At 43.8% G+C, this 69335-nt stretch overlaps 1 protein-coding gene across 1 annotated transcript; it reads right to left on the bottom strand.

The window, feature by feature from the left end:
* Positions 1 to 8636: 8636 nt before the first annotated feature.
* On the bottom strand, positions 8637 to 33093 carry RAB8B (RAB8B, member RAS oncogene family). Its single transcript, XM_071568333.1, has 8 exons — positions 32867 to 33093; positions 18240 to 18300; positions 17539 to 17599; positions 16722 to 16799; positions 15608 to 15697; positions 14775 to 14840; positions 12808 to 12858; positions 8637 to 12316 (listed from the first exon to the last, which is right to left on the bottom strand). The coding sequence occupies exons 1-8, from the start codon at positions 32988 to 32990 to the stop codon at positions 12224 to 12226; spliced, it is 624 nt and encodes a 207-aa protein (XP_071424434.1). The 5' UTR covers positions 32991 to 33093; the 3' UTR covers positions 8637 to 12223.
* Between the last annotated feature and the right edge of the window lie 36242 nt (positions 33094 to 69335).

Genomic DNA, 69335 nt, shown 5'->3' with positions numbered 1-69335 from the left:
AAAATTGTCAATAGTTACTTTTACACATTGAGTATATTTTAAAAAATCAGCTTATGACCGAATTGGGGCGTGGGAATTTTTAAACACAAATGCAGCTTGGAATGTAAACATTGAAAAAGGCACTGGAAGGTTTTTATCACCTTGCATGGCATATTTAAATCTTAATAACACTTTCAGTTTATTTTATTTTTCTTGGGTTTTCCTTCTACTTAAAAAAAAGAGCTTTTCCTTCATCACTAGAAAACATACACTGAAGCTCAACCTACCACACACAAGTCTTTAAAAGAAGGCAGCACTTACATTTCAAAACTGGCAGATGATCAGGAATATCACAGAGAAATAAAATCTGACACCTCGTTCCAGTTCAGGCTGCAAATTCAACAGGGAGATTTCAAACAAAGAGATTTATTTAAGCACTTTATTTAGGCGCAAAGAGAGCAAACAGAAGACTCTGTAACACACACACCGTTTCCATCTATCAGAGTCATCCTGAAAACAGGAGTGACTTGCTGGGTGACTTTATAGGACTCAAAACAAATAATTTTATTAATAAAAAGCATTCCTGTGAATATTAAGTTCTATTTTGCCATTCTCACAAAAAATGTCAAATCCATTTTGCAAAAATGGTTTGAGAAGAGGATTTCTGATCAGCCCAACAGAAAATTAAGTGATTGCACTTGGAACTAACGCCCATCACTTGCACCTAACTCTTACTCAGCACACACAAGTTGTGACAACACACCAAATTACCACATGGCTTTTTTATGGGAAATTTTGAAACTACATTTCCAAGAGCAACTTTTAGCACATTCCATGAAACTATAGCAAGAGACATAAATGAAACTCTGTGAACTCTCTTCAGTTCTGAGGACACAGACAAATGAAGAGCAGTGTCAGGACATAGAAACCACTTTGCCTCAACTGGAAATAATAGTTCACATAATTCAGATGAGCTTATAATTCACATAATTCATATGAGCTGCAGACACTCACCTGGACCTCAGGAGTAAAAGGAACAAAGAGCCTCAAACAATTCTACATTTTAAATGTGTCTTTTTATCAAGTCAGGCCTCATTACCATGCCAGTAAAACATGTAAATGAATATAAAACTAAAAATTAATAACAATTTAAGACAACAGAACTTTAATATTTTGCACATTTTCTTTGATACATTAGTTTTATTTGATCAAAACCTCTATACTGCATAGTCTCGGGGGTGGGGGGGACACACAATAGTTTCAAAAAAAGAACCCAGAAGTCTAATTGTTTTGTTTTAAAAACATAACTAACAACTGTTACTAAAAATAATATGTCAGAGTTTCTGACTCCACAGAAGTGAAATGGCACCATCTAGTGCCTTACCCATGAGAAAGCCAAGCCAGGAAAGTTGGCACTTCTTTGACTTCTTCCCAACACTATAGCCAAGTGTGGAAAAAATAGCAAAAGGAAATGTAAAAATAAACCTGAATGCTGGAACACTGACTATGGAACCAGGTACTGAAAGTCAAGTGTTATGCTCAAGGATTATTCTTGTTACCTATTGTCTTTAGTATATTAAAATATTTTTGGAGGCTCATACAACACAAATCTAATACTTATGTACTACTGACCTAAATATCTTTCCAGTAAAGTCAAATGTTTTTTAAACAGTGGCAACAACAGCTTATTAAAGAGGCTTCTGTAGTTAATGCCAACACACATAGCAGTCACAATTTATGAATAAGGATCAAGTCACTTTGGATACACCTAATTCTTCACTGATAAAACCAAGTGAGGCAGTGGCCCCTCCTCTTCAATTAATAATCACATCCCATTGGCACAGGCACCAGGATACCACACTGTGTCTTCACTGATCCCTTTGCCAGCAGGTTGCCCAAAAGCTGCCAGCACAGACCATTTCTGAGCTCTTTTTACAGAACTAATCTTCAGCTGCTTCTGTGCACATTGCACATGTTTTATAAAATCTTGAAGCAATTCACCCACTGGAAAAATATATACAGGAGCAAAATGTTTGCTACATTTTGTATTTTTTCTTTTGTGATTTTCTTGAAGGAATATATTGATAAAAGCCCTAAGGAATGTTTCTCTCAACAGGAAATCATGTGCCCTCTGGAGGACTGTCAAGGAGGGCTTTTCCTTTTGGAATTGCTGCACAAACAGGGACAGAGCAAAGAAGGTTGTGCAGAAGTTTTTCACCAGCTTCCTCTTTTGTTCTTTGCTTTCTGTGTATTTGATAAATACAAAGAATAGTTCCTTGCTTTGCTAGAAAGATTGGGTCTTCAGCAACCCCCACCATTCTGAATTCTTAGGGTGTATCACCCTAAAAAGTGGGACAAATCGATGTTACGTCAGCAGAGAATTATCTTTCTTTACATGCTGAGAGCCTAAAAACATTTTGTGAAGACCAAGACAGGGATCTGTAGCTCTGCTGGTGTGCTGGTTTAAAGGCAAAATGGCAGTGGAAATGAACCCAACACAAAAGAGATTAGAAGTCAGACTTACAATTTAATAAAAATATTACAATAAATACAATGGCACAAAGAGAAATTGGGTTAACCCACAAAAAACAGTAGAACCCAGCCCCCTGAGGCACAAACATAGTGGGGTTTGTTGGCCCCTGTGCTGAGCCCCACATGGTTCCCCCGAGTCCAAAGTAAAAGGAAGGGAAAAACCTGTTGGTGCAGATGATGTCACAGTCTGGTGGAGAGTGGTGGGCTCCTCCTGCTGAGGTTCTGCTCCTCCTCTGGATCCAAGGAGTGATCCCAGAAGTCCCCAAACCCCCAGGATTCTATCCCTTCAGGTGTAGGTGGGAGCCCCCAGGGCAGGGAGTTCCACACTGGCTGATCTGACTCTGGGAGTCAGGGGGTATTTTTGGAATCATTGCTGGCCCATGAGCAGAGCTGAGCCCTCAGGTGGGTGTGGAGGTGCCAAGGACTCCTCAGAGGGGAGTTCTCCCAGCTCCTCTCCCAGGCTTCTTTCCCACCCAGCTTGCAGGATTAGGGGTCAGGTGTGCCCTGGGCAGCTGCTGCCAATGATCCATTGTTAACAGTTCCTGAGAAATTGAGAATGTAGAATCCACAGCTTTGGTCACATCCACACACTGATAAACTGTCCCAGCTGCTGAACTAGGACACCAAGGTAAATAAAGTTGACTGGGTGCTGCAGCAGGGTCAGAAGCCACCAAGAACAGCCACAGCCAGGAGAGCTGGAGTTGCTCTGTGCCACTGCAGCCTCCAGCATGAGCAAGGGGAAAACCTCATCAGGGGAATCACAGGAGGGCAAGTTCCTACCAGCACACTGGGTATGGACCATATTCCAGGAACATATGGAGAGTATCCTGCCTGGATTTTCTCCAGGACAAACACCAGGTCAAACAATTTGCTCCACTAACTTGAGCAAATGCAGCTGTCCCTGAACAAATTATTTCTCTATTTCTATAAATGATTTCCCCACCCAAATTTCTATTTTAGCTTTAACAGAGCACACAAACATGGATTTCAACTGAGTGCCCTTCCTCTTGCAGAAGTGATTTCAGCCCCAGCTGAAATTTCTTCCTGCAAGAACAGCTTTCAGCTGCCACAGCATAAATGGGACTCCTGTAATCAGTTTTTCCAGAACACCTGTAGAGCTCATCTTACCTTTTTACAAAAAGCTGTACAATCTTGAAAACCCTTTTTAAAAATTTTATTTTTAAATTTCTTTGCAAATAAAAGGGATATTATTAATAAAAATTGTCACTTCTTCCAACCATACAAACAGAGTGGAAATTCACAGACTACCATTTGAAATTATGACTTTTTCCAATCTCAGCTACAGTTACAGTCATGGGAGGGAAACAGCAAATGCTTCTGCCAGTAAAAATCAGTCAAATGAAAAGATAGATCAGAGTACCTTCTCATTCTAAAATTGTCCGTGAATACCCTGAAGGAAAAGGCATGCAAGTAATCCAAAGAGAAAACAGGAACAAATGGGCCATTTTAGGAGCAGCTGTAATTTGTCTTTAAGTTGGTTGCTCCAAACTTTTGACACACTAATATTCAACTCACTGAATTAGTTACATAATTAAAGGAGATACGTTAAAAGGATAAAAAATAATTTCCTCTACTTAAAGCATAATAATAAGGAACTTAAGCTTTAGGCCAGTATACATCTCAAAATAAAAGTAGCAGGAAATTTCATAGGAAAACTTGATCAATTCAATATAAAGTTTGTTTTAAATTCTCTTTCTTTCCAAAAGGTGACCCTTCCTATGAAAGAAGGTTCAAGGGTTAACTAATAGAGTTAACCCTATTAGTTGTGTTTGATCTCCAACTTGCATCATAGAAACAAATTTTAAAATGAAAGTTCATAAGTTTTATTTGCTTTAAATCTGCAATTATTTTATTTTCTATTATTGAAACTAACTCTTGAAAAATTCTGTTGCCACAAGACAACTGCTGATATTTAACAGTGTAGGAAATATTACTTAAAAATGTGTTGTAGGTAAGTCAGAACAGTTCCTGGGGCAGCACAGAAACACTCCAAGGAGCAGCACATTTTTCCATACTGATGTTTGATGGCTCCCACCCATTTGCAGAGCACCAAAGCACACACAGGAGGAGAGCAGGGACAGATGAAAACCCTGCATCAAAGAAGGGAAAACACCCCAAAGAACTCTTGCTCACATTGTATCTTCCACTAGCATTTGACATTTCTACCCCTTAGGATCTCTGGGAGGCAAATAAATTGGTTAGAGATTTACTGAGTTAATACCACAAAAGAAACACATGCTAAAGAAGAGAGCCTTTCCCATGGCAAGAAACGATTTTTTAAGTTTAAGAGAAGTTTAAACTAGCAATTTCACCTCTGATGTGGACAGGGTGGTTAAAAGCCAGTTCAGTGACTGCCCATTTATGCAAACAAGTGAAAGAGGAAGGAAAGGACTACCAGCATAATTATACCTTGGGAGGAAGTGCAGAAAAGCAGCTTCTAAAAACACTTCTGGCAAAGTGTGTTTTCTGCAGTTCTTGGGAAGACCAAGTAGCACAACCCCCAACCCAACAGTGACCTGGAATCAGCACAGAGTGCACATGAAAAAGTGTGTGTGGGAATGGAGGGTCTGCACAGGAATGGGAGCAGGAACCAGCCCGGGATGGGGAGTGGCATCGGGGACAGCCCTGGGGGAAACAGTTCGGGTGGGACATCCTGTCTGGGACCGCCCGGGTGGGAAACCCAGAGTAGGACAGCCTGGTGGGACAGTCCTGTGGGACAGTTCAGGTGGGACAGCCCTGTGGGACAGCCCAGTGGCATACCCTGAGTGGGACAGCCTATGGGACATCCTGGGTGGAATAGCCCAGGTGGGACAGTCTGCGTGGGACAACCCATGGGACAGGCCGGGTGGGAAAGCCCCACGGGACAGTTTGGGTGGGACAGGTCAAACGGGACACCCTGGTGGGATACCCTGGGCGGGACAGCCCTGGTGGGACAGGCCGGTGGGACAGTTCGGGTGGGACAGCCGGTGGGGGCTCCCTGTCCCCGGGGTGCGGCTGCCTCTGGGCTGCGGGGAGGGTACCGGTGGGCCAGGCTGGTCCCGGTACCCCCGGCAGGGCAGAGGAATCCTCCCGGTCCCCCCGAAGGGCAGAGGAATCCCCCTAGAGGGCAGAGGGGGCTCACAGCCCCCTCGGGTGGATAAAGCGGTCGCGCCGCTCCCTTGGAGCACACCCAGGACAGGGCAGGGCAGGAGCTCCCGCTCCGTGCAGCAGGGGATGGATGTTCCTCTTCTCCCTCCACCAGGCGGAGCAGCTCCCCCGTGTCCCCATTCACCGGAGGCTCAGCAGCGCTGTGCTGGAAACCACACACGAACAGTAGTTCAGTCACACGCGGCTGCCTTTGCCCTGTGCTTTACTGGTTCAGTGCAGAAAGGTGAGGTTTCCAAAGTCACCGCGTTTGGGGTAAAGAAACTCAGAAGCAGCACTGGGCAGCATTAGACATTCCTCTCAGGGACAGAACTTGTTGAGCCTTCTTGAAGTTCTGTCCTTCATCTAGAACACATACCCGAGTTAGATAGTTCCTATGTTGCCTGGAGGAAAAGAAAATATAAGGATGGGTGAACAGCATGACATTAAACGAAATATTCAGCTTTTCTTTGAAGAGGAGCACACTGCATGCAGAATAATGTACGTGGGGGAGGCAGCACTGCAGTGAGGATGAGGATGCAGGTGAGAAGTGCCAACACAACAGCCCTGGTGTCCACCAGCTCATGGGCTAAGGGGTGGCACAGCAGCAGCACCTCTTCCTGCTGCTCTGCAGAGCTCTTGGAACCAGGTCAGAAAGGTTAGTGAGCACAAAGAAAATGTTCTCCTGAGAAATCAAACCCCATTTTGAAACAAGTCCATCAGCATGAGGGACCAACACAAGGCCTGGGGACACCTGTCAGGGCTGTGTGCCCTCAGAGTGGTGGCACCAGCAGGAAAAGTCACAACTGCAGCAAGTCATCTCAGTCATCTGCTCAAGGCAGGTGTTTAAGACCAAGTAGGGTGAAATTACTGAAGGCTTACAGAGTTCTTGGTCACTTTCAAGGCAGTACAACGTATTCAGTAGCAGTGTTTCAGTTACACACACACTTTCCACAAACCTGTAAATTCCTCAGATGGGGATAATGCCATACTCTGCTCAACACTCCCAACTTTATTCCACAATTTGAACTAACAATATGTACTGAATTTGTACTCAGAGGAGTTTGTGTAGCATTTGTTCACAGCAGCAGCTTCCTGCAGATGTGCCCTGCTGAAGCCAGGAAAAAATATTTGAAGCAACTACAACACATCCAAGAGCACCACAACTTTTCAGTATCTTCTGCATTCTATGCCATGCTCTTTCTTTAGTTCTCCAGATGGCAAGAATAACCTTATACAACATAAAAGCTTCATTTCTGTACCTCTCAAAGATTAGAATGTTTCTAAAGAAAAATTTTGAAATCTTATATTGATGACTTTGGTATAGTTCAAGACCTCTAAAGAGCCACTAGTCAACCAAGTTGGCAAGAGAGTAATTTATGAAAAAGACAATTTAGATTATAAAAGTTGGATACATTCTACACATGTACCAACAACTTGCATCTGATCCACAAGTGTGCAGTGTTTGGATGGTAATTGCTAGTCTGCAACCAAAAATAGACCCAGAATTGTAATAAATCAACATTTAAATGTAGTGTAAGTATGCCTGCTATTTCCTTTCGACAAATGCAGAATGGAAATGTTCTTAAAATGTCACTAACTACTGTGAGAACCTACGGACTGCTGAGCATCTAAACCCAGTACAGTTCAAGCAAGATAATGTTGAAACCACTGGTCCTACTGCAGAAAATTTGTCTGCCTGAGGCGGCCTGAAAACAAACCCAACAAACACAACCCAAACCAAGAAATAACAAAGTGTAACAAGGATGTAAGTCCAGCTTTCTGTTGCTTGGGGTAAAGACACAACACATGCTTTCAGCTAAATACAGTTTAATAGAGGAACATGTAGGAAGAACACACTTTAGAAACTCTGTCATCCATATGTTTCCCACTCATTCCTCAGGGTGCCCACTTGGATGTGTCAGCCACTAATCTGCTTTTGTCTTGGGCAGACAAAATCATCCTTTCCTTAGGTTTGCTAATTTTCATCCCAGTTGTAGCTACTGCCAAACCACAGTAATTTTAACAACAGCTAACAAGTATTTGTCAAATTCCTCAATATTCAGTGTTAAGGGAAGCTGGACAAACAGGAGTTGCTGTATTGATTCATATTTGTGCTTCAGGTTACTTGAGAGTCATACCTTTCATATAGAGCAACAACAAAAAATAAAATGTTAAGGCAGCAGATAATTCTTTATCAAATAGATTTGTGTCTTGTTACCTTGTGTTCATTGCTTAGAAGTGACTTTGAAAGAGTATTTCATGACACTGAATGTCTGGAAAAATGGTTTCCTACAAACTGAAGGCCATCAAAACAGTACACTTAGATTGAAGCAGGATTTTTCACAGCAACTCTAAAGAATGGTCAAGTTTAAGCACAAGCAAAGCCACACGAAGCCCTGTGTGGCTTGTCATGGTTAAGCCAAGACTTATAGATGCAGCTCAGCTGGACACCTTTCCACAATAAATGTACCAAAAGAAGAGGGGAAACGCCACTCTTTTTACTGCATAAAAACTCCATGGAATATTTCATACAAAATGCTCCAAGTGCTTTTCATTATGTAACTTTTATTTGAGACACACATTGTAAAAAAGTTCACATGAAATAATAAAACTATTGGATTATGAAGGGTTTTTTAGGGGATGGGTTTGGGTTTTTTTTGTCTATATACATCAATACACAATTAATGGTTAGGTTTACAAGTTAACCACATGACAAATTCACTTTTATCTGCAGGACCTTTTCACATTACACCTTTATATCAGAGGTAAAATGTGCTTTAAAACACACAGTAGAACACTTCTATTTCAAAATTAAGCATTTTCTCAAGGACTATACTTTTTATTCTCAATTTAGTGACTATAGAGCATTAAAATAACAGTAATTGAAATTGTATTTGCAAAAATGTCCGTAAGGCCATAGGAATGCACTTAAAACCGTTGAATTCACCAGAAACAAAACAAATCAATGTAAAACCTGCTTTTTTGGAAGAAAGAAATACAGTTTTTATTTGTCAGAATGAGAATGGTATAAGCAGTTCAGTGAATGGAGGAGAGAAAAGACCTATTATCACTTACAGACCAATCCTTATCAAGTTTAACATTGCAAAAATTCCATTCCATTGACGGATAACCAAATAACAGGTGCATTTTCACAAATTACACATTTAGCATTTTACATGTTATTCATGTACTTTCAAATCATTATGCATTTACAATATTTTATGTGATATGTACATTCAAGACTCCTTTAGTCACTTGTGAGAATGATCCACATAATTCACATGACTTCAGCAGACAAGTATGGGAAAGGTACTTACAATGGGAAATACTTTCTGTAAAAAGAACTACAGGTCTGAAAAGTCAATCAGCATTGTTAACACTGTCCCCCAATGAGAAAAGTGAGCTGCATTAAGTTTCATGAGTGGTTTAAGCTTTAGCAATAAAAGAACTCCCAGACAATAAGTAAATAAAATATTCTATATACACTCAACAAAAACCTCTTGTGCATATTTTGCTGAGCACAGACTGAAAGCTAAAATTGCAAAGTACTGAGACCAGTTTGTTTTTCTTTTGGCTTTTTTTAAAACCAGCTAGAAAAACATTGGTCAGGATATAGTGCACAGATATGGGGCTGAGGGAGAGATTTCCTAAAACTCCAAAGCATAAAGCAGCATTTTTGTTTTATTGAAATCCACCAAAGAATGTCTGCTTTCCTGAAAGGTTAATGGCAATTTCTGGAACAAAACAGAAACACATTTGCTGCTTAATGAGTAGTAATTATAAGACTTTCATTCTAATGGTCATTAGAGCACTAACTAGTTGGCTGAGGTATAGTTAAGAGTCCTTCAAAACTTAAGATTATGTAGAATTGAGCAAAGTAGCAACAGAGACTGCACAGAACAATCATAGTGAAACCCCCAAAGCCTGTCCTACCCAATATCTGATGCATGGGCAGGACATCCCATTGCCATCTCCTGCTTGTCTGAAGGCAAACACAGCTAAAACACCCCAGCTCCGCCCAGTGTCCCCAGGCAGGGGACAGGACATGTCTGACAGGGCACAGGGACACAGGAGGGGCCACACAGACCACAGTGCAGCCACTCAGCCATTTAATACTGGTGGGGTGGGGGCAGGAACACAAAGAAACAAAGCTGCATTTTACCTTCTCCATAAGACCACATGAAATTAGAACTCTTCAGTTTCAGCAGATGACAACAAAATTGCATTAAATTCTTCTACAAATAGAAAAAGAACTGTACATGAACAATAAGCAAAGTGAAATATTTACTGCAGTACTTTCTCATGCATAAAGTGATTTTCCTATGGTCTTACCTCACATTTATGTACAGTTTAGCACAGCTAAATATAAGAAAATAGCAAGTTTTTTTCTCTCTCCCACCCTCCCCCATACAGAGTAGATATCCCAATTTGCTGCTGCTTCAAGAAGCACTTCATAGACTCTACTACTTATAGGCTCTTTCAAAGGGAAGTTCATGGAGACTAATAACTGAAGGAACATTTAACCACACAGCGAAGACAGGAAAAAACAATACAAAGCATTCTGTAAACAGTGCCAAACACAGAACATGTCAGTTTTGGTGTGCAGACAACCCCTGAGATAAAAATCAAAGTATTACGACACCAAATAAGTCAGAGGTAAATTATTGAAAATAAACAACATTCATAATTGGTGTCACAACACTTTCTGTATAGAAGCACTTTTTAACCATACAGAAAACAGAACTGCTTTAGCCTGTCCAAGAAAAACATCAAGGGTAGACAACAGAGCAGTTAGGGTTGCTTTGTTTTTTCACTAAACCTTGTTGCCATGAAGGTTTCTCTGTTCTAGTGCAGCAACAGCAGTTTATGAGATCCACCAGCTAGTTACAACTACTTCTAACTAACTACACATGGGGACAGGTCGACAACCACTTAGAACTTTATGGAACCAGCTGCTAATGTTAATAAACCTTTAAAAATGAAAAGCTTTATATCTATCCCTATTGACCTGTTCACTTCCCAAACACTCAGAACAGACCCAGAGATAACCAATCCAGTACCTGACACAACAGAATGAAGTGGTTCTCTGTGGTCACAACCAACTCACTGTTTACAAGTGCAGAGGAGGAAGTGAAGCAAAAGCAGACAGTGGCTATGACAAGGACAGAACACATCTATCCCCCAACAGCAAACAGGCTGGACACAAACCTGTACTTAAAGCTTACAATGGTCCACGTTTGGCACACCAACAGAACTAAAGCACTTGTTTTAATTGCTCCTCGAGGACGTTTTTTTCAGAAGACAGTAAAAAAGTAGTAGAACAAAAACTAGGTTATACAATGCTCAGTTGAGTAAAAAAGGCAACTATGTTTCACCTCTGCTTCTAACAGTCTAGGTCACTGTATCAGTGATGGAAAAACAACTGCTTGAGCAGACCAGAGACACACATTCAGCATTAACTGCAGAGCCAGGAGTACATTATAGCCCTAATGCCACGGCCTCCTCGGGGCCAAAGCCTGGCACACCTTGGCACCTGCCCAGGGAGCAGCTTTTGGGACACCTCTGATGGTGATTACAGACTTTAATGAACTATCCTCAGAGTTACAGTAGAAATGGAAGTCACCTTTAGAAGCAGTCATTTCTGAACAAGTGAATCCAAAGAGGCTACTCAAGACAAGCATGCAGCTTCCACAAGCCACTTAAGTGAGGATGATGAGGCCAATTTGTGACAATGATTTCAAATCCAGAGTGTAATTCCTCATCAAAACAAAAAAAAGGTGTGGAAAGTTTGAGCTAACAAAGGTGATTTAGGTGAGGAAAGACATTGGGTTTATTCCAAGAACTGAAAGGTGAATCTGTGAATCAAGACAGTGACTGACAACTCAGAACACAACTTTGCTAAGTCAGGTAAAGAGAGAAAAGCAACACACTACATTCAGAATAGAAGCCACAGCTTCTGCATAAACAGATTTGTGCATCTAAGAGAACAAACCCCATACAAATTGTTCAATGCCAATTGTTACAATAATTCCCATCACTAGGGTGACAACATCCATACTGCATGGCCACAAGTGTACAGCATTGGAAATAACAGAAGGGAGATGCCATTTCTCCCCTGGCTCTTCTGCTTGAAGATAAATTTGTTCCAAAAGAGAAAGAAACCCCTGCACAAATCTGTTAGGAATCTTACTTACAAGTCAAACTGTGCAAATACAAATGTAAGATTGTGCTGTAACAGGCAGTAAGAGGCCAATATGGATGTGCAAAGTGAAAAGAAACATAGCAGCTTTTGCAACAGGCAGTAAAACAGAAAGTAAAAAAGAACAACGGGTTAACTCTTGCATTTGTGTCTCCACTTCATAGCTTCCATATCTGAGAAAGAAGAGCCTGCCAGGCCAATAGGCTTAGTGAGCAAAATCCACTGGGTATTTTGTGTATCGCAGTCTACGTTCAATGGAGCTCTCAGCAGCAGCTTGGTGGGATTATTTCTGAGGCTGTGTGACCCTGTGCTTTCAAAGAAGCAGAAAAGGTTCTAAGTGTGCTGCAGTCTATCATTAGCAGTTCATCAAAGTAACGTGCACCGAAAGAAGCTGCTCTTCTTAGACCGACTCTCGGTTATTTTTACCGGCCCACCTGCCCCCGGGGAACTGTTGTCATTCTGAAAGGCAAAATAACATCAGCATCAGAAAATGCAGGAAAAAAATAGGTCTAGCGTTCCTAGTGTCCCTACCTAGTTCCCCCCCCCCACCCCCCCCCCCCGGCAAGGCAATAACCAAAGCAGAGGTTTGCTGCAACTTGTGCTCCTCAATTAGCCAGACTCTGTTAATCACTCAATAAAACTGTTTTTATTAAAAACAAACATTTACCTAACAATCCAGATCTCAAGTATTAGCTGGAGAAGAGACCATGTAAGAAAGCAAGGATCAACTAATACATCTTGAAAGAACACATCAGATTCAGGCTGCCCAATGTTAATGTTCATGCAAAATAAAGAACAGGTATGCACTGATGTGGAATAAATCACTGGGTGCCCAAATTTGATCTAACAACTACTGTAATCCCCAGAGATTTTGGCAGAGCTACTGCCCAGCCAGTCAGCATAGCTGTGCTCTCACTGTAGCGGTTTGTATGTTAATTGGAAATACAAACCATTTTTCTGTTGAGCTTTGTCATTATGTCCCGTGCAAGGGTGAAAAACGCCTGGGGAGGAGTGGAAATAAAAAAACAAACAAGAGTTAGTCCCAAAGCACACTGAGGACATGATAGATTTAGAACAGCCAAATACATGAACAGTACAGTGCTCTCTGCAGGCCACCAATGGCACTTTTGAGTTGCAAGGCACTCTATGTACAGTATCTGTAAACTTGAAACTTCAATAAACATGCTTTAGAAGAAAAAACTATTTCTCTTTAGTCTCCACCTTGCCAATCTTTGAAGAAAGTGAACTTGCTTCCACTGCATGCCTCTGGAAGGGGGAAGGAAGATCAGCTGAGGAGAGGGCTGCCTATATTAAAATTTTTTATTTCCCCCCCCCCCAAACTGAACTGTGCATCACAACTGGAAACCCAGACAGGTTTGAGGATGGCATTCCTGAGAATTCACAGTAAGGTTAGCTTGCTTCTGGCTTTGTAAACCCTTGCTCCAGGGCTATCTATAAGGTACATTAAGCTTCCAACATCCCTTTACTAAAAAAACCTCTAAAACAATTACCATCCCCCCCCCCCAAATGACTGTGGCAAATCTCAGCATCCCAGACTTCAATGTATGAAAGGGCTAAAAAACTGCTGTAGCAGAAGAACTCCGCAGTTCTCCACGAGGGAAAAGCAAGACTTTAGGCTATCTGGGGCCCTAACAATCCAAGGACAGTTCCAGAATGTAAAAAGTGTAATCACTCCCCCTCTCACTGTCTTCAGAATATATCCAAAGACAGACACTCATCTAATGCAAATAAATAAATTCACTTCTCATCACAAGAATGTCACAATTGCGGAATTTCCCACAAATTAAGCACTTGGTGGAACGTTGACTAAATCATTAGTGATTGCCAAATGTCTACACCAGCTGCATTTTTTAATGCTTTCTTCACTATTCATGTGACAATTTAAAAAAATACACAGAGAGCAAAATAATTTGGAATAAGCACAAACTCCTGTCGAGCATTTAACGGCCTCAGGAGTTAAAATGAAGCTGCAGGTGTGACAGGGAAGGGCAAATCAACCGCTCAGGGGAACTCAGGAAGAAGGTGGGTACTTTTATTAGGAGACTAAACTCTCCCCCAGTGGTGCTGCTACTCATGTTCCCCCTCCCAATGCCTGCAGGAGTCACAGTGACACTGAACAGTGGATCAAACACTGTTCCAGATGCTGCAGGATGCAAATCAGCCCCTTCTACACTTAAGAATAAGTCTACCTTACTGGTTGAATGAATCTTAATGTAACTGCATTTTAACAGAACTATTTTTCGTCCACACTTTCCATACAGTTAAGATCCTGCTCCCACCCTTCCTGAGATGACACAAGTGATTTATGGTAAGATGGACTGGACTTGAGCCAACTCTTCCTTCCAATTCCATTTCCTTCTGCTCTCATAAGCAGGGATCTTGTGTTCTTAGCACAGAATTTATTTGCAGGAAACAAATTACAAATCTCTAGATAGTATTCTAAGTCGTCTTCCTCCTGTAGCTTGTGACCTGGTGTTCCAGACTAACACACAAATTTTCAGTCTCATCTGCACAGCAGGATTTAGTAGTAACCTGGAGGATCAGTTATCCTGAAAGTAAAGATTCTTGCATCCAATTCCCTGCACAAAGCACTGCTCTAAAATTACACCTATTCCCTGTCCAAAAGGACTGGAAATTTAAGTAGCAAGGTACAGACATCTAAAGCAACTGTTTGTTACACTAAACCACTGTGTTAACACCCATTTAAAAAAACAATCCCAGACATTTCCAGAAAGCAAGAAACAGTTGGAACTCTCTAAATGTAAGAAGCCCAGTAAGCCAGGAGCACAGTTGGGAATTCAAGTCCCAGATCAGGTCAGAAAGCCCAGCAGATGACCAAACATACCTGCAACAGCAGTAATTCAGAAACACCTGAGGTGTAACACCCATCTCTTACCTCTTCCACATTTATGCTGGATTTTGCACTTGTCTCCAAGAATTTGATTCCATAATCAATTGCTAACTGGAAGAGAGGTTAAAGTTTTTCAGTGGTTTTGAAGTTCCTTTGCAAAAGGAATGTTTCACACAGGTTCTTAACAGAAGAGATGCTGCATGCTGCAGCAAGCTTTAAAAACAAAATCAAGCACTGCTTTTGTCTTGCGATGACATTAAAGTTACTGAACGATTAGACGAAATAGCAGAACATGCCATGCCATCATATAAAGTCCAAACAAACAGAAGATTGATTTCTCACAGAAGGACTTATACTGGCTTTAAAAGAACAATAAGGTGGAATCTTTGTTGGTATGGACTTCTGGACCATAAAACTACATACAGTGATCCCATCAACTCTGTTGCCAGCAACTACACTACTTTAGCTGTACACATAGTGGACTTTATAGGACTCTTATTCATTTGCTTGTTCCGCAGAACAACTAATTACTTAAGCTTTAATTAACAGCACTTATGACAAAGGTAAGTAATCACCATGGTGAATTATTGAGTACCACATGATCAACCCATACACAAAACTTTACATGGAGATCTAGAAAACTTCATGCTATAGCAAAGGTTAACATTCTTTACAGGATATTGTCCTCAAGACAACAGTACCATTAAGTTTATTCCAACTTAAAGACAGCCAAGTGCTACTTAAAAACAAACCCCCCAAATCTGGCATCCTTTAAGTTTCTGAAACAAGAGATTTGATGCTTAAAACACACCAATTACTCAGGAACCAAAATCCTAAGAGAAGTAGGTTTCCAAATAGGGTAAGTCACCAAATCTTACCTTCTCCCCTTTTTCTTTGGAGACTTGTCTTTTCTCATTCATATCACACTTGTTGCCCAGGATCATCCTTTCTACATCTGAAGAGGCATGCTGGAAGAAGGAAAAGGAACCCCTCAGAAACACAGGGCATCATTGTTGAAAAGAAACTTTTGTGTCAAATTTCTCCACGACTGTTTCATTTTAAAGAAATTACCTCACGTCAAGGCATTGCTGAGAGACTGATCTTTGAAACAAGCAATTAAAATACTAAAATAGATGGGAATAAACACTCCTAGATGGCATTTGCCTCAAGTATTATTATAGATCAAATTTGTGCCATGAGCTCTGTCCCAGGTTGCACACATGCACAGGCTGTTCTGGAAATGTAACAGCACACACTTCACTTCCCAAGTGGTACATGGACACCTGGGGAATTTGGTTGGAGTATCATTATGGGATACATTTTCATTTCTAAAACAGGTTATTAATAAAAGACTTCTTAAAGTAATAATCATTATAGCAAGAGAAATATTTTAGTCCAGTCACTGCTGGATGAAATTGGTCACTAATACAGGAATTTTAAGAGCCAAAGAACAGTAATAAAGAGCCCATGGATTTTATGTTCAAGAAAAACAAACAGTACAGTTCTGTTCCCTAATTACAGCTTCACCAAAATTAAGTAACTTCATAATGACCTCTCCCTACCTGGCAGTGTGTCCCATTACAGAATTTAGGGTAAGTTAGCAGGAAGGAAGCTTACCCCAGAGCAAAGGAAAAACTCCAAACTCTTTAACTGGGCACTCAGAACACACTGAGAACTGAAATGAGAGATCTCTCATCAAATAAGTGTCAGGTGGACACCCTGAGATCTTGCTGCTTCCTTTTCCTCAGACATACCCAAAATAAAGAACAACAGAAGTCATACAGTAAGAGCAGTTTTGAAACACTTTTATGTTTATTTTTTAAACTTAAGTTTTCTACCTTCTATCCTTAAGTGAACACGACAATATTTGCCCCATTAACAACCACTGCACTGTCTAACTTGGCAATATATGTTGGCCACTATAATGAGAGTGAATAATTACTTGATTATTATTTATCCCAGGGAAATCCTAAGATGGAACAAAGGACTTACCTCTTCTATATTTCTTATCCAGTTTTTGATGTTGTCAAAAGACTTTTCATTTGTGATGTCATACACCAACATAATTCCCTAAATAAAATCAGGAAAATCTAGTTAGATGAACTAGCACTATTGCCTGATTTTTGATGTATGCTGTAGGTTTAGTTGCAAAGAAATTCAACATCAGACTTATTCACCTATAATCCTTTCTCAAGGCATTATGCCATGGCTGGGAATTTACCCAAAATATTACTATTGAACATCTTTTGCCACTGTTCATACAAAGTAATAAGAACAGGTAACAGCAGCAGAGCCTGTAATCAGCAACTCAAAATTAACAGTGTCTCAACAGAAAGTACCTCAAATCACAGCTCTAAGAACCATTACTAGCAGTGATACCACAAAGGGTGCAGGATGGAGGCAGTTATCTGACTTCAAGTCATTCTCAGTGGAGGAAAAAGTAACAGTAGCTGTGGCAGGTGATTTTATTTCTAGCCCAGACTTTGCGTTCTTTGCTGGCTGAAGGAGAAGCAATTCACTGAAAGGCACTTTTAATATTAAAATAATTCATTACCCATTTTTCACACATTTCAAATCCTTAAAGGTGTTGACTGCATTTAAAAGAAACAAGCCTGTCTGATTAAAGCTTGGTAGCTTTATCATAATCTGCCAAAATGTTAATTGCATTAAAAAAGACAATTGGGCTCGATTCATCACAAAAACAGGCCTAGACCAAGCACCAGCAGGCTCAGGAAAGGAAAAACAGAGAAAACCTCCCCAAGCAAACCACAAACTTCACTGCCCACATCTGGAGAACTGCAGCACTCACCATGGCTCCTCTGTAGTAGGCTGTGGTGATGGTCCTGAACCTCTCCTGGCCTGCTGTGTCCCTGCAATCAGAGGGGAAAAGGCTTTGCTTTACACTCAGCTGGGCTTAGAGGTGTCTTGTTAAACAGAGGAACAGTGCACTGATAATTGCTCATCAAGCAAACCTCCCCTTTGCTGTTTGCTGGGCATGTGTGACAATGCCACTCATCTCATCTGCTGCTCCAGGAGACTCAGCTTCTCCTTCATCCCCCAGGCAGGGAATGGGAGTGTTATCCCTGCCCTGGGCCTTGCTGAGGACAACCAGGTATCAAAGCATCAGAGCAGACGACATTTCATTAGGTTGCATCTTTTAGTTTACAACTATGGAGTTAATATTTCTCCTCCACAGGGAAGAGCTAAAAGGACATTTAGGAGGACAGCTTTTGATAAGATGGGAAGTTGCCAAAATGGTTGCATGTGAACAGGCTATTTCTTGTGCTCCTGAAGCACAGCGACTCCAAGAGCAAGGCAGGAAAAAGCACAAACCTCAGGGACAGTCACTGAATAAAAGCTATGAAACTTGGGATACTCTGAAGCTCAGGGACAGCCACTGAAAAAAAGATATGAAACTTCTGCTACTCTGAAGCTCAAAAGCTACGAAGTATTCCTTCTCTAAATTAATTCAATATTCACTGAAAACTTCAGTTGCTTTGGAATACTTACCATATTTGTAGCTTGATTTTCTTTCCATCTAATTCTATTGTTCTGATCTTAAAGTCGATTCCTGTCAGAGAAAGAGATACTCTTAAGTTTTGCAGCTAATGAAAAGGAAGTATTTGGTTTCCTTTTGCCAATTTGGTTAGAGCACACTTGGTCAGAAGAATTATTCTGAACTTGTCATCTCTTCTACACACCAAGAAGTGCTGAGAGTGCACAAAGCTGCATCCAACACCTCAAGGAGAAATGATTCTGAACGACGTGAAAACAGACTAAACTCAGACTCACTCCTTGGAGAACTGATGTTTAATCAGACACCACAATAGGTGGTAGAACAGCAGGTAAGTCTCACACACAGTTACTGGAGGTGGCTGAAGCAGATCACAAATGGGACTTTTTCAAGAACATTCGGAGCAATTTAGATTTTCTAGGAAGCTCCAAAAGGTATCAAGAAAACACTTCTCGCCTTTCCCCACTTACACTTCCCCATGGTACCAAGATACCCATCAGTTCTCTGATTTCAGTCATGGATTAAAAGAACAGAAAAATTTAATTTGGAAAGATTTAATAATGTCTTTTAAAGGTTTAGAGGGGTGAAATGGATCCATGAATCAAGATTTCCAAACAGACCAGCCTTTATCCTAACTACTTTATCTTTTGCATCTCTAAAGCTGTACTATAACAAAGGTCAAATTGAGGCTGCTCAAGTCTCACTATATGACTGACAGATTTTTGGACAGTCACCCCTATGTGCCACCCAAATTAATCAGTTTTGAAACTAATGGGCCATATGCTCTTCACTGAATCTTAAATAATTACTTGACATTTAGTTGTAGTTTGTATAAAATGGGGGTGGGGATAAGTTATTTTATTTCATTTCTTCTTTCTTAAGATGCAACTTAACTGACAATTATCAAGAGAATTTTAATTGGAAAAATGCTGTTTCTAGCTTCAAGAATTCATCCCTCACTTAAACAGAAAGCTATGGGATTTTTTAATATACCACAGTAGAATCTGAATATGAAATATTGACATTCATTAGCTATTTGACTTTCATTCTTCTCACATGCAGTATTACTATTTTAATACACTGAAAACACCAAGTTTCAGCCACTTAATGTGGTATGGATATGCAGTTCAGCTCATTAGTTAGAACACAAATTACGAGAAGAAATACCACATCAGCACTTTAATAGCATATGAAATTAATTGCATTAATTTAAAATGCTACAACTGCAGCTTCCCAGGATTCACTAGCAGATTTACAGGCTAAAAGACACTTCCATTAATTCACACTCTTCTAAAAATGACTTGAGAATTACATGTATTTTCTAAAATTTCCTGTTCTGTGTAACTGAAGTCTGGCAACTGTTTCCATTTTACAGTGGACAGGATTTTGCCTCCCTTGTAAAGATTTTCCTCCTAACTAGGTGCAATCACACCTGCTGAACTTACAGGTAGTTATATTCAGGTCTGAAAACAAATAACCTTTGCTTTGAATAGATTTTGGTTTGGCCTTAAAGGTTATGAAGCACAAATATGGATTTCTCTGTATTTTATCGTGGCAACAGCAAACTAAATCAGCTTTAAAAGCTCATTTGTGTCTAGGCCTGAAGCTTTAGTGTAGCAACCACCAGGGTTCAGAGACTTCTGTGGTTTGAAGGTAATTCTGTCCACACTGGGAGCTCCTGTAGGGATGGTTTTTGCAGGAGCCTCCCAACTGCAGCGTGACCTTCCCATGCACACCAAGCAATGTCTTGCACAGGCCGGTTCCTTGTGGTCAGTCATTTCCCTTCCACTGCCAAAATGATTTATACAACCATTCTTTCACTGCTTCTAAAACTCAGGATCTGGACAAAAAGTGTCTTCTCAGAACTTAAGATTTCCAGTATGAACGTCACTAAATTCTTAAAGATGAATCCCAAAGCCAAAAGAAGAATATAAAACGGAAAGACCATGAGTATCTTTGTTATGATACCACGATGTTTAACAACTGCATCTTTTCAGAGGCTCAAATGAAGCAGAAACTGATGCTTCTTTTATTCCTCCAGCTCAGTGGCAGGAAGTGGTGAGCTCCACACGCCTGTAGAGAAGGCTGGTGACATGTGCTACCACTTCCTGCCCAGGGCACTTGCACAGCCACAGCTCAATTACACCATGGCAAACACTCCACAACTGCAGCATTTCCAAAGTCATTCTGGACAGAAAATGGCCTTTATTGCAGAATTCCTCTTTGGCACTCTGGGATGCAAAAGGTTGAGAAGTTACTTGGGTCTAATGAAGAGGAATACTCTGTGACTCAAAGTTTGATTGCAAAGGATCACACAGCTTGCAGTTTTACAATGCAACATGGAATGCTGTTGTTCCAGGAGAGAGAAAAAGCCCAGAAACATTTGGATGCCCATTTGAAGTTAAGTTTTAGAAGGTTTCAGGAAACACACACCCAGAACAATCCTTAGAGAGCAAATGCTAACAGGATAATGATTTTAACTGCTGAAGTTTAGATGCCACACAAAGGCCTGACAGACTGGTGCCCACCTAGAAAATAAGTACATACTAGCTCAGAGCGGCACAGGAGCAAAGGCTGCAGGAATCACAAACTTGCACTCTGCAAGGATGAAGCCCAAGTAGCAACTTTTACTCTCTGTTAATTAGGATTGTAATTGCTTGCATTTCCCTTGTAGCACAGGGTAAAAGTAGCTGAGGGCTTATTGTTCTTCTAGATCCTTGCTGACTATAGGCCAGGGATGCATTCTCTCCTCTCACTTTACTGAGAGTATTTTCTTCCACAGCTTCCAATAAACCTCTGTCAAAGAATACACCGGGCAGAGAAATCTGCACACTAAGAAAAAGTCAGTGCCATTACTGCCACACAAAGACTTCCAGAGAACACCAGGGGAGCTGCACATTGCTGTGTGTACCTTGCATTGCTGTGCAGACCTAAGAGAATCCAGGGCATGACACTGTCCAGTGCCACGTGGCCAAGTGCCAGAGCCCAGGGGGACTGGCCTCACCAAGGCCTCTTTGGCTTCAACTCAAAAAGTCATATCCATCTCACTCTCGAAAAGCTCCTCTGCCATTTCTTCCACCACTGCACTCCATAAATATGTGTTCCTTCTTATTGCAAGCCACCTGGGAAGGTTTTACCCATAATGAATCTGCAATGCAAACATTTTAGAGAGACAATGTTGCAAAGAGCTCACAATACTACAACACTAAACATACTGCACATTTCCAAAGGTTCCTTTTCCAGCTCCAGTACCAATGGTTTTCTACCATGAACCTTAAAAACCCAGCCTGATTGAATGCCTACAGGAATGCAAGGACAAGCTGAGCAGGAAGGCTGAAACAGTTGGTTTTGTTACTTTAGTTTTTAGAACAGTAGCTTACTCAGGGCATCATTTACTCTTTTGTTCTGCCTCACCCTGATTTTAACCCTGTAGCCATCAGAGCCCTATCTCAGGTTTTCCAGAGCTGCAGTATCTGTTCCAGCCAGCACTCCACCATAACTGTCCCTACACAGCACCCTTCAGACTAACACAGTCTGGCTCATTCTCTTCAACAAAACTGCTGTTGCAGAAAGTGCTACAGCACAAAGAAACCAAAACCCAAGTGTTCTGACTGGAACCAAGTCAGCTGTTACAGCAGGACCAGCAAATACTTCCTGAAGGTAAAGGTTTCTCTGGTCTTCAGACTGCTCAGCAATATAGGACTAGGAGGGTCATGTTCTTAAATGTTCTTACAAGTAGTAAAAGACATGCAAAAAAAGAAACATATACAAATTAACGTAAACCCCCCCCACTCATTAGCGACTGGCAGGCAAATATTAGAATTCTTAATCTTTTCCTTTATGACACAATTCACTGGTATTTTAAGTTAATTTTTCCTGTGGCTCCACACTTGTTTGCAGCAGCTGAACCTTACATGTGCAGCTGTAACAAGATAATAGCCAGGAAATCACACCTTGCAGGATGCAAATAAACTCAGTCTCTGATAGTGTACACTGGCCTGTATATCCAGCACTGTAGAGTATTTCTGCATCTCTGGCAAAGCAATACTGTACTTAAAAAACCAAAACAAGTACTCAGTGTACTAGCATTTTAAATAGTTTTGCTGTGCTTTTTTAAATATATAAGCCAAAGAAATTTTAAAACATGATTAAACACAAAAATTGGCAAAGAAGTTGTGAAAAAATTAATACTGAGTCTCATTTTAGTCCTATCTATCGAAGAATATGAAAGATGCACCACACCACAGTTTATTAAAAATAAAAGTAAGGGATCTGTTTTGCATGACCTGGACATAACAAAAACCTCACCCTCTCAAAGAAGCTGTCTTCCTACTTAGCTAAATCTTAGCTTACTCCTTTGAAGCAAGAATGGAAGAAGAAAAATTAAATGGAAAAAAGTATTATTTTTAGTGGGATTCCCTGATAAACACAAATTTTGTGGCACTCACCACTACTGGACACAGATCACAATAAAAACCAACAGGGGAAGGAGTCAGAGTCTCATGACCTTTTCGAACATCAGGACAACTGGAATTGATGCAACACATTTCAAGTTGGGTTTGCTCCAACTGCACAGCATTGGTTCTTCCAATCCTACTGTGTTTATATGTGGGGCTGGGGGGAGGTTGGTTGTTTTTTCAAGAGTTGAGCTGGAAAACGAGACTATGTTGCAACTTATTTATTGCTAGTCTTTAAGATATACAAAAGGAAAGGACATAATTTCTGCAGTCACTCAGAGTTAAGGCTGAATTAAAAGCCACTTCAAACCCAGCAAGAAGATTTTAACTCACCTTCAAAAAGAGGAAGTGAGAAGAGGCACATAACTGCAAATCAATATGCTTGTTGAATCCTGGGAGAGAAATACTTGGAATGGGGCACCCACAACCTCCCATGGCAACCAGTGCCACCCTCGTAGCAAAAAAAAAAAAGGCACTAAATTTTTAGGTGGTTTTTAAGGCAGTATTTTCTTGTGCTACACCAGTATACTGTCTCATTCTATATGGGTAGATAAATGAACCTTCAGTAATTTGCTTTCACACTAGATCTCTCTAGAAGAATTACAGTAAAAATAAAAAAAAAAAGATGAAGCAGGACTCCAGATCAGTGTAAAAGGCAGGGTGGGGAACACTTGCAACACACCAGTGTGTCATACAGCCTCAAACAAAAGAGCAAAGTCCAATCTTTTTTAACTTGAACGTTTGGCTTTAGTCCCTAGCAACATCTGCAAGGAATTTTCAGACGACCTCAGCAATGTCTTGTATCACTATGTAAGTTAAAGAGGCAGTAGTCTTTTATTGCTCTCATTCAAAAATACAGCAGATTAACATGAAGCAACACACCAGGGCGAAGGGCGACATTTTTTTCAAAAGTTGTAAAATAAATTATTCTAGAATTAAACACAAGTGCAAACAACTTTAGTTATTCTTTCTCAGCTTAAAGGGACAAATTTTTTTCTATCCCTTCTAGACAGCCCATAGGAATCCACAACACACTGGTAAACTGAGTGGGCTGAAGTGGCCTTTCTTCGTCTAACCATTCACCCCCACAAAGAACCTAATATCAGTGTCCCACACAAGGAGACACAGAGCAGTATCTGGCACCTTGGAGTTATCAATACAGAAGGTCCTTAAAGCTAAACACTGGCAAAAAATATATATATACAAAGTAGGTAAGGCAATAAAGAATGAGGGTGCCATGTGCATATACAACATAAGGCAGTTTCCTGCTCCTAAGACCTTTGCTTTGAGCAACCTTTGCAATGCACAACTTTAAACACCACAAATATTCAATGCACAATTCAAGACTATAAAACAACACAACAGTAGAAACTGCTTGGCATGAGTGAAATGCTCAACTGTCAAAACAGCCCAGCTTTAAAAGGGCCAAGTCCCTGCAGAATGTGTTTTAGAGCTTACAATCTAGATGCTACAGCTCTGTAGAAGTGCACAGAAGTCTGCTTATGGTCAGTCTACCTTTCATTCTGTTTGGAATGGAAGATAAGGTACGCTTGGCAGTACCCACTTTCATCTAAAATAATTTTTAAAGTGGTTAAAATTGCAGTAGTGGTACAGACAGTGAAGTTTGTTTATTTTAAGGATTATTTATAGACGGCCTGTCTCTAAGAGGAATACATCAACTTAGTTGCTTAGGGAACATACTCCTTTCAAGCCAATGTGCAACTGGAGAACAGCAAAGGTAACTGGCCAAGAGAGCTACGCTGAGGCTACAGTTTCACAGCCAGGTGGAACTGGGGCAGGCACTGCCATGAGCAAGGGTCATGACCAAACCCTTCCCTCTTTTGGACAGGTGAGTTTTCATCTGTGCGAGTTCCATAACTCAGTCTGCCATCATCCATAACTGATGGTATCACCTCCAAGTACAGGTACAGTCACATCTCTCCTCCTCTGGGGAGCAGAGTACAGAGTCCACTGAACCAAGCTGGAACTAAAGCTGTGGTTAATACAGACCTTTTGGCAGCTCCAGTGTGGCTCCTACACCAGGATATCCCCTGACCAGCTGCAGCTCCAGGACAGAGCAGGAACTACTCTGCATTTCCCACTCAGTCATGGCTGAGGCTGGAAGGGGAAGAGCTGCAGGGATCTCCCAAGGACTAAACCCACAGCCACTCAACCTGTAACAGCTGTGGGGGATCTAAGCACCTGCCACCCACTCTGAAGCTCTTCTGTCCCTCAGGTCTCTGGGATGTGCAGTGCATGGATTTCTGCCACATGAAAAAAAACACCTGCCGCATGTTTTAAAGGTAAGAACACCAGATTTCCCCATTTAGAACTGGCTTATGAATACAGGTATTTGATTCTTCTTGCAGAAACCCAGTGCTTAATTTGAGATGATGTATGATCAGTTCTTATCAAAAGCATCATTTAACAGGCAAGACAAAAAAAACCCCAAAGTGGAACCCCCAAGAAAAAGAAAAAATTATCCCAAATCCCCTGCCCATAAACCAGACACATCCGTAGATGTAGAAAACACTGTCTTTAACCAAGATAACTCTTAAATGAATATTGCTGTCAGGAAAAGAAAAGATTAGTTAATCCAAAGTTAGCATCTTAAGCATCCAAAAGGTCAAAAAAATGGCTTATTAAAAAAAATCCTATGCAACCAATACTACCTTGCCACCATGATTTTAAGTTTTTTGTTTACTATTCATACACCACACTTCAGCTGTGACAATAAGAACAGGCCAAAAAGGTTCAGTTTGGGTTTGTTTTGTAATTTTTGGTCCTGACTAACCTGTATGTCTGTCCAGTGAGGAAATGGAGATGCCACTTCTCTATTAAAAAGCCTCTTAAAAGTCTCAGGGCTTCCACTTGATCTGGATGCCTACACTAAATTGGTTATTCAGAGTGAAGAAATAAAGACTTTTTGGGGCCAGAACATTGTTTAAAACAGAAGAGCTGCTCCCTGAAAAGCAAGCACACAGTGCCCCAGGATTCACAAAGCAAAGCAGAGATCACTTACAGATAAAACACCTCTGACAGTACAATGCACTTTGTACCTTCTATTCCAGCAGTGCCTGGGACAGGCACCACACACAAATCTCATCAGCTGCAGGTCTGACACAAGGATGGAGCAACAGTTGTGTGTGCAGCCCAAAAACTCTGTGCCAAGCATCTCCTTGAGAGGTTGGGGGATGCCAAATAGCGCCAGAGACAACAGCAAGTTAAATTGGATAATGTTAGAGCAGTTATAAATTACACATGATCACTGTAAAGACAGAAATCATGTATTTATTGCAATTTTACAGGAATGCAGGAACATCCCACTCATTAAACAGCTGAGACTTTAGAGGGCACAGACCTGCTGATGCTGGAAGAAAAACGCACAGAGAACATGGGTATTACCAGGAACATACACAGAAACACAAATGCAACAAAAAACTTCAGCTCACATTAACAATGGCAGTAAGACAGTTCTTAGCTGTAACCTGAGACTCTGTCCAAAAGGATCTTGGTTATCTGTGAAGATCAAAATGTCTCATCCAGTAAGAATTATCTTTGTGAAGATAAATAATCTCATCTAGAATTCCAGTTAGAGTTGTGTTTTAGAAGCAAGTGTGGAAGGTACTTAGTGAGGCAGCAAAATCAGGCTGAAAAGTCAAAGCAGAAGGTTTAAAATTACTTACAGACAGCACTCTCAACAGCCCAAGAACATCATTTTTCTCAGAGGCTTCTTTAAACCCATCTTTTAACACAAACGTGTAGGGGGTTTGGTTTGTTTTTTTATGTTTGTTTGTTTGGGAAGCAAAGGACATGATGGAAAAAGGGCTGCTTTGTTTAACTTTGTACATGAATGATGAAATAAGCCTTTTTGAAAGGCTTTGACTACCTTTATTAACAGCCAAATCCATGTAACTTATTAACGAAGGCCATAGTTGTCTTTCTGGCACATAACAGTTTTCTTTTCCTAGATCACACAAGGTTCTTTAAATGAATTAACTTTAATTAATTCCCTAATTTCTTCATGTCCTTTTTCTGCATTGCATATTCTAAGTTCTCCTCTCTAAGTCACTTCTGCTAAGCCAGAAAAGTTCTCCCAGGCAGTTATTGTGATGGTATCTTCCTCCTTCCTTCCGTGGTTGGGTTGATAAAGACACCTTCCTTCATCGTTAATGCCACCATAAATCACACCATATAGGCAAGACATTTTGATTCAGTCAGGGAAAGCTATTCCTCTCTAGCAGATGAAAGAAAGGAGGATTTTGGGGGAATATAGGGAATTGGAAGCAGTGTATCTGTGCGCTGGCTTTAGCTTTGCCCAATTTCTTAGACTCAACATGTTTTTCCCAATTTCCAGATTTGGTGTCAGACTCCTAATAGAGATTAGGCCGCTGAAGCACTCTTAGATGATGCCCTACATATAAGAGAATGCCACTGACATTCAGCATGTTTTTTTTCAGCCTGGAGGGACCGAAGGGAGACCTCATAGCAGTGTTCAGCTTCCCCATGAGGTGCAGGCACTGATCTCTCTGTGAGCAGGGACAGCACCCAGGGAATGGCTGGAGCTGTGCCAGGGCAGGGTCAGGTTGGGTCTCAGGAAAAGGTCCCTCCCTCAGAGGGTGGTGGGCACTGACCAGGCTCCCCAGGGCAGTGAGCACGGCCCTGAGGGTGCCAGAGCTCCAGGAGCATTTGGATGATCCTCTGGGGCACAAGGTGGGATTCTCGGAGTATCCTGTGCCAGGGCCAGGAGTTGGACTCAAAAGATCTTTGTGGGTCCCTTGTAACTCAGGATATCCCATGATTCTAACTCTGTGAAAGAGTCTTATACAGTGCACTTTGCTAATGTTACTATTATTCAGTTTATTTATATTAGAAAAGCATCAGATCTATTTTATGTATCTAGTCAGCATGATTACTTGGCATTTAAGCTATAATAACATTCAATTAAACATAAAAAACAATATAATATCCTTTGAATGAAAAACACCTACCTTCTACCACAAAATATAAAATAAAGCATCACCATAAATACTGCATGTAGTATTATTATTACCAATCATAACCATAATAACAATTTCAGTTAAATTCTGAAATAAGACAGTTCAAGATGCGTTACTACTAAAATGCATCATACTAAAAGGATGACCTATTGCAGAAGGACTGGGAAATCCCTCCCAAAAGTACATAAAAAATTCCCAAACAGACGCTATATTGTCTTCAACCAATACATTTGTTCCTGCACTTATTCTCTGTTACTCTGTGTTCTTAACTTTGCATTCAAACCAAGTCACAAAAGCAGCTCCAAGCTGCCCTCCTGTCACTCAAATAATCAGTAACACATAACCAAGACAGACTTCCATCTGCCAATTGGGAAGGGGAATCAACAGCCAGACATCTGTCACAGTGTTTCAGAGCAACACCAAAGCTGCAGCAGCATTTTTAATAAAAGCCAAACAATCTCCCTTCCATTGCTGCAGAATGGAGCAGGGTAACACCACCTCTGCAGCAGATGAAAATCAAAGGCTAAGATGCCCTTTGTTACCAGCCAGGTGTTATTATAAAATTTAAGGTCACAAGAAACAGACTTTAATGCCCTTAACCTGTGATGTCTACGACATTGGGATAGAACTGACCACCCACCACAGGCCCTGGAAACAGAATCCTTCTTCCAGTTTAGTATTTACCTCCACAATCCTGCCTGCCCCTACTCCCTGACCTCCTCCAGACCAGTCCTGGCCCCTACAAGCCCTACACTTCCATTCCACAGACAGGTATAATGGTGCCACCTGAGACACCGAAACTCATCTCAGTCACTTCAAAGTCTTACTGACAATTCTTCTGTGGTAACGACCATTAATAAAGTACTACTGACAACGGTTGTCCTGGTGCTTCCCTCCCTTTCTCATCTATCATTGATGTGTTTTCTTCTACAGCTCCCACCATCTGGAGAAGCCCAAAACATTGATTGAATGGGGATAGAGAAGGCTGAAGCTCAATGGGAGGGTGAAAAAAATTCCAAAAAACCAACAACCAATCCTTTGTCTATCACACAAGTAACCGTGGGGAAGAAGAGTAGGAATATTTAATGAGGCATAATTTGACTTGAATACACTAAAATAATTTCCATTACACAGTATAGGCATGGAAATTTCACTGCAAAAGGGAAGTTGGTAATTTTGCTTGACAAAGGATTTTCATCTATGTGTTCAAAGGTCAGCACACACGTGCTTGCCTCCTAGAGTAGTGTCCTATTTTGGAAGATGTAGGCTAAGGAAAAGTTACTTCTGTAAAAATCAACAAATGGTTTCAGCTCTCAGATAGAGTACTATCTCATGGGCAACTTCCTGACAAATGCTGATATCATCTTGGATTAAACAAATAGGACTTTGTTTCAGTCAGCAAGACTTTGTAGGGAGTCAGAAATGCTATCAGCTATAGAGACTCAGCTTCACTCTCACAGAAGCCAGTCGACACAGAAAGTTGAAAGGAATGCAAAGAATAAACTTGATTATTTCAAATGATAAAACAAATCCAGTTTTACCAGACAGCACTACTTGAATAGCAAGTTAAGATACTTGGAGACTGCTAAATTAATGCTTCCTATTCTCGTATAGCACACCAACTACAAACAAAATGCACAGGAGATACTCCAAGATAAATTTTGCTTTAGGAGCTGTTAAGTATGAAAACGAGCTGACTCAACTGCATTTTCCTTTCCATGCAGAACTGTGCAAAAGCAGAAGTTTCCACTCAAGAAGCAAACTAAACAACGTAACCTTATATAACACCCACTGTGAAAAGGTTTGATTCCGTGTTCACAGTGTAAAGCTGATCCTCGCTAGGGACCATAGCAGTGTTAGGACTTGTCAGCCCTTTTAGAAAGTCTCCAACAGAGCTACAGAGCCCTCTACAAAAAATCTAAAGTTGCTGAAGGCCAAGGACCTGTTGTGTCTAAAGCTGCTTAAGGTCAATCTGTGCTTTCACAGGTTGAAAACATAGAAAAGCTGAAAGGATCTTCTGAGAGAAAGATCACTGGTTCACCCCTCTTAATGGGTATCAAAGTTTGCTGAAGCTTTTAGTTACACCAAGTAGTCAAGATGAAAAAAGATAAACTCTTGTGCCAACAGTCACCCCAAAAAAGAATAAAAAAGGTCTGATGAATTATAAATATACATTCACTGCACTTTTATCCTACTTCTTATGCAACTGTTGGCCAGAGGACACAGGCTGGAAGTCCCTGCTGTCTGAAGCAGCACAAAATTGATTACAGCATGACCAAAGTCTTGAGGAGAAAAGTCAAAGGACTATTTGCCAACCTTCGAGCAATCTACAGGGACGGAGCCTTGCAAGATGTGCGCAGAGAACAGCAGGGAACTTGCAGAGTACCACACAAGGACCTCATGCACATTGATGAAGTAACTACAACTCATCACTGACTTACTTCTATAATATCAATACTGACGCTAAGTAAAACAAATATTCTGTAATAAAACAGTATTTCCATATCTCCCCCCTACTTTATTTTTTCCCATTTGGAAAGTGTTTCCATTGCAACTGAAGTGTTGCAGTTCAACCCTAGTTAAACTACTAAAGAACAATAGGAGTGGGACATTATAATCAAGTTATCTGGTTATCCTTAGATATGATGTGGGCTCTTTCATTATGGCAACAAGGTTTGTTTTAATTTCTGGATGTAGAGTCTAAGAAAAAAGTTGAAATGATCAAAAATTTAACCCCACATAGTTTAAAAAAACCCTCTAATTGACTCACTTCACTGACAAATAGCATGTAACTACATAAGATTAAATGATAAAACACATCTCAGTCACACACCTTCTCAGACTTCTGCAGTTAAATCTTGTTAGCAGAGACATAGACCAGAGGAGAACTAACGGCATATAATATTGCACATACTAATTAAAATAATTGTTAATTAGACACACATCACAAGTATCATCACACTGCAGGACTCCAGTTATGACTTAAAAACCCAGCAATGCTGAGAAGTCTCCATGAACTCACTGAAAGGGAGAGGAAGGGCATGTGAGCAGCTTCAGGAGCAAACAGGTTAGATCCACATGACTGACCCAAAAGTAACATATGCAACACATGAGGAAGACTGAAAAAAACCCAAGTATTTTTATTCAAGGATACGTCAGCACTTTATGAACAGTTTCACTATTTCCTGCATTGTCGACTCTCCTCTGTGGAGAGAAGCCCTTTGCTAAAAAATAAAAAGGGACTGGAAGAAACAAATTACAAGAAGGAAAATGTAACTGTGAAATCACAAATATGGAACTAAAAGTTTTCCTTTATTAATAAGTTATTAGTAAGTTTCTTCAAGCTGATTCATTCTGAAAATAATGCCCTTCTGAAAGCAACTGGAAAGGAAGGAAATGAGAGCAAATCCCATCTTTACTGAATAAGGCAAGAAAAAGTAGCACCATAATCACAATCCTCAAGACTTCAAGGGGAATCAGTGAGAAAAAAAACTACCAAGGTGCTAAGCAGTTCAAGAAACATCAAGAAAATGGTTGGCAGACAGACACACCCATTTACGTGAGCTCTCTTTAGAAGTATAGAGATATTTTCTATTTAGCACAGGACCAACGCAGGCTTTTTTTTTTGATGATACAGCATTTATAAACGTTTACTATGCCTTTTATTCTACAACAGGTAGAGCAAAATACCTGTTAAGGTAAAATGCTACTCTGGCCTTAATTAGCTGGTGTTATTGATACAGCATTTTGAAAATGGTTGCAAAGAGAAGAGAAATGTGCCATAAAAATGCAGAAAAAACGTTTTTAGAGCATTAGAAATGCCAGCCACACCTCATTTAGTCAACCACATCGGCCTAAATAAAAACTATTTCTTCCTTGTGCACCAAGTTCAGCACAATAAGATGTCTGAAGAGGACTGGGCATTAGGGTAACATAAAACAAGTCACACATCACCTTGAAATTACTTGCTTTCAGTAAAACTCTTCTACTCATTCTGAGTGTTGTTTTTCAAAGCCAGCACTGGTTTTGCTCTCTTAAACACCAGCAACGTTTACTGCAGTTTATCCCTTCACCCCAAACCCAGTGGACTTCACTTTACAAGTAACTAAGCATAAATCTCAAGTTTTGCCAGGCTGAGACTTGAATTCAGCAACAGCTCAGTGAAGACCCTGAAAATTCTGCTTATGTTTATTTCAGCAGAAAGTATTCTAAAACTATCAAATCTTAGCGATATGAGTCACAGCAAACTGTCATTATAAAAGCTTTGGAAACATCTTCTTTTACAAACAACTTTACAACAGAGCTCGACTTTTGTCAAGGAGATTCCTCTCCCTACTTACTAAGGATCTTGTAATTCTGCGTTAAGTCGCCCAAAGAGCTGGAAGGGAACTCCTCCAAGTCTCCCAGGACGAGATCCCCGAGCACACACACCATTCGGAGGGGCCGCGGGAAGAGGAGCGAGCTGAGCTCCGGGCCCGGAGCGCTTCGCTCGCTGTCCCCGCGGGGCCGAGCCCGGGCGGCCCCGGCGCCTCCTCGGGCTCTGCACCCGGACACGGGCCCGGAGCGGCGGGGCCCAGAGCCCTGCCCTGCGGCCGGCCCGGGGCTGCGACCACTGCCCGGCCCGGGGCTCCCACCGAGGGCACTGCCCGGCCCGGGGCTGCCACCGAGGGCACGGCCCGGCCCGGGGCTGCCACCGAGGGCACGGCCCGGCCCGGGGCTGCCACCGAGGGCACGGCCCGGCCCGGGGCTGCCACCGAGGGCACGGCCCGGTCCGGGGCTCCCATCATGGGCACTGCCCGGAGCTGCCACCTCTCCCGGGGCTGCCACCGCGGGCACGGCCCGCACAACTGTTGCTGCCGAGAGGGGAGCGGCGGGCCCGGCCGGGCTGCGGCCCCGGGACAGCCCCCGAGCGCGGCCCGGCCCTGCACAGACCCAGGAGACCCCCGAGCCCGGCCCGGCCCTGCACAGACCCAGGACAGACCCCCGAGCCCGGCCCGGCCCGGCTGCGGCCCCAGGACAGACCCCCGAGCCCGGCCCGGCTCCCCGCCCGCGGAGCTGCCGCTGCCGCTGCCCCGGCCCGGCCCCGCGCGGCGGCACGGGCGGCCCCCGCCCTGCCCTCCCTTCCCTTCGGCCCCTGAGCCCGGGGGATGGCGGGCGGCCCCTCACCGATGGTGGAGATGAAGGTGGTGTTGAAGGCGTCCTCGCTGAAGCGGAACAGGAGGCAGGTCTTGCCCACGCCCGAGTCGCCGATGAGCAGCAGCTTGAACAAATAGTCGTAGGTCTTCGCCATCTTCGCTTGGGCTCCGCTCGGCGCGGCAGCAGGAGAGAAACGCGGGAGGGAGGAGGGACTGCGGGACGAGGGCAGGGAAGCAGCGAGGCAGGGCCGGGCCGGGGCGGCTCCGCCCGCGGGCCCGCGCACGGGAAGCGGCAACGCCGCGTCAGCGAGCGCCGGAACCGCCGGGCCCGCCGGGGGATGTGGTCCCGGGAGGGAGCGGGGATGGTCTGGGGATGTGGACTGGGGATGGTCTGGGGACAGACCGGGGTATGAACCAGGAAGGGACCGGGGATGTGGATCGAGGGATGGTCCGGGGATAGACCAGAGATGGTCCAGGTATAGACTGGGGATGGACCAGGGATGGTCCGGGAGATGGACCGGGCGATGGTTCGGGGATGGAGCGGGAAGGGACCGGGGATGTGGACCGGGGATGGTCCGGCGATGTGAGCCGGGGATGGTTGGAGGATGTGGACCGGGGGATAGACCGGGAAGGGACTGGGGATGTGGACCAGGAATGGTCCAGGGCATGATCCAGGGATGTGGACCGGGGGATGTGGGCCGGGGACTGGACTGGGGATGGTCTGGGAAGGGACCGGGGATGTAGACTGGGGGATATAGACTGGGGATGAACCGGGGAATGGAACGGGGATGGTCCAGGGGTGGACCGGGGGATGGACCAGTGATGAACCGGGGGATGTGGTCTGGGGATGAACCAGGGGATGGACCGGGGATGGTCCAGAGGTGGACCGGGGGATGGACCGGGGATGGACTGGGAAGGGACTGAAGATGGACCGGAAGGTCTGGGAATAGACCAGAGGATGTGGTCTGAGGGTGGACCGGGGGATGGACTGGGGAGGAACTGGGGATGGACAGGGGGATGGTCTGGGGATAGGCCCAGAGATGGACCGGGGATGGACTGGTGGATCATCCGGGGATGGAATGGGGATGGTTCAGGGATAGACCAAGGGATGTGGACCGGGGATGGACCAGGTATGGTCCGGGGGATGGTCTGGGGCATGGTCCACGGATGGTTTGGGGCATGGTCCGGGGATGGACTGGGGATGGTCCGGGAGATGGTCTGGGGGATGCGCTCCCGGGGATGCACTCCGGGCGCCATGCTGGCACCAGGCGAGCTTTCTGTTGGGATAAGCCCTCTTTGGAAGCTGCCAACAGTTGTGAAGACTCACATAGTTATGTGTTCAGGCAGCACGTTAAACACTGCGTGGCACGAGCACAGGTGAGGTGTGAGTGTAATGCGTGACCTCACAGGTTTACGTGTTGCCTTGGGCATGGCAAGTCAGAAAGAAACAGAAAAATTGTTTTCACATGGTCTCAAGTAGCACGGAAAATGTGGGTGTTCTAGAAAACTACTCTAGAGGAGTTCACTAAACACTTTCTCCCACCTTTTTTTCCCCACACTAATAATTACCTCTTGGTGTGAGGCAGGCTCATTATGTATTCCTTATTGCTTTGTTCCCCACGGGATGCCTCAAGGCACTGTAACAATAAATAGCACCACTGAAGCACTTCAAAATGACAACAATGAGCTACTGCTTTAATTTAATTTAATTATTGTAGCCTTTAGACAAACCATAAACAGAACTCTCTAACACTACAAATCACTACAACAGTTCTCAGTTCCCTCTTAGGAAAACAAAAGGAAAAAGAGCCGTATTCCCCAAATGACTCATGAAAGCATTGACATCCTGCAAGGTTTCCTTTCCAGCCCTCTCCAGGTTTTCCCTGACCCCTGTGCAAGAGTGGCCCTGTGGCCTCTGACCAGGCCACTTCTGCTAGTCCCTAGGGTGAAATGGGGCTAAACTGGTCTCATGCCTGGCTACTGCTGTGTTACCACTCCAAACAAATACCTTCAGCCATTATAAACCTTGTAAAAGCAAAAACTGTTCAGTAATTATTACAACTCTTCCCTGCAAAGGGTCTCATTTTGGTGGTATTCCTGGCCAATATATTTGTGGTAGCCAATCATCAAAAATCCGATGGCAGATGTGATGTGAATCTCTGCACATTGTTAATTCAGTAAGAGCTTGTCATGAATGCTAATCTAACTTCCAGTTAATTGGATCAAAATCTAATCTTATATATTTATATGCTCTGTTGTAATAGAGGATAATCCAGTGAAGAAATTATTCCTCTTGTCCAACCTGACTCTCCCCTGGCACAGCTTGTGTCCATTTCCTTGGCTCCCCCCTCCTGTCAGGGAGTTGCAGAGAGTGAGAAGGTCCCCCCTGAGCCTCCTTTTCTTCAGGCTGAACCCCCACAGCTCCCCCAGCTGCTCCTCACTGGACTTGCTGTCCAGACCCTTCCCCAGATCTGCTGTCCTTCTCTGGACTCACTCTAGCCCCTCAATGTCCTTCCTGAATTGAGGGGTCCAGAACTGCCCCCAGGACTGAGGTGCAGCCCCAGCTGTGCCAGCACAGGGGGCAGGCACTGCCCTGGTCCTGCTGCCACACTAGTGCAGGGACAGCCCTGGGGCCACTGGCCTCCTGCCCACCTGGGCACACCTGGGCTCACGTCCAGCTGCTGTTGGGCACACCTGAGCCCATGTCCAGATGCTGTCGCCAGCACCCCCAGTGCCGTTTCCAGCTTTCCAACTCTCCAGCCTTTCTGCCCCAGCCTGGAGTTGCAGGGGGTTGTTGTGACCCAAGGGAAGACCTGGCACTTGGCCTTGTTGAACCTCATCCCATTATTGGCCTCAGCCCCTGGTTCCAGCCTGGACGGATCCCTCTGCAGAACCCTGCTGTCGTCCAGCGGATCAACACTGCCCAGCCTGGTGTCATCTGTGAGCTGATTGAGCCTGCACTCAATCCTCTCATCCAGATCAATAAAGATAGTAAGCAGGACTGGGGAACACTGGGGAACACCACTGGTGGTTGGTCCCGCCTGGATGTGGCACCATTCCCCACCACTCTCTGGGCCTGGCCATGCAGACAGTTCTTAACCCAGCAAACCCACATGTCCAAGCTGTGGGCTGCAGCTTCTCTAGGAGAATCCTGTGGGAGACAGTGGCAATGGCTTTACTGAAGTCCAGGAAACACATCCACAGCCCTTCCCTCAGTCAATAGGTGGGTCACCCTGTCATAAAGGGAGGTCAATACCACAGTTCCAGCTCATGCAATAAAGGGATGAGTCCTGACCAAGATGAGGCAGAATTCCATTAGTCACTGAGGTGTGTGTAAAGTCCGTCTGTTAAAGTCCTCAGTTTGAGAAAGGAACTAATATGAATAGCCACATGTAATTACTCCCTCTACTCATACACAACAAATCCAAAAATCCTTACATACACATTAGGAAAACCAGAAAATACTTGTTTACCAACATCTCCATTTCTAAGAAGAAAACCCAGATTACTGGCTAAGCAAAAAGAGAAATGTGTCAAGACCTTGTCTTTAATCAAGCTCTTCTGTTCAATGCATATAAAATTGCAGGAAATTCTGCTTCTTAATTGTTTAAGGACAAGGTTTAAGAAGAACAGTAAGAGTTTAAAACATGTTGGTAGAACTAAGATCCTGTTATTTTGGCACTAACTGGAGCCAACAGGTCCAAGTCCTACAAAAGATAATGTTGAGAGACAGTCTTGCTCTGAGTGCCACCTAACCACAAATGACTAACATAAGCTTTGCTTCTTTCGGACTCTGCTAGCTCACATCATAATATTTCTGATTCATATCTATAACAACTCTGACTTTGGCAGGTGCCTCTACAACTCATTACTGTTGGATGACCATCATGTGACACTCCTTTACAAAAGTGTCTCTTATTCCTCAGTTCTAGCAAATACACCTTTCTCTGCAGGTAGACATTTCTGTACTCATTCTATACTTTCTCTCACTGCTTTTGGGATGTTGATATGTCCTGCTTTTAAGTCTTAGTTTTAAGAAGATCCATTGGTTTAATATACCAAGAACAGTGCTCTCCTCTCTAGTGATCTAAATGCATGACTTTTTCATAAGAATATACTGCAGGAATTTATATAAAAGAGATTAAATCAAGGAATTATTGGGAAAAGAAATTACCATTCAATTCAAGAAGGAAAAAGCACTGTTAAACTCTAATCTATAAAATCCATTAATTTCAAAGCTTGAAATTCCTACTCTTACTGTAGTGCTAAAAGTGGGCCTTCTTCAAGTTCTTGTGTTAATCTGACTATCTCAGCATAAACATATTTAAACCAAATTATTACATGCCATGGTTTACACCACTAGCTTACAATCAATTAAAATTATAATTTGTAATTTTACAATACAGGCAAAACCACAGGCTGACTATATTCTGGCTCAAACTTACCACTTAAAGTGAACCTACTCATACTGAGTGCAGCTTAGAGGTGATTAGAGTCTGGAAATCTAAATGCTCTGAATGACAGTACTGCAGAGACACCCATGCACATTTTAGTGCTCTAGATAACCACTGTAGGCATTGTTATGGTGAATTTGTTTTTATTAAATCAGGCACTACACACTTCCTCAGTGCCCACAGTCAGTTTGCACGAGGTTTTGCAGTAACCCCCACCAAAAGCCTGAGTTCTCACAGCATCAGACTGTCGCTGACCACGCTCTAGAGGAGACTGCACACACCAATGTGATGTAAAGCAAATCCCAAGTTTATTCAAAAACACAGGTATATATGACCTCAAGTGACCCCGCCCCAGGTGCGGTGGTCTGACTCCAATTGGTTGAGGCTGGAAACATGTCCTTTTAAGGTGAAAACGAAACTTGTGAGGTGGTCACTCAGACCCACCTGAACCAGGGCTGCAACATCTCCCCCTTTTGTTTCAAAGAACAAAGCAAAAATGCAAACAACATAATACACATCATGCATATTGCAACTTGAACAGAAAGGCTGAAAATTTTGAAAATTGAGAAATAACGTTTTGAAAGTCTTAAATTTTGCTAATTCAAGACCTAACAGGGTATTTGCAGGTTAGACATCCCTACCTCCCCCTCTCTTTTCAAAATAGACTTTTGGAAGGAGGTACAGTAACCTTTGTAAACTAACACAAACTAATACATGACTAAGACATGTATGTTTGGAATTTGCAAACTTACAACTAGTGCAAAACAAGAAACTTTTCTTTCACGCGTGAATTGTGGTCTTTTTGTGCAGTCGTCACTGCACAAACCACTGTAAACAAACTACAAATTTTATTAAATTTTGTGCATAGTGTCCAAGAGTGCAGAGTGACTTCCCTTAGCAAAGAAGCAAGTTCAGTCCAGCTGAGCTAAATCTCCTTATGCTGTAGTTCAAGGTTCATTCTCAGAACTTCTGTGTGGCCATCACAGAGGCTCAAGAATGAAGCTTTGATTTTTAGTCACCTTATACACTCCTGGTAAAGCAGCAAACAAGTGTGAATTCACAGAGAAAATTCACAAAGGCTAAACATAACCAACACTGAAAGAGAGTAAGTACTGATGATCTTACGCTCTCTAGAAAATGTTCAGCAGCTTAGGGGGGCAGGTATCCTCATCCCTACAGCCTGCTGGGCAACTTGGCAGTGCAATAAGATCAAAACTGCACTTTAACTGAAAGTTAACAGAATTTCAAAATACAGGCTAAACAACATGCTCTTGAACTGGACTGTTTTTGTTTGATTGGACAGTTAACAACTAGTCCTAGGCTACCACTGCTTGTGGTTGTGGTTGCCATATGGGGAAGGCAGCTTGGCTCCAGTTTCCATGAGATATTTGACTGGCTGCGCCCCATGGCTTGCAGCCCCTCTGGTTTTTTTGGAGGCCCAGCTCCCCACCCCATGTTTGTCAGAGGAGTACCATCCTTTTTATATTTAGAATGACAATCTTGGGCTTTGTGACCAAGCCTGTGACAACGGTTACATTCTCCAGTGAACCTTTGAGTTCTGCTATATTTTGGTTGTGCTGGACTAGATTTTGTTGTTAAATTCCAGGGTCTTTTCCCCCTTTTTTGGGTGGATTGTTTGCTAAGAGCTGTGGCTAGAGCAGAGGCATGTAGCTTTGCTTTTTCCTCCTCTTCTACCCAGGGCAATCTGGCACAGGCTTCAATTAACTGTACCAAAGTAGCTGTAGCTGGTAGAGAGGCTATGAGCTGTTTGCATTGAGGATTGGCATTATTAATCACCAGATCTTTCAATAAGGCTGGTTTCATGTCAGGGGTAATATTTGGAGCAGCATCCAAAGCTTCTGTTACTTTATCTACAAATTCCATGAATGTCTGGCCAGGTTTCTGCATTACTTGCATATAGGGTAGAGAAGGTTTTCCCTTCTTAGGCAGATTAGAGAATGCAGTCAAAGCAGCATTCTTTGACTGTTGCAAAATATGAAAATGTAATGCAGCTTGTGTTTGTGGGTCTTCATAAGCTCCTGATCCCATTAGCTGGTCTAAAGATGCTAATTTTAAGGGATGTCCAGTTTCTAAGTGTATATTTTTTGCCTGTTCCTCCGTTTACTGCTCTTTCCATTTCTGTAGAAATATCATATAAGCAGCAGGAGGTAGAATAAACTCCATTAAAGCCTTAGTGTCTGCTGGGATTAGGTTATTGTATTTTATGAAGGCTGTGATTTGTTTTTTTACCAAGGCATTGTCATAGCCGTATTGAAAGACTACACTGTGTATTTTTTGTGCAATTTTCCAATCAAGTGGCTCCCATTTTGAGCCTTGTGTAGTGTTAATCACAGGTGCAGAAACCAGGGGTTGCAGGGAAGGTGAGGGTGTACCTACTTCTGCAGCTATGGATACTAACTCTTTGTACCTTTGCTGGGTATTAAATGTGAGGTCGCGAGGTGGCTTTGTGACTCCATCTGCAGAATCTGGTACCTGGGTATCAGAAAGCTTTGAAATTAAGTTAGCAGCATTTTTGGATCTTTCAAATCCCTTTTTTTACTACATCGTGATTCCTAGCTTCCCCCAGCATGTCCCAAACAGAGGCTTCTTTGGCTTTTGCTCTCCATTCTGGGATACACCTGGTGGGTGTGGCTGTCGGTGATGGAGGCTGCAGGTACCAGGTTGCCGGCGCAGGGGCAGTCTCTGCCGGCGCGGGGGGTTCCAGTGCCGGTGTTGGCAGCTGCGGGCAGCACGCGGCTATCGGGGAGAGGGTCCCCGCTGGTGCTGCAGAGCTTGTGTCCTGCGTGACAGGCGCTGTGGGAACTCGCTCTCGGGACACTTGCGCTATGGAGGGCGCACAGTGAAGGAAACGCTCAGGGGGAGCTCCGGTGGCTCCGCTCCACTGGGGAGGAGTCTCTCCCGTCTCCATGACGTAGTCGATCCACGCAGGAGGTGGTGGGGGTGGCGCGGGAACTGATCCGCCCCCGGCCCCTGCGGGCTGCGGGGGACCCGCGCCTGGCGCATGCGCTGGGATTTGCATGCAGTAGGGAGGGGGGTTGGGCGGTCCTGGCGCCTCGTGGTAAGGGCGCGCCGTTCCTTTGTTTGATTTCGCGGGCTTTGCCATCACGTGGTCTCTCTGTTTTCCTGGCCACGCGGTTATGCCGGGCGGCTGTAGCCCTGCTGGAATGTCTGCCTCAACCGTCTCCTGCCGCAACGGAGTGACTCCGGCGTACCCGCGGGGCGGCGGGGAGCGCGGCGGCGGGGCGACCCCAGCCCCGAGGTACCCGCAGGACATTGGCGGCAGCGGCGGTGGAGCCGGCGCCGAAGGTGGATGGACAGGGGGAGAGAAACTCCACGGGGTTTGTCCCCCCCTCCACATGTCTCTCTCGGCTGAGGGCATTCCCCATCGCGCCTTCTCGGAGTTAGGATTTAAATAAAAGTCACTCACGGTTTGGTTTTCTGCGGCGTGTCTTGTGGGGTTCCAAGGTTGCTGCTGAGGTCCGGCCGCTTCTACAGCGGCAGCCGGTGGTCTCATTTGCTGTGCACAGGCTGTTTCTTGGTAGTTGTAAGGCGGTGCAAAGACGACTTCTTGGCTTTTTGCGGTGACGGACGGCGTGGAAAAGCTTTGATTCCATGGTTGCTGTGGTCTTGTCGGTTTTCCGGAGTGGGAGCGGGCTGCGCCGCGTGTGGGTATGGCGGCGGCGTTTCTGCGAGCGGCGGTGGTGCCCACGGCGGTGCAGAAGGATGTTCAGGGGAAAAACTGCTATGTAGAAGCTGACTTTTTTCCCTTCTCTCCGGTAGATTGAGGTTTTTACGGGCTCGTTCTACCTCTAACAGCATTTTCCTTACAGCTGCATATGACGGAATGAGCTGTAAAAATTCGTCGGGTGCAGTTTGCACTAAATTCCACAAATCTGCCCCAATTTTATCACACAATTCTATGGAAAGCGTGGAATTGGCATCTGTTAGGTGCCTTCGAGTGAAACACCAGTCCAAAAATTCCTGTAATGCTTGTCTTTCAATGTTTGTTTTTGTAACACGAGCTAGTTTTTCAAATTTATCAAGCAATAAGTTCGTTTTAGTCGAGTTGGAATTTCCCATGTTTCTTTAACTCACCGGTTCGAAGGTCGTGGTTCCTTCAGTCCACGTTCTTCCAGCAGCTCTCAGGGCCACTACATAAACTCCTAAGTTTACAGGAGACAGAAGCTCTCAGAGGCTTCTCCACAAAGCACCCAAAAAAACTGGGGCATTGCAGCTCTCGGGGCCACTTCTTAAGGCTCTAGGCAGGCGTGCAGGTGGCTTCCATGTTCTGAGACACGTCGGGGTCACCATTTGTTGCTGACCACGCTCTAGAGGAGACTGCACACACCAATGTGATGTAAAGCAAATCCCAAGTTTATTCAAAAACACAGGTATATATGACCTCAAGTGACCCCGCCCCAGGTGCGGTGGTCTGACTCCAATTGGTTGAGGCTGGAAACATGTCCTTTTAAGGTGAAAACGAAACTTGTGAGGTGGTCACTCAGACCCACCTGAACCAGGGCTGCAACATCAGACAGCAGATCCTGAGGACCCACCCAACCTCAGCTGCAGGAGGCCACAAATGCAGCAGAACAGAGTGGCACCATGGGCAGCAGGTGCTGAGCACAGCCAGGGCTTCTGCAGCCCAGCTGGAGCCACCACAAGCCACGTTCCCAGAGACATGGACTCAGCTTCCAACACAAGAGACCAACACTCTCAATGAGGAAAAACCCCCTAACTGTCATTATGGGTTTTTCTAAACATCTCCAGATCAGCTTTTGGAATTTTTCTGTTGTCATTCTGGCAGACAGAGAACGTTTCTTGTTCTTTTCTCTAAAATGGGATCAAAGCCCTTGCTTGCCAGGAGAAGGCTGGAAAGAGGAGGTCATTCTCTTAGTACTGAATCTCTGTCTCAGTGGGCCATGCCACTGTGGTACAGACAGCACTTCTCATTCACTCACAACTCAAACTCACAGGTGCATTGCTGTTTTCTAAAGAGTATAAGTCAAAAGAAGCTTCAATTCTAAGATTAAAGGTAATGCATTAGAATTGACTCATTCACCAGGTCACTGAACTACAAGAAGTTATGAAAAGGAAATGACTCTCCAAGCAAAACCAAAATAGAGAACCAAACACAGGAATGTGTCCAAAACACATCCTGTTTTCAGATCATGCTGTATGTACCCCTCCTTCCACAGGAACCAATTTTTAATGTCACTCTAAAGTCTTCCTCGAACACTAGAGTCTTCTTTGCAGGAAAAACATTTAAGAAGGGATAGTCAGGAGGAGGAGGTGAAAAAGTTCTGTTTTATTGTTGGTGGTGCTTTTATACTTTGTGAAGGTATTTTCTCAAACAAAGAATAACATAATTCTTCAGATACTTAATCAGCAGCCTTAATAGGTTGTCCCCTTTCTATTCTTCTTGCAGATAAATAAGATACATTTGTGAAGGACTGAAAAGTAGTAGGGAGAGCTAAGATTCAAGAACTGACTCTGTGCTGGTAAGTGGTTTATGTTCCTGGCTTCACAGGACAGCATGCAGAGGAAAGTATGAGTCAGAGACTTTCCTATTAAATTCCCCATGATACAACAAGAAATACTTCCAAAATACCTCTGTCTATGTGTCATCACCACCCCAGCATAGAAGGAAAAATGCTAACACAGCATTCCCATGTTACAGGGCAATGTCTGTGATGGGGAGAAGACACAAACCACTGTCATGGCTTGGGCACTACAACACACGGGTCTGTTCTGGCAGAATAATGTAGGGTTTGGGGTGGAAAATGTTGTGAAAGTTGTGTCCAGTGTCAGCAATGGGGAGAGGCCGTCCCAACTTTGAGAATGTTGTTGTCAGAAAGATATGCCTCCATAAAACTTTCATCCTCACTTATGCTCATGGCAAGCTCTTAAAATAACTTTGGCTAAATGCATTGTTTCTCTCATCAGAAAGGCCATGGCTCCACACGCTCCTGTTAGGCCTTTGGGAAGACTTTTCATACCAAACTATTTTTGCAAGGTCTATTGTGCCACCAGGAGGACTTCTACTGAACTACACTCTTAAATGTTCCAGGCCTGATTACGTTAAATACAAGCGGTTTGATAGACGATATTTGTGATTATTTTTATTGACTTACGGAAAAATATTCAGTCTCTTAGTGAAAAAGAAATTAGTGATTGTTTTTAATTTCTCATAGGTTCTCTAAATCGATTTAAACACATGAGTGATCAGTAACAGAAATTCTTCTGGCTTTTTCTTTTTGATGGGGGTGGGAAACTGGAAAACATTAAGCACATAGGTACGACTTCATGCAATGTGCCATTTAGTATGAAATGACATGTGTCCAGTTCTGGGATCCTCAGTACAAGAGAGACACCAGGAGCTACTGGAGAGGGTCCAGCAGAGGCCACAAAGATGCTGAAGGGTCCAGAGCATCTCTGTCATGGGGAGAGACTGTGGGAGCTGCGCCTGGTCAGTCTGGAGAAGAGACTACAAGGAGCTCTCCTCAGTGCACATAAATATCTCCAAGGGCTGTCAGAGTATGGAGCCAGACTGTTCAGTAGTGCCCAGTGACAGGACAAGGAGCAATGACCACAAACTAAACCACAAGAAGTTCCACCTCAACACAAGAAAGAACTTCCCACTGAGGGTGGCAGAACCCAGAAGAGCTGCCCAGGGAGAGCATGGAGTCTCCCTCTCTGGAGACAGCAAGCCCACTTGGACACGTTCCTGTGTCACCTGCTCCAGGTGACCCTGCCTGGGCAAGGGGTTGAACTAGGGAATCTCCAGAGGGTCCTTCCAACCCTGGACAATCCTTTGATTCTGTGACATGTGGGTGATAATTTAGCCAGCACATTGTATGGGAGCAGATGGATGTCGAACTTCCATGTACAACCAGGAAGCTGCTTGTGGCCTGGACTACCTGCTCTGTAGGGCGGCCTGGGCTGGTGCCAGTCCTGGTGTTGCCCGTTCACAGAAACACAAACCGACAGAGTATCAGTTTATGCGGTGCTTTATTTGCTGGGCCCGGGAAACCTGGGGACTAGTGTCCTAAGCCAGGATTCCAACGAGCCATTCTTGAAGACAGCTTTTATACCTTTTCTACAGCGCTGTACGTGCACAAAGACACACGGTCTCGTTCATAAATCAGTTACATAGGTTATACGTATACAATTGATGTCCATCTCCAAGGGTTAAAAATCTACCACGCTCGTCTAACACAGGATACTGGTTAATTAGGCTCCCACTACCAAACCATTTGCAAAACCCCTTACATATGTTGATTCTAATCTTATCTTTAAGCAACAGTTTGTTTTCTTCCTCAGGTTCTATTTACTTCACTAATCCCTTTAATTATTGTCCTGCTGTTCTTAGCAAATTCCCAATAGTTTCTAGGATCCCACTACCGTTTCAAGTTACCCCACCTCGGGCCCAGTTAAACCCCGTAAACCTTAGCATAACTACTTCCACGATTAGATTTACGAATATATTTGTAACAACTCCCCCCTTTTGAGCATCCTTCGAGCTTCTTTTTCGCAAGGATGCTCAATCATTCAAATAGTTGCCTCCGAATAGGGCGGAGGAGCTGACATATTAGGCTTCAAAGCTTCCGGTATAATCATTTCTTTCTGAGTGACAGCCTTGATCACTTGGCGTGTGTGCTGACTTTCTTTTAGAATCATTCCTAAAAGACACCTATAAACAATTAAAACTGCCACAACATTTATTACAATTGATATTCCATACTGTATAATCGAGGAGAGCCAACCAGAGACCTGGATTCGTAGGGAACTAAAGATTTGTCCAATCCACTTATGTTCTGCTTCTTCTTTTACCTCATGTACCTTATTTTCGATTTGTCCCAATTGGCGAATGTCATTCTCGACACCTTGAGTAACATTTGGGATGTGTATACAGCAGTGCTCATTTCTACCATGCAAATACCCACAAACACCGTGTTCTTTGAGAAGTATCATGTCCAAAGCCATTCTATTCTGTAAAGTCATCCTAGAAGTAGCCTGCAATTGGATATTTATAGCTTTGAATCCTTTCCTGGTTACCGCTGCCAATCTTTCAGTTTGACCCATTAATTTATACAACATCTCCCTATTCCGATAGGAGGCAACTGGTGCAAACAAAGATGCTAGAGCCCACCCAAATTTAACTCCCCCTGAGGGTTCATGCCAACCTTCTTTATCTAATCCTAAATCCTGTAAATCCTGATCCACACTTCGTCTACTTCGTAGTTGTTTTTCTTCCTTAGTTAATTTTGATTCCTTCCAAAAAGGGCATAATGTAGTAATTCCTAAAGTAATTTGTGTAATCAGTCCATCTAAGGGCAAGTGAGTTGTCCACTGCCCGTGTCCTAGTACCCATACTAGATTTCCCGGGCTATGTACAGTTGAGTATTTACAATTAACAGCCTTCTCTTCCTGTTCTATAGTAATATAATGTTTATATCCTCTACACTCACATCCCCACTTCAATACCATTTTTACGGGAACAAGTCCTATCTGATCCTCCGGAGTGTCGCATGTAAATACTTGGGTACAATTCCATTCTTCTAGCTGCGTATGAAAATACCTGGAAGAGGTTTCAGTGGTAAAAACCTTTAGGTGTGACTGATCTTCTGTTCCCGTCCACTGTATACACCACTGCACCTTGCCAATATAGCTATAATGCTCCGAGATACTAGAACCTCAAGTAGTTTTCAATTTTTTCAGGTATCATCATGAGTAACATTCCGGCATTCTATAGTATATTGTTGTTTTTCCCATTTTGTATTTTGTCGTGGTGCCCCAGTACGGGCGTGATCACAGGGTTCATCAAAAGGGGGTTCGATATAACATCTACTTGTGTCCCTTAGCCATACATAATGCGTAGGTTTCTTTTTGCACTCTGTTTCTGTCATTACTCGTTTAGTCAAACATATATCAGCCCCTTTCGATTCTGGTCAAGGTACTTTTCCAAATACTTTATGACATGTCCATGAAAAATTCTTGCCTGATAATGGCATAACGGTTACGGGGATTATCCCCCACGGAATAGGATCACTTGCAGTCCGGGGCATAGGTAAACAGGCGGTAATCTGAGATACATTTTGTATCAAACCAAAATCTCTAATTAGACCTATCACTAAGTTTTCACGATGTCCATATTCCTTTTCCCAACCTACCCCTGAATTCGGGGAGTCAGTGACAGGTTCCTGATCAGAGGAACCTATCACCTGTAACTCTACATTTCCCTGGTCCCTACTACTTCGAACTGTTATTGTACATGTATAGTGTCCCGACCACATTTTTGTAGCTTTCGGTATATGCATGATAGAAATGCCCCTTCGCATCCTTTCATCCCAAGTCAATTTTGAAGTCAATTCTTGATTGTCATCGGCCCCATCCCGTCGAGCCTTCCATCTAGCTTTAATTTCTCGGAAACCAACTCTCTGGTCGCAAAGAAATAAACAAGTTAGATTGACAGCGTTCCCTTCACGTACAGTTACATAAGATCTTGGAACTTCAACCGTTACCACCCCTCCCACTGGAACAATCCACCACCACAATATTAGCGCTGACTTCGCAATATTAATCGGGTGGGTGACAGTGGTTCTACTGTCCATTTCAGAGGAACCTTTTTCACCCTGGTGTAATGGATCCAGTTGTCGATCCCTTGAACCTTGACGGCGGTATATGTAGTCATGATCACTTGGTGAGGTCCGTCCCATCTCTCCTTCAACGGCTCCTCAGACCACTTTCGCACATACACCTGGTCACCCGGAAGAATATCGTGTGCTGGATTCTCCAGGGATAAAGGCCGATTCCACTGCAACGTCCCTCTGATTGCTGTAAGAGTTTTATTCAGAGCCAAAACATAATTAAGCAACATTTGATCCCCAGTTAAATGAGGGTCCCCCTGATATGTAGCAGCATGATAGGGTTTCCCATACAAAATTTCATATGGGCTAACTCCCACCCTTTCCCTGGGTTTAATTCTGATTCTTAGCAGAGCTAAAGGCAATGCCTGTGGCCATTGGATTTCTGCTTCTTGGCAAATTTTTGTAATTTGATTTTTCAATGTTTGATTCATCCGTTCTACCTGTCCGCTAGACTGAGGCCTCCAAGGGGTATGTAAATCCCAGGAAATTTCCAAAACTCTAGAAAGATCCTGAACAATCCCAGCCACAAAGTGGGGTCCCCTATCTGATGAAATTCCTAAAGGCACTCCAAACCTCGGAATGATCTCTTTTAACAACGTTTTAACCACCTCCTTTGCCTGATTAGTCCTGCAGGGAAAAGCCTCTGGCCATCCTGAAAAGGTACAAACATAAACCAACAAATGTTTAAAATGTTGGGCTTTAGGAAACTCAGAAAAATCCACCTGCCAATAATCCCCATTCTGTGGTCCCATTCAAATAATCCCCATTTTTACCTGTTTCCTTACCACTGGATTGTTTTTAATACATACCGCACACATGGCATTGATCCTCTTTGCTAATGTTAACATCTGGTTTGAGAATATTTCTTTCCTTAAAAATTTTACTAACGCCTCTGCACCCCAATGGCACTTATTGTGTTCCACTTCAAGCACCTGCTTCATGATTTTTACCGGCAGTATCACTTGACCAACAGGGGTTACATACCATCCTTTGATATTCTTCCGTGCTGTTATGGGTTCACCTAGATGGGCCTAGATTTGGGCTCTGAAGTGTGGACTAGGCCGAAGCTGTCAGCTGACTTGAGCTGGGCTGAGCTAACAGCTGACCTCTTCTAGCCAGTAATTTTGTATTCCATACCACATTATGACATCATCTCCAGGGAAGTAGGAACCAGTGTGGGAGTGGTTAAGGCAGTCGCTTCTCAGCCCTCCTCTTGGGAGGTCGCACGATACTGTCCCAGGGGGGATGGAGAGGACCAGGCCCACCACTGGCTCACAGGGTACCTCAGGAAAGTAAAATGTGTTGTTCTGCATCTCTCCTTTCTGCCTGAGTTTGTCTCCCTGGGGAATAAGCTTCTTCTTAAATAATGTGTAGTTAAGACAGTAAAGTTTGTGTGTTCGTTAAGAAGTGAGGAACTTGTTGTTGCAAACTTGTGTGAGTGTATATTTGTACTCTCTTCTAATTGTCTCTTTCTTTCTGTGAAAAATACATGTAGTTTTAGTATAAACGCAGTTTGAAGTGGTTTTTTTCCTTTCCCCTCTCTTTTCCTCCCTTTCCCCGGTGTTAGGAGGGAGGCTTTTCTCTCTGTGCTTGGGGGGGGTTGGCAGTTGCTTATCTCAAACCAAGACACGTGCACACATCATTTGTGCAAGTTTCTCGTCCTCTGGAGAATAATGAGGCACTGTCTCCATATAAGATGCAGCAGGGTTTTCCCGAGTTGGTAATAATGCCATCTGAGTCCATACCTCCCGGGCAACCTGGCGTGCCACCTGGTCTGCTTGTTGATTACCTTGAAATTCTTTCCCCGAATCGTTTTGATGCCCTTTAACATGCATGATTACTACTGCGGTAGGCTTATAAATTGCTTCCAACAACTGGAGGATTTCTTCCCGATGTTTTATTGAAGACCCCTGTGAATTAAGCAGTCCACGCTCTTTCCACAGGGCTCCATGCACATGCACTACTCCAAAGGCATACTTAGAATCAGTCCAAATGTTCACCCTTTTGCCTTGGCTTAAAATTAGAGCTCGCACCAAAGCCCAAATTTCAGCTTTTTGCGCTGAGGTACCCGGTGGTAGTGCTTTTGCTTCCATTACCTGTTGCAGGGTGACCACTGCATATCCAGCATACCTGGTGCCGTTTTCCACAAAGCTGGATCCGTCTGTGAATAGTTCCCAATCAGGGTCCGGTAATGGTTCATCTTTTAAGTCCTTGCGACTGGCGTAAACCTGTTCAATCACTTCGACACAGTCGTGCTCCAATTTCCCTTCCTCCTGAGTAGACATCAAAAATTCTGCCGGGTTAAGGTGGTTGGTTAGCTTTAATTCGATATCGTCCTGCTCCCTTAGCAAAGCTTGATATTGGAGCATACGACTTGAGGAGAGCCAATGTCCCCCCTTTTGTTCCAACACAGTAATCACCATGTGGGGCACATAGACTGTCATATGTTTTCCCAAAGTCAATTTGCGAGCTTCTTGTATCAGTATCACAGTAGCCGCCACTGCCCTCAAGCACCCCGGCCAACCACTACTCACTGCGTCCAGCTGTTTAGAGAAATACCCCGCCGGTCTCTTCCACGACCCCAGTTTCTGGGTGAGGACTCCCAACGCCAGCTGCTGTTTCTCATGCACATATAATTGAAAATCCTTTGTCAGGTCGGGCAGTCCCAAGGCTGACGCTTCCTTAAGGGCTTGTTTCAATTCTTGAAACGCTTTTTCTTCTGCCGGCTCCCATGTAAACACCTGCTTCTTTACAGCCTCATACAATGGTTTAGCCATTAGTCCATAGTTAGGGATCCACAGCCGGCACCATCCAGTCATTCCTAGGAAAGATCTTAACTCATGGTGATTACGAGGCACTGGAATGTCACAGATTGCTTTTATGCGGTTCGTTCCCAATCGACGTACCCCTTGGGAAATTTCACAACCCAGGTAGATAACTTTCTGTTTTACCAACTGTGCCTTTTCCCTAGAAACTCGGTATCCCGCTTGCCCCAACATGTTCAATAGATCAATAGTCAGTTTACAACAGAGTTCTCGTTCTGTAGCTCCCAGGAATATATCCTCTACGTATTGTAGAATTACATATGAAAAAGGTGAATCTTTTACCTGAGTAGTTCTCCATTCTTCCAATTCTTTGGCTAGCTGATTACCAAATATAGTAGGTGACAATTTGAATCCTTGAGGCAGTCTAGTCCAAGTAAGTTGGCACTTCTGTCCTGTGTCTGGATTTTCCCATTCGAATGCAAAGATGTGCTGACTCTCAAGTGCCAGGGGTATGCAGAAAAAGGCGTCTTTCAAGTCAATTACCGTAAACCACTGAAATTTCTGAGACAGATGTTAACAGCGTATACGGATTAGCTACCACAGGATATATATCTTTAGTGATTGCGTTAACTGCCCTTAAATCCTGCACCAGTCTGTATTTTCCATTTGGCTTTACTACTGGAAAAATAGGGGTATTATATTCTGATTCACATTCCCTTAATATTCCCAACTTCACGAACTGATCAATCATTGGAGCTATTCCCTTTCTTGCTTCAAGCCTTATCGGGTATTGTTTCACCCTTACCGGTTGCGGTCCATCCTTCAGTTTTACTACTACTGGCTCAGCCGCTTTTGATTTACCAGGGATCCCCGTCTCCCATACCCACGGAGCCACAGCCTGCTCTATCACCTCTGGTATCGTCTCTGGTTCTACTTCCTTAATCATAAACATTTTTGCCAAGTTTTCTTCTGGTATTTCCAATTTTACCCTATCTTTATCAAATATTATTCTTGCTTGTAAAACCGAAAGCAAATCTCTTCCAAGTAGTGACTCTGGGCTGTTCGGCATATATAAAAATTGATGATCAAATTCTTTCCCCCCAAATTTAATATCAAGCGGCCGCAGGAATGTCCTTTCCTCTACTTCCCCAGACACCCCAACAACCAGTACTTTCGATTCACTCAAAACTCCCCGTAATTCGTTTACTGCCGAATAACTAGCCCCAGTATCCACCCTAAATTCCACCGGCTCACCCTCTATTTCCATGACCACCTTAAGATCCTGGTCTAGTCAGCTTTGATTTTGAGTATTTCCCATCATCAGTGCCTGAGCGACACCTTGTGGGTTATTCACAAATGGATTCATTCTGTTCCCCGCAGCACTGACCAAGTTAACCCCGGGCAAAGAACTGCCACCCATTTGCATTCCTTGGCTGAGCGGGCATTCGTTCTTCCAATGTCCAAATCCCTTACAAAAGGCACATTGATTAGGTCCCAACATTCCTCCCATATTCATCCCTTGATTCCCAAAGCCACCCCTTCCAAATCCACCTCGCCCTCGGCTACGGCCCCGACCCCTAAAATTTTCTGTATTTCCCCATGTCGCTTGCTTTAATACCGCCAACATACCCGCCTGTTGTTTCTTTGTCGTCTCCTTTTCCCTATTATTATATACTTTCCATGCCACCTCTAACAGCTTTTTCAAATTCCGCACTTCTTCTCCTTCTAACTTTTGCAGCTTTTTCCTAATATCCTCCTGAGACTGTCCCATAAATATTAAAGCCAACTGGAGTTTACCAGGTTCTGATTCTACATCCAAGTTAGTATATTTTCGAGCAGTATCCTTCAACCTCTCCAAAAATGCCGACGGAGATTCTCCCTTTTCCTGCCGAACCGAATACAATTTCGACCAATTCATTGTTTTAGGAATGCCATCCTGAATTCCTTCAACCAACAACTCCTGATATGCCTTAAGCGCCTCATATCCCCTGGCTGTATTAGGATTCCATCCTGGGTCATCCCTCGGCACTAACTCATTAACCGTACTATGGGTTACCTGAGCCCTTATCATGTCCCTAGCCCGGTCAGTCATAACTTTCATCACCATCTCCTTTTCAGTAGAATCCATAAGAGTATATAATAAGACTTGCAGGTCATTCCAATCCGGGGTTTGCGCCTTAATAACCATTTTTACCACCCGTGCAACCTTCTCCGGATTCTCCCGATAAGCTCCGGCTGACTGTTTCCAAATCATCAAATCGCTAGGTGAAAACGGGACCTTAACTATAACCCTTCCACCATCTGCCCCCACCGCCTCCAGTAGAGGTGCCATCAGTTTAGGTCACACGTCCCACTCCTTCCCCTTTTGCCTTCCCCGGCGTGTGCGTCCAGCTAATGGGGTTCTTTGTACATCACCCCTATTATCTAGCTCCGACTCTTTGTCTGAAGAGGAGGGAGCAGAGGTCTTTTCTTTTCCTATTTTAAGGCTTTCAAGAGAGGGACACGGAGGTGCACTAGGGGAGACCAACAGCGACACATCTTCCTCCGGGGGCTCAATAAAGCGCAACTTTCGCTCTTTACAACCCACACATTCATTATTAATGGTTTCCGAAACCAGCATACCACATTCTTTTAACCATTCAGTTTTTCCTTTTAAATGATAAAACAAATCTAAGTAAGGTATCTCATCCCATTTATCATTTTCCCTTAAGAAACCCATCAAAGGAGCGATAATCTCCGTAGTCATTGTATCATTCCGCAGCCATTGCATTCCCCCCGTTTCATATTCTGGCCAAACATGATTACAGTAATCAATCAAGTTCTTTTTCTTCATAGTTTGTTCAAAATTCCCCGTTTTCCAGTGCTTCAACAAACACCCGAGGGGGGAATCCTCGGGAATATCCTTATCGTTAGAAGGCATTATCCCACAGCTCCTGAATGACAACATATATAACAGAAACACGTACGATGCTGCGACTAACCACCAACCTATATCCCCAACTTGCCAATTCTAGTCGCTATCGAATGGCAAGTACCGGACCTGCACGATTCCTATGTACGTGTCTTACAGCCGGTGCCTAGGCTTCCAATACCAACCAACCAATCTTACCACCCCCCTTTCAAAATAAAGCACCTTCGGGCTCACCTCTATGTAGTTGTCCGACGGGCGCGGGGCTGGGCAAGAACTGATGACTCCCCGAGGAAAATGCTCGGTGCCGGCTTGGAGTGGATCAGGACGCGAACCGCCCCAACAGCCCTCGGAGCCCCACGTTGGACGCCAGAAAACTGTTGCCCGTTCACAGAAACACAAACCGACAGAGTATCAGTTTATGCGGTGCTTTATTTGCTGGGCCCGGGAAACCTGGGGACTAGTGTCCTAAGCCAGGATTCCAACGAGCCATTCTTGAAGACAGCTTTTATACCTTTTCTACAGCGTTGTACGTGCACAAAGACACACGGTCTCGTTCATAAATCAGTTACATAGGTTATATGTATACAATTGATGTCTGTCTCCAAGGGTTAAAAATCTACCACGCTCGTCTAACACAGGATACTGGTTAATTAGGCTCCCACTACCAAACCATTTGCAAAACCCCTTACATATGTTGATTCTAATCTTATCTTTAAGCAACAGTTTGTTTTCTTCCTCAGGTTCTATTTACTTCACTAATCCCTTTAATTATTGTCCTGCTGTTCTTAGCAAATTCCCAATAGTTTCTAGGATCCCACTATCATTTCAAGTTACCCCACCTCGGGCCCAGTTAAACCCCGTAAACCTTAGCATAACTACTTCCACGATTAGATTTACGAATATATTTGTAACACTGGTGTTGGTCCCGGTGCCAGTCCTGGTGCCAGCCCCAATGTTGGTCCCAGTGTCGATGCTGATGTCGGTGTCACCACTGGTCCCAGTGTCGATTCCAGTCCTGGTGCTGCTGCTGGTGCCGTTGTCAGTCCCGCTGTCAATCCTGGTCCTGTTGCCAGTCCCAGTGTCAGGTCAGTGCCAGTGCCAGTCCTGATCCCAGTGTCGGGGTCAGTGCCAGTCCCGGTGTTGGTGTCAGTGCTGATTTTGGTCGTGGTGCTGGTTCTGGTGCTGATGTTGGTCTCAGTCCTGGTGTCAGTCTTAACGTGAGTCCTGGTTCGGTCCCAGTGACAGTCTCGGTATCGGTGACTGTCCAGGTGCCGGTGTCAGTGCCAGTGTTGGTGTTGGTGCCGGTCCCAGTCCAGGTGCTGGTGTAGGACCCAGTGTCAGTGCCAGTCCCGATGCTGGCCCCGCCCCACCCCATGGGCACCCGAAGCGGTCACTCAGGCAGAAGAGGAGGCCCAGGTCGGACGCTGGGGCGGGACTGCGGTACAGGTCCTGGTGAGTGATTTGTTTACCACGTGTTTAACGTGTGTTTACTGTGTTTCCCGGTCCTTAACTGGCCATTCCCTGCAGGGCTGGGGTCCCGTGGGGCTGGGGCTGCCAAGGGTCATGGCAGCCCTGCTGTGGCCATTTCCCAGACCCACTCGTGCCAAGGAATGCTTGAGCTTTGCGCCAAGATAAAAGGTGGCAGCCTTGGGCTCTCATGTGCCAATTATTTGACTTTCCTAACACTCCAAAAGCAGCAAGGCCTTTGTGTCCTGGCACATTTTGTCTTGGAGGAATCTTCATCCATCTTCAATTCTTGGCTGAAAAATGGCAATTTCCCAGACCCGCACGTGCCAAGGTACGATTGAGCTTTGCGCCAATATAAAAGGTGGCAGCCTTGGGCTCACAGGTGCCAATGATACGGTCTGATTAACAGTAGAGAAGTAGCAACCCTTTCTGTTCTGGCACCTTTTCCCTGGGAGGAATCTTCATCAGTCTTCAATTCTTTGCTGAAAAATGGCAATTTCCCAGACCTACTGGTGCCAAGGTACGATTGAGCTTTGTGCCAAGATAAAAGGTTGCCCCCTTGGGCTCTCAGGTGCCAATGATGACTCTTCATGATGATGCTGACGGGGTTTTTTGATTTTTCATTTTTATAGATTTTAGAAGTATTTGTAACTGTAGCAAAGGTAGATTTAATGTGCTAGTATTCTGGCAGCCTAAGTTCATTGTTTATATATCCTAACCCCTACCACAGATTAGTAGCTCAAATTCTTTTAGCTATTTAAGCACTCTTCATGGCAGAAAAGCTGAAGACTATCAAAAAGTCCTGCAAAACAAGACCATACAGAAACAAACAACCTTGAATCTAAGATCACTGAAAGAACTCCAAAAGCACGAGGAAGAGGAGCTGATGAAGACAGAGTGTCTCAACGACCCCAGCCCCAAATCCTGAGGGATGGCACAGGGGTGGGACTGGGGCTGGACTGAGAAATGTGTAAAGTAATGATTGGGTGGGCAATATTATAAAAACCATGGAAATCAGTGTTTGGGAGAGCACAAAGATGTCATTATGTATTCCTAAAAACCCTAAGCCTGGAGGATAAAGAATGTACCTTTTTATCTTATCCCACATTAACTTGGCTTGGAGTCCTGTTTTTGGGTTCACTTACGGCATCAATGAACACTCTGAAAGCAAAAATCCCTTTGTGTACTGGCACATTTTCCCTTGGAGGAGTCTTCAACCATCTTCAATTCTTGGCTGAAAAATGGCAATTTCCCAGACCCACTGGTACCAAGGTACAATAGAGCTTTGCGCCAAGTTAAAAGGTTGCCCCCTTTGGACTCTCAGGTGCCAATGATGCACCTTCATTAACACTCAAAAACAGCAATCCCTTTATGTCCTGGCACCTATTTCCTGGGAGGAATTTTCATCCGTCTTCCATTCTTGGCTGAATACTGGCACTTTCCCACACCCATAGGTCCCAAGGTACGATTCAGCTTTACACCAAGATAAAAGGTTCTCTCTTGGGCTCTCAGGTGCCAATCATGTGCCTTCATTAACAGTATAAAAGCAGCAATCTCTTTGTGTCCTGGCACATTTTTCCACAGAGGAATCTTCGTCAGTCTTCAATTCTTGGCTGTAAAATGGCAATTTCCCAGGCCCACTGATGCCAAGGAACGATTGAGCTTTACACCAACATAAAAGGTTGCCCCCTTAGAGCTATCAGGTTACAATGATGTGCCTTCATTAACACTCTAAAAGCAGCAATCCCTTTCTGTCCTGGAACCTTTCCTTGGGAGGAATCTTCGTCCTTCTTCAATTCTTCGCTGAAAAATGGCAATTTCCTAGACCCACTGGTGCCAACGAACGATTGAGCTTTGCAGCAAAATGAAAGGTTGCCCCCTTGGGCTCTCAGGTGCCAATGATGCGCTTTCATTAGCACTCTAAAAGTAGCAATCCCTTTGTGCCATGACACCATTTCCCTGGGAAGAATCTCACACCGTCTTCAAATCTTGGCTGGAAAATAGCACTTTCCTATACCCACTCATACAAAGGTACAACAGAGCTTTGCTCCAAGTTAAAAGGTTGCCCCCTTGGGCTCTCAGGTGCCAATGATGCACCTTCATTTACTCTATTAAGGCAGCAATCCCTTTGTGTACTGGCATATTTTCCCTCGGAGGAATCTTCGTCCATCTTCAATTCTTGGCTGAAAAATGGCAATTTCCCTGAACAAGGAACACTTGAGCTTTGTGCCAAGACAAAAGGTGGTAACCATGGGCTCTCAGGTGCCAATGATGTCGCTTCCCTAACACTCCAAAACCAGCAAGGTTTTTGTGTCCTGGCACCATTTCCCTGGGAGGAATCTTCATCTGTCTTGAATTCTTGGCTGAAAATATGCAATTTCCCAGACCCACTGGTGCCAAGGTGTGATTGAGCTTTGCACCAACATAAAAGGTTGCCCTCTTGTACTCTCAGGTACCAATGATGCGCCTTCATTAACACTCTAAAAGCAGCAATCCCTTTGTGTTCTGGCACCTTTCCTTAGGAGGAATCGTTGACTGTCTTCCATTCTTGGCTGAAAAACGGCAATTTCCCAGACCCACTGCTGCCAAAGTACGATTGCACTTTGCGCCAAGATAAAAGGTTGCCCCCTTGGGCTCTCAGGTTCCAATGATGCACCTTCATTAACACTCAAAACCAGCAATCCCTTTGTGTCCTGGAACCCACTTCCTGGGAGGAATCTTCATCCGTCTTCAATTCTGGGTTGAATACTGGCACTTTCCCAGACCCACAGGTTCCAAGGTACAATAGAGCTTTACACCAACATAAAAGGTTGCCCCCTTAGGGCTATCAGGTTACAATTATGTGCCTTCATTAACACTCTAAGAGCCGCAATCCCTTTCTGTCCTGGAACCTTTCCTTAGAAGGAATCTTCGTCCATCTTCAATTCTTGGCTGAAAAATGGCAATATCCTAGACCCACTGGTGCCAAGGAACAATTGAGCTTTACACCAAGATAAAAGGTTGCCCCCTTGGGCTCTCAGGCATTCTAGCTCGGGTTTACCCACGGTTTGAGCCTGACCCTTAGTCCCACTCCTCATCTCTCGGTCCTGCCTCTCGTCGTCCCTCCGTCCTCCCTGCCTCTCCTCATCCTTGCTGTGCCTGCCCTATCTCTCCTTGCTTCCTGACAGCCACCGATGCTGGTAAGGGACTGTCCCTCTCCCTCTCCCCCGCAGCTTCCGCCTTTTATTGTTGTTCAACCAAAGCAATTATCTGTTTGACACTTAACATTGGAAGATCAGTACCTAAATCTGGCCTTCTGAGTAATTAATTTAAAGACCTGGGTCACAGTTTCTGACTGAACTGCAACCTGTAAAGGGCTTTCTCAAACAGGATTACGCCTCAAAGGCCGAGTGGTGTTCTCTAACAGATAACTTTGTACTTTTGGTGTTCAGTGTTAATTTGGGCAGCAGTGATTGAGCAAGGCGTGGGTGTGTTCCTTCCCTTCCCCCGCACGAGGGGGGGTGCGTCGTTTTCGGCATCAGTGGACGTGGCCCCGAGTGTAAAGTTTAATTTTGCCGTGTTTAAGTTTGTTGCAAAGTCCCATTTCCCCTCTGGGCAAGGAGTGCAGCCTTTAATTTTGCTGTGCTTAATTATGTTGCAAAGTCCCACCCGTTTTTGCACCAGGCTTTTGCCTCCCACCCTCTCAGGGCCCTGCCCAGAGCAGGAGCCTCTGGCCCCTCGGGGGATGGAATTGCATGTAAACCAGACAAGCCTCATTAAACACCTCGAATCTTTAGAGATACAGGTTCCCCAGCCAAGACCAACTCATTACACTTTGGGAATTGGAATTGAATTTGTATTGTTAAAAAACAAACCGAAAACAAACTCTGGGAAGAAAAAAAATCAAAAGAAAGAATAAATATTTAACATTACTTAGTGACATCTAAGGCTGTTCCAATCTTGGTAGCATTGAGTTACAGTGAGAACTTGATTATTAAATGCTTTTGGGTTTCTGTGTACTTTTGTTTGTTTTCTTAAGCCTCTGTAGCTTCGGGTTTGGTTAAATGCATTGCTTTAGAACACAGGTCTGAATCCAGGCTTTGTTTACAGTGGAAAAAGGGCTGCTTATAAGAACAGCTCAGATGAAAGTCAACAGAAGCCTCAAATGCCCTGTGATGAGTTGCAACAGGGAGTTGATCATCTGCATCATCTTCTACGTCACCTCGAAAAGTAAGGACTATAGTGAAAGAGGTCAGTGCAAGCTTTGAGAATGAAAGACTGTGCGTTAACTTAGGACATCAGCATCCAGTGTCCTTTAAAGTGCCTGTGCTGACAGAGAACTGATTAGTGTGTTACTGAATTTATGTAGATAATGTGATAAACTTCATTGAGATTTTCTTGTTGTTTTGATTTGGGGGTTTTGCGTGGGTAGGGGGTTTGTTTAGTTTTTTTAATTCAGAATTGATTTCTTGGTGAAGATTTTTTTAATAGCTGGGGTTTTTGAGAAACAAGATTTCTATTCTGCAGTTTTGTTGTATTTTGAAAAGAGCAAAAGGCTAACTTAAACAATATGGTGGTTAAGATTTTAAAATAGCCCCTAGTGAAGGCAAAGAGGAGCAAGAGCTGTAGGTGAGGCATCTGTTCCTAGCTGGGGATGCCTCAGCAATAACTGAAACATCTCTCTGCTATCCACACTGGTGTTTGTAACTCCAAAACCCAACAGCCATACAAGCTGCTACAAAGAAAATTAACTCAGTCCCAGCCAGAACTAGTGCAGGGAGGTAAAAAGAAATAGATTTTTTAAATCTCTCTGAGAACTTGAGAGTTTTTTAGTTCTCTTAAAAACAGTTTGGTTCCTCTGCAGAGTGGCCATTGTAACAGGTAAGGTGCCGGGAGATTTACGTCTACACAAGATATTTTAACTGATACAGTTAATGATAGGGAAGGGGGGAAATCTTGCAGTTTAGGTTGCTTGGATATGGTTTTTTGTCCAACAGCTTCAAAGGACAGAATTTGTCCCATTAAAAAACCCTTTCAAACTATTTAGAGGAGACTAGTTTGTTAATTATTTCTTCCTCTCCAGCTCTGACCATTCTCCTTGTGGCCCAGTTACCATGGCACATGGACCCCCAGAGAATGCTGCTGCCAGTGGGACATCCTGCCAAAGATTTTCACGCTCAGGTTTGAGAAAGACAGCTGTCTTTACAATGTGGACATCCACAGATCAATGACAGATAGTCAGATGTGGGTTTAGTGGTACTAGTGGATTTCCAGGCAAGTAGCTCCATCTGAATGCTGACTTCCCGAGTGAGGATTCAAAAACCTTCCTCCTTTGGTGTCACTTACCCCACACCATAGAATGCTGATCAGTGTCAGGATCCTTTTTGTACTTTCTGTAATGGAACAACAGGGCTTGATCTCTGTTCCGCTATTTCTAAGCTGACAGCATTTGATTTTGAAAATGTAGGGTCAGCAACATAAGCATCAATCCAAGTCCTGGCTCTGGAAATCGGTACCTAATTCTCTTTGAAGTGCAGAGACCAGATACACACTGTATGGTTTCATTGGCAAGCTGCGGGGTGGGTTAGCCTACAGAGGACAATGTTTCCATGCCCTGATTGCTGTAGCTATGAGGTAATATTTTGAAGTACATCCCAAAGTTTAAAAATGTTTCCGGTTATTATATAAGCTCTTAAGTATCTTAACTTGATGCAAGTTAGTTGACCAGAAAGTCAGGTGAATTTTAAATGTGTTCTTTTTGTCCCGTTGACAGGCTGTCAACTTTCTGATCTCCAGCACCTGAGTACCATGGATCACATTGTGCTGGTGGATTTGGACACCTGGGGAGGCTTCTTTGCACACCTGAGAGGAAAGCTAAACCCAGGGACATTTATCTGGGGCTTTCAAGGTAAAAAGTGTTTGAAGGAAATAGGAAGATGAGATTAACGAGTCTCCACATTTGCTTGAACAGATTCCTTGAATCTGAGAGAAGGAAGAACAGGAGCACGGCAGCCACTAGGGCTGCTTAAGTTGCAGTGTCACAGGCACCATGGAACAGAAATGTCCTTGAACTTTTTGAACTCAGGCTTACCCTCCACTGCTCAGACATTATTTGAACTCCCAAGGCCTTTTCATAATGTGCTGCTTTTGTTGTTGTTTTTGTTTTTCTTCTAGAAGGCATGATTTTACATTCTTAGACTTCTTTCTTCATACAAAGTTACAACATCTTAACATACATATTCATGTAATATCGACATCTAATTAATCATATTCATAATAGGCAGAGTTTAGGTGGAGCCTTAGGTGGAGTCTTCTTAAACTTTCTTTTGGCAGGGTTTTCAGGGGGTCATTCTGGCCTTCAGCTTCACTTTTTGGAGGTTTGGTGATTACAAGCCTTTCCCAAAGAGCAGTGGCTGAGGCTGTCACAACAGATCAGAACAAGCTGCAAATAGCATTTGTTTCGCGTGGACAGTAACACTAAATCATTTCTGCATAGACTCTAAGTCTTTATCTTTGAGATAATTTTTGATACCTTTTGACACCTTCTTCTTGCCATTTCTTGCTGAAAAGGGTGAGAAACCCCCAGAAGAAATGTTCTGAGGAATGCTTTTCCTTGTTGGGCTGAGGGTGGCCCTGCTGGCACACACCAGCCTCTGCAGCCTGTGCCCTTGAGTGTTCATTGGCCATTTCTCATGGGCAGTGCCATCAGGGACTGCTTTCATTTGCTGTCCAAAGTCCTTCATCTGGCAGACGAAGCAACACTTTTTCCTCCCCATTGCAGACCCCTTATTTCTTGGCAGTTGGGAATGTTATGAAATTCTTAGTCACTGTCTTCAAATTGTCCTTTCATTTATTTGCCTTTTTATGGTGTCATAGTGACTGCAGGCTCCTCTGGTTTTCCCTCTCTTCTTGAAAGACTCCTTGCTTTTTCCTTTCCCTTGTAACTTGGTTCAGCCTAGTATTGTTTTTCTCTGTAGCAAGATACATTATCCATCTCATCTTTAATATTAAATCATTTTCTCAGCTAGTAACTACATGGTTTAGGATACTGCTGAAAAAATTCCTGTGGGTTTTTTCCCAGTTGTAGCCTCATTTTGCGTATCTATGACTGCATCCGAGGGTTTCTTAGAACTCTGACATCTGTTTCAGCTGTTGCTCCATTCTTGGGCTTTAAAGAGTTCTGACATGTGATATCTCAGGCAGGTATAGCACATGTTGACTCTGGAACTCCTGTAGTCCAGGTTTCTCTAAGAGAAGTGTTTCTGTGACTTGTGCTGTGTTCCCAGAGCTCCTCTGCTTCTGCACATTAACCAGAACTGTGCTTCAGACTGGAAAAAAAAATCCATCCTTGTATCTAAAAGCACATGATATCTAGAAGATAAGTTTTTTACGATTAGGAGTTAAAAATCATACAAAATTGAATGAGTAGTGTCAGGCTCTCTCCTGTTTTTTTTTATTTTTGCTTTCTAAATAAAGAGCAAGAGAGTTTTGGGGATTTGGGTTATATGGGTTTTTTAGCTTTCACATTGATCAAATAACTTCTGCCTTTAAAGAGAGATTTCTTTGGTTTTGTCTTCTTGCATTCTTAATTCATAGAGATGGTTTTTGCTTATGTTTTTTATGTTTGCTTTTATTGATAATTCTCTTCACTGTTTAGGAGGACAGCAAGTGTGGAGAGCTCCAGTGGATTGCATACTTTACATTTATTTGAGGACTAAGGGGTGTTTCTTTCTTAATCCTCATTGTGGTCCCAGAAGAGAAGCAGCAGGCCTTGCTCTCTGTTTTGAGGTAAGTTAGGGCATGCTTGCTTTATTGCTGTGTCTCTGTCTCCAGAGAAGAGTGACAGATGGTACCTGCTGGTGGTGTTAAGTGCTAATTGCAGATGAGATTCTCAGATTCTTTTCATGAGACCTCTGTGCCCACTACAAAGAATGGTAAACCTGTCACTGGATTGAGTGGAGACAGAGAGTTGAGAAGTGATTGAAAAGTCAGCCCAAATGGGACATCAGTCTGTTGTGGAGGAGAATGGGGCTGGTTCATGGACAAAGAATAAGACACTTGCAATTCCTCGAGTTTGTGTTGAAGAGAGAAATGTAACTCCTGCCTCTCTGTTGGAGCAGCCCAAATGTTGGGCCATGTTACGATGCAGTTGAGTGGGTGCCGGTTTCACAGGTGCTGTTGAGCCCACACAAAGCAGGGCCTCTGTTCAGTAGCCCTGGGGCTTTGGCAGGGCTGGGATGTGCAGGTGAGGGGCAGGAACCTGGGATTCTATGGGGACTCTTGCTTTTGTGTAGAATCATTAAGGTTGGAAAGGACCTTTCATATTCTCAAGTCCCACCGTGAACCAGCACTACCACTGTGTTCACCATTGAACCGTGTCCTCAAGGGCCATACCCACACATTTTTGGAACTCTTCCAGGGATGGTGACTCCACCACTTCCCTGGGCAGCCTTTTTCAATGCTTGATGACCCTTTCAGTGAAAAGAATTTCTCAAGATCTAATCTAAACCGCCCTTGGTGCAGCTTGATGCCATATATAGTCCTTTATCAGTTAGATAAAACTGTTACTATCTAAAGCACATTTTGCAACGCTGGTTAAATTAGACTTTTGATGTTATTCTTACAATGCTCAGCACAGATGATTTGCTTTATGTGGAGATTGTTCTAAAATGCTGCTTTTTAGGAGTTTGCTGTGTACTCTGTACTGTTCTGGTAGCCATTACCTGTATCTCTTGTATGTGGAGAAGAAACGCAGGATCACATTGTGGAAATGGTGCCTTTCACAGTTGTATAACGTGGCTTGGATCAGAAAAGCAGGAGTAAATTGCTGTAGAAAGCTTTCCACTGCAGACCTGTCTTGCCCAGAGCTGGAGCCAAATGCCACAAGAGGACAACATGAGCTCAGTTCAGCCCTTGTCCTTTGTTTCCCTACAGGCAGGATGCCTGCACAGTCACCTGCCCCAGCACATTCCCTTTACTGTGCTTTCTGGGGACAAAAGCGTTGTGGAACTGCAAAACCAGTTCAGGACGACTCAGCGGTCAGTTTTTGTGTTAAATCCTCTGGATATTGATGGAATCATGATGTGTGCCCTCCTAAACAGAATTGCAGATACCGCAAAAGGTAAACATGAAACACAAATTTTCCAGTAAACTGATAGTTCTTTCCAGTCAAAGAGTTGAACTCTTCCTTATGCTGGTTACACAAGCTGTTGCTCGATGCTTCTTGTATCATACTGGAATTTCAATGAAATAGAGATCAGAAAATCAGGAAGGTTTTGAAACCAGACTTAATTAAGCATTTTTATTAAACATAACAAACTCTGTTGCCCCTGTATTCTTTATTATAGCAGAAGACAAACTGTTGTTTGAGCCTGGAAACTTTCTAGTTAAGGAGAAGCTCTTTGGGGTGTTCTTGTGTGTGGGTATGTCAATTTGTCTTCAAATCTCCTTAGCTTGATTTGTTCTGGGTCTGAAACAAATGTGACCCTTCTACAGCATCATTATTCCTCAAAATATTTCTGCCTATTTTAACTCAGTTTATCCTCCTGATAAACCGATGATACTTGGTATCATTTGATAATTGTGTGTGTCACATTCCAGTGAAGACGTTTGCTGGAAGAAAAAAATCAAGGGATGTTTTAAGTTCTCTAAAAGGGCAGATTCTAACGACATGCTAAAATGATGACACTGGTTTGATACAGGATGATCAAAAGAGGATTGAGCCAGTTCATTTTCATCTAAAGGATACCAGAGCTGCAGTGAGTTTTAATATTTGTCAGTATTTTAAAATATTTTGATATTTTCTTAGAAGACCTGACATTTCTCTGTAGGCATGTTACTGCTTTTCCTGGGTTCTTTATTGATTTTTTTGGGATTCTAAACTGAGGGCATATTACAGAAAGCTGTTCCTGAATTAGCCATAAAGTTTTTTCTGAAAATCTGAACTGCTGGTGTTGATACAGGTTTATGAGACCTCTCAGCTGGTGCTGCTGTTCTGGCAGGAAGATTGGAGTGGAATAGTAGCTCTGAATGTAAAATTGGCATTGGCTGACAAAAGGGTAAAAGAAGGATAGGAGGGTGAAATAGTTCAGTGAAAAAAAGTTCTTTGTGATGAGCTGTAATTGACTTATTTGCTTTTGATCCAGAAAAGGTACTTGTAGAGTTTTCCGGCCACTGCAGGCATTTGCTGGTCTAGATTTTTGAGTGATTACAGAGGTATGATTGCCAGCCAGTAGCAGCCACACCACTAAAATGTGTTGGCACAGTTAATTACAGAATTGTCCCTTTCATTGGTGCAGTTTGTTGTCTCAAGGGGGAGGGGTTCTCCATGAAGCTCCACATCCCTTGGTATCAATACAGGCTGAGGGATGAACTGATGGACATTCCCCCTCATGAGAAGGACTTACGGAGTGCTGGTGGATGAGAGATTGGACATGAGCTGGTCATGTCCACTCCCAGCCCAGAAAGCCAAGTGTATCCTGGGCTGCATCCCAAGAAGCGTGGCCAGCAGCTCCGTGGAAGGGATTCTGCCCCTATGTTCCCTGCTCTTGAGACCCCTCCTGGAGCATCCAGCTCTGGCATCCCCAGTGCAGGAAAGGCATCAACCTGCTGAAGGGAGCGCAGGGGAGCCCACAAGGATGGTCAGAGGGCTGGAGCACGTCTCCTGGGAGGAAAGGCTGAGAGGGTTGGTGGTCTTCAGCCTGGAGAAGAGAAGGCTTCGGGTGACCGAACTGTGGCCTGGAAGAAGGATGGGGAGGGACTTTTTACAAGGGCATAGAGGGATAGGACAAGGGGGGTGGCTTTAAATTGAAAGAGGGTGTGTTTAGAATAGGTATTAGGAAGAAATTCTCCACTGTGGGGGTGGTGCATCCCTGAGTGGTGGTTGCCTAGTGTTGTAGTTTGGGATTATTATGTAAACTCTCTCCCCTGCCCCTAACTGCCCATGCCAGCAGTTAACAAAAGAAGTAGCTAACTGCTGATCACTTGGATGGGGGCAGGTTTGTCTCTTTTGTTTTTGGGGACATCTTTCTTTTTCTTAGCTCGGAGGAACGTGGGAGCAGTGGCTGCCGAGGAGGGAAGCTGCTGCTGCCTGGCCCAGACTGTTTTTGTTTTCGGCCACTCTCACTGCCACTGCCTGCCCCAGGACTGCTTTTGGCCCCTCGCTGCCACTGCCTGGCCCAGGACTGCTTTTGGCCGCTCGCTGCCACTGCCTGCCCCAGGACTGCTTCTGGCTGCTCGTGTTTTTTTTCTGCTTCTTGGACAAGAAACACAGGGGGAAGAGACAGAGTCCATCTGAAAGCTCACCACTCGTCTGTCTCGCTGGAGAGGGACTAGAAACTCACTCTGCAGCCAGCCGGGCTGTGACATTGACACTAAGTATAACCTTCCTCCTGGAGGAAAACCTGCTGGGGTTTTTTCGTTGTTGTTGCTGATTTTTTTTCCTTTCCCTTGTGGTGTTGGGGAAGCGGTTTGCACTAGCCTGTTTATAGATATATAGCAGTTCAGACCAGTTATCCTTCTTGTATTAAAATTCCTTTTCTTAAATCTGATAAAGAGTGGCGTGATTTTTGTGGAGGAGGCCCCCTCCCCCGCTTGTGGGTAAACATTTTGGGTTTTCCCCTCAAACCAAGACACCTAGAAAAGCAGTGAATGCCTCATCCCTGAAAGTGTTCCAGGCCAGGTTGGATGGGACTTTGAGCAATTTGGTCTGGTGGAAAGTGTCCCTGCCCATGGCAGGGGAGCTGGAACTACATGACCTTTAAGGTCTCTTCCAATTCAACCCATTCTATGATTCTTTGCATTACTGCATTGCCAGTACAAATGTATTCTTTGTAGAGTGTATTGAAATTTCTAATCTCTTGTAATGTAAGTCCAGCTGTGTAACTGTCTGTTAATGTGGGCAGCTGTTTTTGCTTTGCCAACTTTGCATATTTTTGAGGAAGAAGAGTTGGAAGGAAGCTAGAACTTGCAAGCAGTTGATTTAGCTCTGAAGGCTTTGCTTCTTGTGCAGTTTGTTGTGCAGCTTAACAATAGGAGCCAGTGAGGAGAAGGGAATGACTGTTTGCTGTATGAGGGTGCTCTGGCTCCCTGCCTAGGGAGTTTTGCTGGTATAGCTTTATTCACCAGCATCTACTGTCTCAGAGGTGATGACTTTGATCTACCCCTTTTCTGTGTATAATTTATACCCAAGTACTTCTTTTAGATTGATCTTGCTTTCAGAAGCTTCCTATTTAACCCTTCTTTCAACGTCCTTTTCCTATGCTAACATTTTATTAACTGTTACGATGATCGGCACTACTCGGAGGCCACAAACCTTAGTTGCTGTCTGGCTCCTCACTGTGCTTTCCGCTTCAGTTTTGGGTGTGGTCACTATAAAAAACATGTCTTTGAACAGAAAAGGGATGGCATGCCACATCATTCCTTTGGCTGTTGGCATTGCCCAGCAAACTTGTAAGGAACAGAAATTGTTTGAGCTGTGCTTGGTCCCCTTTTTCAGTCTCTGCCAGCAGGAGGGGACCCGCACAGCAAGAGCTGTCTTTGTCTCCTCTTCCTGTACGGAAACAGAGCATCAGAAAATTCCCTTTTGATAACAGGCCTATATTGGCTGGATAGTGGGATTATGTTGTTCCCTAGGGCTTATAAAGTTTGTCTTTAAAAAGATAAAGCCACCACATAGTACACAGACAGCTTGTGGTTCAGCAGCTCATGGTAAGCTTAGTACTGGAGGGTTGAGATGGAAAGCTGTACAATGTACAGGCTGGTATGACTTGTTGAGCCGCTTCAGAAAGCCAGCTGAGTATAAGTGGCCCTTCCACTGTAACCTTGTGTTTAGCCCCAAGAGGAAGTTACTATTGCCTTTGGTATGTCTCTGGCACCTCTCCTGTGAACCTTGGAATGTCTGGCTATGTCCTAGGGAGAAAGTAATGTCTTGAGACCTAAGGTAATGAGTCTGAACAGGAATTGTAACCAGGTGGCTGGAGTGGGAAGACCTCACCAGTCAGATCACACCAAAACCCCCTGGAGGTTTTATCTGTTTTTTATCTATTTGATCTCTCAGTTTAATCTTGTGAATTTCAGAGAGGTGTTTAAGGTGAAGATTAATGAAAGTGTGAGTGACCACCATGCTACTGGCCAGTTTCCAAGGGATGTAATTGGAGGAAAGTGGAGGATGGAGAGCTTTATTTTGAGTTGTGCTCCACTTGAATGATCAGATGAATGAGCATCTCTAGGCAGAGGTGAGTAGAGTGAAGTTTGGGTGTGCATGGAGGAAGGGTGGTCTTGTGTGATGAGGAACCCTCAGCAGGGAGTAGCTGTATTTGCATTTCCAGATGGTGTTACCTTAATGAAGAAACAGAGATTAGTGCAGCAAGTATTGGGGAGGATACTCTAGAGACATACTAAAAAAGGAATCAAGGAAAGGATTCTGGAGGAGTAGTTTGAAGGCAGCCTGGTTACACATCCCAAATGTGATTGATTGCTAACAAAGCTAAGGACAGGATATTGATCTTAAGTCTTTGGCTAAGTAGTTCTATGGGATCCTGAATGAGGTAACGAATGGTATCGTCAAGGTAGCACTAAAACCACAGGCACCCGCCGTAAAAGGAAAAGGGTCATTGTTTTGAGAGACAGTGAGTTAAGTGTGATGTGAATGTCACTGTACATTGAGGTGGGAAAGAGGAAGTTGAGCCTGGGAGTTACTGAAAAGATGAAGAGAAGGAACATTGCAGGAGACAAAAGTGGATGTGGATTTGACATTGCACAATGAAGTACACAGGAGGTTGTGTTGTGTGGCAAGGGAACAGGATGAAGGCTGGGGAAGGGAACTCAACTCCCTGGTGAAACAGAGAAACTGGTAAACCTGATGGAAATTATGAAGGGAGTTGGGGAGGTTGCAAGAGGAGAAGATCAGATATAGTGAGAAGTTCCGCTGAGCTCTGAAGGCAACTCATCCAAATTCCAGCTGTGCCGCTTTGCTGGCAGGACAGTCGGTGGCTCTTGTGTTCTGGGAACGTTACCAATCTCCTCTCGGAAGAGGTTTCTGGGAGCGACTCCTGAAATGTCAAAAAATCACTGTATTTGCTCCCATCTGTAGATTAATATTTCTAGTCTCTGAGCTCTGTATTCTTCTCAGGGAAAAGGTTCCAGGACAGAAAGGGATTGCTGCTTTTCTAGCGTTAATGGGGCCACATCACTGGCACCTGAGAGCCCAAGGCTGCCACCTTTTATCTTGGCACAAAGCTCAATCGTTCTTGAGATGTGCAGGTCTAGGAAATTGCCACTTTTTAGCCCAGAATTGAAGACGGACCAAGATTCCTCCACGGGAAAAGGTGCCAGGACAGAAAGCGATTTCTGCTTTTCTAGTGTTAATCAGACCGCATCATTGGCACCTGAGAGCTCTAGGCTGCCACCTTCTATCTTGGCGCAAAGCTCAATCCTTCTTGGTACGTGCAGATCTGGAAACTGCCATTTTTTAGCCCAGAATTGAAGACGGACGAAGATTCCTCCCACGGAAAAGGTGCCAGGACAGAAAGGGATTGCTGCTTTTCTAATGTTAATTGGACCACGTCATTGGCACCTGAGAGCCCAAGGCTGCCACCTTTTATATTCGCGCAAAGCTCAATTGGTCTTGGCACGTGCAGATCTGGGAAATTTCCATTTCTCAGCCCAGAATTCAAGACAGATGAAGCTTCCTCCCTGGGAAAAGGTGCCAGTACAGAAAGGGATTGCTGCTTTTCTAGTGTTTATGGGACCGCATCATTACCAGCCAAGAGCCCAAGGCTACCGCCTTTTATCTTGGCGCAAAGCTCAGTCGTTCTTGGCACATGCAGATCTGGGAAATTGTCATGTTTCAGCCAAGCACTGAAGACCGAAGATTCTTTCCAGGGTAAAGGTGCCAGGACAGAAGGCGATTGCTGCTTTTCTAGTGTTAATGGGGTGACATCATTGGCACCCGAGACCCCAAGGCTGCCACCTTTCATCTTGGCACAAAGCTCAATCGTTCTTGAGATGTGCAGGTCTAGGAAATTGCCATTTTTTAGCCCAGAATTCAAGACGGACCAAGATTCCTCCATGGGAAAAGGTGCCAGGACAGAAATGGATTGCAGCTTTTCAGCATTAATGGGGTCACATCATTGGCACCTGAGAGCCCAAGGCTGCCACCTTTTATCTTGGCGCAAAGCTCAATCGTTCTTGGCACGTGCAGATCTGGGAAACTGCCATTTTTTAGCCCAGAATTTAAGACGGACCAAGATTC

Source organism: Pithys albifrons, chromosome 13 (assembly GCF_047495875.1).
Source record: "Pithys albifrons albifrons isolate INPA30051 chromosome 13, PitAlb_v1, whole genome shotgun sequence".
Taxonomy (NCBI): Eukaryota; Metazoa; Chordata; class Aves; order Passeriformes; family Thamnophilidae; genus Pithys; species Pithys albifrons.
This window is presented reverse-complemented; position numbering and strand designations above follow the sequence as displayed.

Bases quoted from the DNA above. Each gene is read 5' to 3' on its own strand.
- RAB8B (XM_071568333.1), bottom strand. From the start codon at position 32,990: ATGGCGAAGACCTACGACTATTTGTTCAAGCTGCTGCTCATCGGCGAC. The intron at 12,859-14,774 runs GTAAGAGATGGG...ACTCCTCCCCAG, and splicing joins CCAGCATAAATGTGGAAGAG to GCGTTTTTCACCCTTGCACG. The intron at 12,317-12,807 runs GTTTGTATTTCC...TTTGCCTTTCAG, and splicing joins CAAAGCTCAACAGAAAAATG to AATGACAACAGTTCCCCGGG.